This window comes from Silene latifolia, chromosome Y (genome assembly GCF_048544455.1).
Source record: "Silene latifolia isolate original U9 population chromosome Y, ASM4854445v1, whole genome shotgun sequence".
NCBI lineage: Eukaryota > Viridiplantae > Streptophyta > Magnoliopsida > Caryophyllales > Caryophyllaceae > Silene > Silene latifolia.
Genome location: NC_133538.1, coordinates 327,208,374 through 327,280,462, shown reverse-complemented (window position 1 = coordinate 327,280,462; position 72,089 = coordinate 327,208,374). Strand labels below are relative to the sequence as shown.

At 37.3% G+C, this 72,089-nt stretch overlaps 1 long non-coding RNA gene and 1 other non-coding gene across 3 annotated transcripts; one reads left to right on the top strand and one right to left on the bottom strand.

Moving 5' to 3' along the window:
* The first annotated feature begins 42,953 nt into the window (after positions 1-42,953).
* LOC141636370 (small nucleolar RNA R71) lies at positions 42,954-43,060 on the top strand. The gene has a single exon (XR_012540988.1). It is a non-coding gene; the product is annotated as a small nucleolar RNA R71 (small nucleolar RNA).
* Positions 43,061-55,336: 12,276 nt separating this feature from the next.
* LOC141633182 (uncharacterized) lies at positions 55,337-58,694 on the bottom strand. 2 transcript variants are annotated; one of them, XR_012537987.1, is made up of 4 exons: positions 58,561-58,694; positions 58,438-58,490; positions 56,059-56,814; positions 55,337-55,863 (listed from the first exon to the last, which is right to left on the bottom strand). It is a non-coding gene; the product is annotated as an uncharacterized LOC141633182 (long non-coding RNA). The 2 variants fall into 2 exon arrangements; XR_012537986.1 differs by having other exon boundaries at positions 55,337-56,814.
* Between the last annotated feature and the right edge of the window lie 13,395 nt (positions 58,695-72,089).

Here is a 72,089-nt window from a genome sequence, read left to right as displayed (position 1 = left end):
AGTGTAACAACTATAACTAAAGCAAATAAAATGAAATATAAACTAATGAAAACAAGAGCAAGTAATGTAATAAGGATGAAATCAATAAGAGAAAAAAACTAGGGTGTAACACCCCGGCCCAAACCAGGTCGGGAGCGATTACTTATGATAGCTCACCAGGCTGTGTACATGGCTCACAGATCAACACATGTCCTTTATAGCGCATTTTTGTCCTCACTCATGCACATCCCTGGAACCTTCCCAGAAGGTCACCCATCCAAAGACTACTCCCAGCCAAGCACGCTTAACTTTGGAGTTCTTTCGCATGGATGACCATTAAAAAAAGTGCACTTTAAGCACTAGTCATTTAAGCTTATCACATGACCTTTTCAATTAACGTGGGGTGTTACATAGGGTGTCATGGGTTCATAGGGGTAATCAAATAGTAAATCCAAAATGTATGATTTTGGTTTGGTCAAGGTCATTATATAGTAGAGACGGAACTTTCGGTCCTGCGACTCATAGGTCGAGTCTAGTTAGCTTTCGGCGTACACCCAGTCTTCCCACAAGCATAGTGCATGGTCTAACAATCCTTGAGTTAGCTTATATATCTTACAAGGCTTGTTGAATGGGTTGAGACTCATGCAAGGTCGTCAATTATGCATTTCATCAAACATAACATGTGCACTAAAACTAGAACTTATAACAACAATTTAATATACCAAGTTAACTCATGAAGTATGGATCTACCCTTTAATCATTCTCCCTAATCTCCTATTAACCCTAGCTAAAAGACTACTCACTCGTTATCATGATGAACATGCAATTAATGGTGTCAATCATCAAATCAATATAAGACATGATGAACAAAGTAAGTAAATAACATGGATTAACAAGAAATAAAGTAGAGATTAAGGAATTACTAGTATAACATCCGTGAAAATTCACAGGATTGTTTTTAGTTTTTATAAATAAATCTATTTATTAATTTTTGAAAATAAATATTAGAAGTGTATTTATTCTAGCTACTGATACTACGGTTAATTTCACTACTATCTATTTTTTGAACGTATTTTTAGAGTGGAAAAAATTGAAATATTTTTTGGTACATGAAAAAATTGAAATATTGGATAGTTCACATTGTTGAAGTAGTCTATAGTGTCCCGAGACAATTATCCTTTTATATGACACTATTTTAGGTGACACAATAACATACTTTGATCCCTCTACTCATTTCTTTTTATATGACACTATTTTAGGTGAGTCTATAACTTTGACTTTTACAAAAATATATTAGTCCGAAAATTATAAAAATTTCATTTTAAGATTCCTTATAAAAAAAGAGTTTTTAAATGAGTATAATTTCTCTTATGTTGTGAAGGTATTGAAGAGAGAAGAAATGTCTTTAAAAGTGAGAATGCATGACACATAAAAAACCATAGGAAATAGGGTAAATACTCATCCGTCTAAATTATTTGTTTACCTGTGATTAAAATTCGACACACAGTTTTAAGATAAACCAAGTGAATGACATGAATGATGTCTTTACCTGATATAACAATTGTAGAGGAAGAACCATGAAGATCACAATTTAAACATAAAGTTGATTACGGCTTATGTAAACTACACAAATGATGTCCTTTTATTGCTTATTATCTAAAAATATTTACCTGTATTTCAATTCATCGAAGCAGTCAATTATTAATGTCCGAATTTTGTTTAATTAATCATACCCCTGTATACTCTACAATTGGCTTAGATATTTTTTTGATCTATTTGGAAAAAAGAAAAATGAGTTGGTAAAAAAATTAAACATCCATTAAGCTTACTGTTGCATTGTTGCTTTATAGTACAAATCATATTTACATAGCACACAATTACTCTATTATTAAGGTGGTATTTTTCTCAATTAAATATTTTTAGATTAGGAGTTTGAATGTTTGACCATGAACATATAGACAACAATAAAAAATTATGAAATGATACAAACATATTGACATTAGTTATAAAAATTAGTATCAACAAATTATATTCTGACAACAAAACAAATGTAAATGCTAAAAAAACACAGCTATAATATCAGCCAGAAGGCCCAGAAGACACCAAAAAGTAAGTTGAGAAGAACATGTAATTAAGGAAGGGAAATGACATGATTTACATCATTAACTTGCAAGGTACTTCCAACAATCACAACTAATCAAAATATTTCGAAAAAAGGTTGATATATTGCTAAATAGAGTGATGATTCAAGTCTTCATACATATGAAATGGTAGTAGTATTACCTTGTACTCCCTCCATTTTCCTATTTTCATCCCATTTGCTTTTTGGAGGTCATGTTAGAATAATTAATAATATTCGTATGGCCTATGTGTTTCGGGTTTTAATATAAGTTATGTTCATATTAAATATTACGAGACTTTAATATAAAAGACGATACCGTGATGGATCGGTCTCGATTAAATGTAATTAAAGTACGAGAATTATTATTCCCTCTTACCTTACCCTAATAAGCCGTCTTTCACGAAAAGCTACGAAAGGTTTTGTTTTTGCGAAAAGGTACGTAACCCATCATATATATATGATGGGATACAGTAAGAAAACAATAACAATTATAATCATCCTAACAAAAACAAAAGGAGCATACGTACATTAAAGAAGTGAAAGGGGAAAGTCAGTTTCTTCCTCCATCAAAAAAGAACATAAAGGAAAGGGTTAAGGAGGAGAATCAATCGTCTTATACTTCTTATTGTATTGATTGCGTCTGTAAGACATGGACCAAGGTTAGTCCTTTATTTCTTCTATTGATTGTATTAGGGTTGAATTAATTCAAGTCTATATTGATTCTTGGGACTGATTTCATTTTTGAAATCGTAAAGTATATCTTACATTTGGTATCAGAGCAATTTAGGCTTGATTAATTTACTCATGAAGTTTTTTTTTCTGTTTTGAAGAATGTAAGTATACAAATATACTCCATTATAAATGTGATCGCGATCCTTCTGTGAAACAATTTTATGCATACAACCAAATCATTAGTTCTATTACATTGAGGAATTACTAGATATTGAATGACTTGTTTGTTTGCTTATGATCGTATCAATAAGTTTACATATGTAATGGTCCGATATTGATGGTGTGTTTTTATATCGGCCTATAATTTGCAATATTGGCCAAATAGCAGAAATATCCAAAATATCGTTTGATTTTCAGTTATCTTATACGGAGTTATCTTATTTTAGTTATTTCTATGCACCATCTTTAAAAGTTGTTCTCAAATGATTGTTAATACATACATAAACAGAAGCCATGTATGATATTACTTTACATTATTCACTTGGTTTCTTTTATAGACCATGATAAATGTTCACTTATTGTTGATTTGCACATACAAGTAATGAAAGAAAAACATTATAAGGCAGTACTTTAGTATGTCATAAAAATGGGTAATAAGTGTTGTGAAATATTAACACATAAAAGATTATATATAACCCATTAAGTTTAAATGTTTATTTTGTATATCACATGTTAGTCACCAAAGTGGCCTTGTTATATTACATTTAGACATTTGAAATTAAAGTTTTAATTGATCATGATTAAAAGAGATGGTTAAATGACATTATAGTTTGATTGATCAATTATTATTTTTTGTCATCTATATTTTGGGAGATCACCCAAAGGTGGGTCATTAAATATAGTTGATAATATAAAAGGATTAATTATTCATAAAGTGGGTCTAATAGTATGTATATCCAAATATAGCATTCTTATGTGATTCATGTGTGTTATAATTAATTGTTAAAGTATATATATTAATATCAATGATGGTTGCTTGTGTTTAAGTGTTGCCCAAAGGTCATTTAAATACTTGTATAAAAGTTTATATAATATTATTTGAATTTGTATGATAGTTTTCAAAGCATTAATTGGTAACATGTATAAATGTTTGCAGCATCTCCAAATATGTTTGCATCTGCTGACTCTTTTATAAAGTTCAATTGGCTTAATTATGATGAGTGGGCCTTAAAGATCCAGTATACACTGGGTATAATGGCTTTGGACATTGTCATCCTAACAGATGAGGTGCCAACAGAAATTACACCTCAAAGCTCTGAAGCCAAAAAGTGTCATTATCAGGCTTGGGAAAAATCTAATAGGTTGGGTTTACACCTCATGAGGGTGACAATGGCGAATAATATTAAGCCCTCCATGCCTAAAACAGAGAAACCAAGGGAATTCATGCTTAAAGTAAAGGAGTGTTCACAGTCGGATTTAGCTGATAAGTCAATTGTTGGTAGTTTAATGAGTGAGCTGACTACTAAAAGGTTTGACTGGTCTCAACCGATTCATGATCATATGACACACATGTCTAACCTGACAGCAAAGTTGAAGACTTTAGGGATGGATGTAAGTGATACTTTATTGGTCCAATTCATCATTAACTCTCTACCTTATGAGTTTGGCCAGTTTCAGGTGAACTATAACACCATTAAAGATAAATAGAACTATCAAGAGTTAAAAGCCATGCTTATACAGGAGGAGGGGAGATTAAAGAAGATGAAAGATCAAGCTGTTCATTTCATGAGTCATGATGGTGCCAGCAGCAGTAAGGCTAAACCGAGTAAGAAGGGTAAGAAGGGAAAGTCTTTCTTTAAAGGACCTGAAAGTGCGATCCAGAAAGAAAAGAAGTGTCACTTTTGCAAGAAACCTGGACACTTCAAGAAGGATTGTCCTAAAAGGAAGGCATGGTTCGAAAAGAAAAGTAAACATTATAGTTTTGTTTGCTTTGAATCAAATCTTATAGAAGTACCTAGTAATACTTGGTGATTAGATTCTGGTGCAACTACTCATATTTCCCACATTAAACAGGGTTATCGTATGATCCAGCCCATAAGAGAAGCTCAACAGTTTGTATCCATGGGAAACAGAATGAATGCACGCATTGAGGCCATTGGGACTTACAGATTAATCTTAGACACTGGTTGTCATATAGATCTTACAGATTGTCTCGATGTACCCGATTGTGCTAGAAATCTTGTATCATTAAGTAAATTGGATAATTTAGGTTTTAATTTTATGTTTGGACATGGTGTATTTTCTATGTACCGTAATAAATACTTTTATGGTAGTGGTACTTTGATTGATTCACGTTATAGGTTCAATCTTGATGTTAAATTTTCTGATTCCCTATTTTATGTTGAGTCTGAAGGTATTAAATGTAGTGCATCGAATGAAAAATCAGCTTACTTGTGGCATCAAAGGCTAGGTCAAATATCCAAAGAAAGGTTAACGAGGTTGGTAAAATATGAAATTCTACCTCAATTGGATTTTAGTGACTTAGATGTGTGTGTAGATTGCATTAAAGGTAAGCAGACTAAACATACAGTAAAGAAATCAGCTACAAGGAGCTCTCAGCTTTTAGAAATTATACACACCGATATTTGTGGACCTTTGGACACTCTATCTTGGAGTAGTGAAAAGTACTTTATCACTTTTATAGATGATTTTTCGCGGTATGGTTTCACTTATTTGTTGCATGAAAAGGCTCATTCTGTGGATGTCCTTGATATATTCATAAATGAGGTGGAAAGGCAGCTAGAAAAGAAAGTGAAAATTGTGAGATCGGATAAAGGTGGTGAGTTTTATGGAAGGTTTACTGAAAATGGACAATGTCCTGGTCCATTTGCAAAGTTACTTGAAAGTAGGGGTATTTGTGCACAATATACAATGGCCAGTACACCTCAGCAGAACGGTGTTGCTGAAAGGCGGAACCGTACTTTAATGGAAATGGTTAGGAGCATGTTAAGTAATTGTTCTTTACCTCTTTCATTATGGATTTATGCATTAAAGACAACAACCTATGTTTTAAACTGCGTTCCTAGTAAAGCAGTTCCTAAGACTCCTTATGAACTATGGACGGGAAGGAAACCGAGTTTAAGACATCTTCGAGTCTGAGGCTGCCCAGCTGAAGTAAGGTTGTATAACCCAAATGAAAAGAAGCTAGATCCTAGGACAGTCAGTGGTTATTTCATTGGCTATCCTAAAAAGTCAAAGGGGTATAGATTTTACTGTCCTAATCAGAGTACGAGAATATTAGAGACTGGAAATGCTAGATTCATTGAGAACGGTCAAACTAGTGAGAGAATTGAACCACGAAATGTGGACATTAAAGAAATCCAGGTTGAAGTTTCTTCTCCTGAAGTTGCACGTGAAATTGTTGTACCAATCGTGTCGTCACAGTCAAATGATATAATGGGACAACAACGAAACGAAGTGCAAGACCCACAAAATGACAATAACAATGATGATCAAGACAGAATTCAAGGGGAGAATAATATGTCACGTGAAAAGTCAAGGCAACCTGTAAGGCGAAGAAGGGTAGTTAATGTTCCAGAGGAACAATTAAGGCGATCTATAAGAGAAACAAGATCAGACATCCCAGATGACTACGAGACATATAACGTTGAATGTGACTTGAGCATTAGTGAGGATCCCGTCTCATTCCGTAAGGCCATGGAAAATGATAATTCTGAAAAGTGGTTAATTGCTAGGAAAGAGGAGATGAAATCTATGGATGACAACAAAGTATGGGACTTAGTAGTGTTACATGAGGGTTCTAAGGCTGTTGGGTCGAAATGGGTCTATAAGACCAAAAGGGACTCTAAAGGTAACATTGAAAGGTACTAGGCTCGACTTGTTGCCAAAGGTTTTACTCAGAAACACGGTATTGACTATAAAGAAACTTTCTCTCCGGTGTCAAAGAAAGATTCTTTAAGAATTGTCTTGGCTTTGGTCGCTCATTATGAACTACAACTTCACCAAATGGATGTAAAGACCGCTTTTCTAAACGATGAGCTTAAGGAAGAAGTATATATGGACCAACCCGAGGGATTTGCATCCCCGGATAATAAAGATAAGGTGTGTAGGCTGAGAAAGTTGATATATGGACTAAAACAAGCTTCCAGACAATGGTATTTAAAGTTTAATGATACCATCACGTCATATGGGTTTGTAGAGATTACCGTCGATCGGTGTATCTACATTAAGATCAGTGGGAGTATATTAGTTATTTTAGTCTTATATGTTGACGATATTTTGCTTGCTGCGAATGATCTAGGCATGTTGCATGATGTAAAGAAATATCTATCTAAGAACTTTGAAATGAAAGATATGGATGAGGCATCCTTTGTGATCGGAATTGAAATTTTTCGTGATAGATCACAAGGATTGTTAGGATTGTCTCAGAAAGCTTACATTGACAAATTTTTAGAGAGATATATAATGAATGAATGCTCCGCAAGGATAGTTCCTATACAGAAAGGGGATAAATTTAGTAAAATGCAATGTCCCCGTAATGAATTGGAACGAAAAGAAATGGAGAAAATTCCCTATGCATTTGTGGTTGGGAGTTTGAACTATGTTCAGATATGTACTCGACCAGATATCAGCTTTGCTGTTGTAATGTTGGGTCGGTAGCAAAGTAATCCCGAGATGGACAACTGGAATGCTGCAAAGAAGGTCCTTAGGTACTTGCAAGGCACTAAGGAGCTCATGCCTACTTATACAAGATCAGATCATCTTGAAGTGATTGGTTATTCAGATTCAGATTATGACGGATGTGTGGATAGTAGAAAATCAACATTTGGCTACTTGTTCCTTTTAGCAGAAGGAGCAGTATCATGGAAAAGTGGGAAGCAGTCTGTCATTGCTACTTCTACTATGGAAGCCGAATTTGTGGCATGCTTTGAGGCCACTATTCATGCATTGTGGTTGCGAAATTTTATCTCGGGAATTGGGATTGTCGATAGTATTTCCAAGCCGCTGAGAATTTATTGTGACAATTCTGCAGCCGTCTTCTTGTCTAAGAACGATAAATACTCCAAGGGTGCTAAACACATGGAATTAAAGTTCTTATCGGTCAAAGAGGAGGTACAAAAGCAAAGAGTGTCATTTGAGCATATAAGAACGGATAAAATGGTGGCAGATCCATTAACTAAGGTATTACCACCCAAGGCGTTCATTGGCCATGTAGAACGCATGGGTGTTGTATCAAAGGCCTTGTTATTATAAAATTAATATGCTTGTAATAAATATGACATCTAGAATTCACTTATATTATTGTTTCTATTATAATAGACATGTTAAATCATTATAGTATATGTATACATTACAGTTATTAGATTACATGTTACTAATTGTGAGAATTAATGTTCTTCTCAAATTAAAAGTATACCTAGATTTGGAATTGATTTGTGATACATGGAAGGAATCATGTCGATTAGTAAATGACGTGTGACCGCCATGATCCAATTAGTTCTATTTCGATTAAGGATATGAAAGTTAGTAAGTTTAACATAAAAGTGCACATTATAGTTATTAAACCATTAAGTCAACGCAAAGGCCAAGTGGGAGAATGTTAGAATAATTAATAATATTCGTATAACCAATGTGTTTCGGGTTTTAATATAAGTTAAGTTCATATTAAATATTACGAGACTTTAATATAAAAGACGATACCATGATGGATCGGTCTCGATTAAATGTAATTAAAGTACGGGAATTATTATTCCCTCTTACCTTATCCTAATAATTCGTCTTTCAGGAAAAGGTACGAACGGTTTTGTTTTTGCGAAAAGGTACGTAACCCATCATATATATATGATGAGATACAGTAAGAAAACAATAACAATTATAATCATCCTGACAAAAACAAAAGGAACATACATACATTAAAGAAGTGAAAGGGGAAAGTCAATTTCTTCCTCCATCAACAAAGAACATAAAGGAAAGGGTTAAGGAGGAGAATCAATCGTCTTATACTTCTTATTGTATTGATTGCGTCTGTAAGATATGGACCAAGGTTAGTCCTTTATTTCGTCTATTGATTGTATTAGGGTTGAATTAATTCAAGTCTATATTGATTCTTGGGACTGATTTCATTATTGAAATCGTAAAGTTAATCTTACAAGTCAAAGTTTCCGAACTTTGACCGTCAATAAGTTGGAGAATAAAAATTATTTATTTATAAAACTAAAACATTTACAATTAATATCAAGACATCTTTCACGAAAAAAAAATCAAGAAAAAAAAGCAACATATAGACATCGAAAAATACGGTCAAAGTGACGTCTTGGAGACCGCAATAAAGCAAATGGGGTGAAAATAGAAAAATGGAGGGAGTATGACAAATGGAGTATACAGTATTGTAGAAAGAATAGCAAGGTGGAAAATTGAAAAAATCAAGTATTCTGTAACAAAGATGCCCCATACTTTCAGTTCACCTATTTTGCATTTACAACAAACATATATGCTTGCTTCATCCTTCGTAAATCTGCACTTTAACAAATGTATAGTTCATATCTTTCCGGCGACCTTGCCGGCGCAGCACCTCAACTCCACCGTCGCCAGACCATCACCACAATTTTATTTTATTTTTTTAAAAAAATTGAGCCATCACTCTTGTAAGATAGTTTGTTCAATGGTAAATGAGTAGTCAGGTAGGTAATGGTAAATGGGTTGGCATTTACTTTCTTTACTGATAAATAAATTGGTAGGTAGTAGCTGCAATCTACTGCTCGTATTGTTAGTTGTATATGGGAATTTGTTACTTGTTCCATCGGAATACGTACAGACGCAGTAACTTGTGCTTCAGAGGTCGTATTAATGCTGAAAAGTGGACTATTTCACCCTTGTGTTTTCTACTGATTTGTTAGATTATATGAAAATATGGACAATTTTATCCTTTTAATAAGAGAGCTCCAAATGCATTTTTCTGAAATCTCCTTGAGCCATGTCATCTGTTTTGGGGCCTTCTTTTATATATATAATGATACCAAACTTTAAGGAGATGAACAATAATTATGAGTAAAATAGAAGAAACCCTTTTATTGATGAAGAATTGTAACCTTCTCCAATTAAAACCAAAGAATTCTTCGAGAACAAGATTAGATCTATGAATAATTGTGAAAAGATTAAGCTAATTAAAGGATTAAGATGCTAGTTAAACTAGTTGATCCTAATTATCCCTCCAAAAGTATCTCCAAACCCTAATGGAATGAGGGGTATTTAGACTAACGTAATACCTCGTAGTTTCTAAGACTTTATTCGACCGAGTGGAGCTTCACTCGATCGAGTGGACCGGGCACTCGACCGAGTGCCCTGTCGCTTTCCATTGTTTTACACGAGAAATGGTAGGTGGCCTTATCACTTTTTAACATCTTTTTTTCAGAATTCCTTGGCCCTATTTCACTCCCTACCTTATCCCTCTCTCTCTAAAAACCTCTCAAAACATTACCACCTTATCCAAAAAGATCTAGTACACATCATTGACGATTCACTTACCAAATCCTTGTTCTTGCTACTTGTTTATATTTTGGTAAGATTATATTCACTTCTTTTCCATTTGTCTTTTAATTAGTAAACCATAATTTGATTAGTATGTGCTCTTATGAAATTAGTTAGGGTTATGACTAATTAAATGGGGAAATTAGAGGCTATTTAGTATTGTTATTGTTATACTATGTTTTAGTTATAGTTAGCTATGGATTATTTAGGAGGAGACTTCATTGAGAAGCACTTCTAGCCTCTTAGCTGGAAGTTTGTTGAAGATTAGTAAGAGGTAGGGTTTTCCTACTTAGCTTTAGTGATGTGAATGTTTATTTGTTTATTGTTTGACATTAGTATCATATTTGATGCATTCTAACATGAGTAGTGGTAATTAGGGTTTGATAGTATGTTGTTTTTTGGTAATGTTCATACATGTGGGGGATTGGGGAAGTATGGCTGGTCTCACATTTTTGGATAGAATGCATTATAACATGTACATAAGGCATTTTTGCAAAAGGGTGAGTTAATGATGAATTTAGCATTATTACCGTATCATAATTTGTGTTGTTTGAAAAGTGTACTACTTATTTGTGATTGTTAATCTATGTGGTGTTTTTCGGTGGAGGACATGTTGGTGATTGGCTTTGGTTGTGATAAATGTTTGTTGAGACGACGTAAGATGGTTGGGAGACCTTCTTACGCTTGAGTCGCCTCTTGGAGCTTCCTACTCCTAGTGGGATGTGCACATTAACGGCTTGAGTTTGGAGGGACTCGTGTGGTCGAGGCACGACGTCTGGCCGGGGATCCGAGTCTCTCCCGGGCCCAATATGACGGACGTATTCCGAGTATCTATTTATGAGGTGCGTTGTCGTGGTCGTATCCTTGGCATCAGTGTGATGGATGGGAGCCATGAGGCATTGTGTATTGTTGTCATTGACATTCATTTGCATGATCATATAATCCCTTATAGTAGCATGACATGGATGAACATTTGTATTATTGAAGCTAACCAATATTTTAAAATGTCTGTGGTGAACCATATGATGATTTCCGCTCATATGGGGAGCAGTGGTTTGACAGGTTTACATATTTTCATATGCGCTTGGGAGGCTTAGGAGAGGCCTTACATCGTTTTGTCACCATTCCTAGTTGTCTAGTTTTTGACTCTTTATAAACTCCACTTTTATTTTGATTGGGTTGTATTATGGGGATTGTTATTTAAATCCCACAACTTGTGACTTAACTATTTAACTACAACTTAACTATCTTAAATTGTTGTTATAAATTACTCTTTACTCGTTTGTACGCATTACAAATTTGGGAAAATAAGACATGTGACACTCCTATGGGTTGGGATAGCCTAGAGTAAAGGCCCCGAATTATGGCGGTGTTAGAAAGTGGTATCGGAGTGACGATTTTGAAGATTCAACCAATGAATATAGGAGTATCAGTTAAAATGAACCTAGTTTGACTCGTTAGGAGTTAGTGACAAGCTTGGGAGACGTCCCAAGGTTGTACGCTTACCCTCACAACTCGAGTCGATCACAACGCGATGGGGTGTATGGAACATTCTTTTGTGTGTCATATTGTAGATACCCGTTTCTGTCACGATATTGGCATTTATAAGACTCCCGAAAAATACCCGATGAAGATAGGACGTTAATGTATGAGCGGGGTAAAATCCGGCTGACGAGATCAATGGAGTTCGATTGATGATATAGATCTAATAAAAGTGTCTTTATTTTGATTAATTTTTATAAGGTCTTTAATGTTTTATTTATTTGAAATTAATTTAAAAGTTTATTAGAAAAATAATCTTTTTAGCAAATTAATTTTAAATGAAATGCATTTTTGACCAAATGATCTTTAATCAAATAATCATATTTCCGAGTTTTTATTTTGATTATTTATCGTTCGGTTATTCGTTTTAAAATGAGTTTTCAAAGCGATTTAAAAAGACGATTTTTAATCCGATTTGAACCCGACTTCCACCTAATCCACTCACCTCACCTTTGTCCCAATTTAACATGAAAAATCAATCAAACCCACCTCAATACCAGCCATTTTCGAGCTCCAACCAGTCCACACAAAACAGCCCAACACCGTTCAAGTTCTCATCTGCAAACCTGCTCCTTTGCAGCCCAAAACTTGCATCTACCAACTACACAAACCAAGACCTGACTACCTCCTATCCATGCCCGTATTCTCGTGCCTTAACCCTCAAGAAACCCACTCTCCAAACCCTATCAAACTCACAAAACCAACTGCAACACCACCCGAGCCCAACTGCTACACCTCCTCAAAAACACTACATTTGCACCCTAATTCTCTCCTATATATACCCCATTCACTACTCCCTTAAGAGAACAGATCAACACCTCCCATTATCACCTAAAAACTTAACTTAGGACCCTAGAAAATCGGGCTAAAACAGACGCACAAAACCACGAGAAACAGCCCCTGTTTTGCGATAAACAGAGCATGCGAACCAGGCCTGTTCTCGTCCATTTTAGCACCTCTTAGGACCATATAAGACCAAAAATCTTTTCATATTCACAAACTTTGTAGTCTCACGGTTCCAAAACATCCAAGAAATTGAATTTTCGTTATCGTTTGACCCTCCAACGACCGCAGTAAAAACCATCGCAAACAAGCACCCATATTTCGAAAAACCGACTAGAAAAGTCGTACCTTCTGTCAACTTAAGAACATTTCAAGATCGATATCGACTCCGAGTCAGGCGTCCCATATCATACATGTAAGTTGAGGGTGCAATAATTCCTTTTACAAATTCCGTCTTTCTTTTATTTCGTTTGTAGCATGTTTTTTATCGTTTATTTGTCTCGTTAATTCCTCCCTTTTCCCATGTTGTATCTCATATGTAAATCACTACTATAACCTGTGTTATATTAATATCACTGTAACTTTGATTAAAGTATGTTAATGAACGCATTATAGTTTAAACTCGATTATGACAAGCACATGTTTCAGACCACAACCAGACCCTGTACAACTCCTCAAAACACCGCTTTACTTCCACTTTCGACCATGAGCGAAAAAACCACGTCCTTCTCTACACTACCCTGTACGGTTGTACAAAATTTCAGCCTTATATGACTAACCTAACCCTGAAAAAAGATCATTAGAAGATAACCTGTCCGTAACCAAACTGGCCAGAAAAGTGCAATCCAGTCCGTGAACAGCACGTGTTTAGCACCCATTTGACCACCCTTAGGATGACCATTGACCACCCCTCTGACCATATTTGATAACTTTTCACTTCCAAGATTCCATCAAGTCTAAGAATACCCATATTGGACTTCGTTTGCACCTTCAAAGCTCGACTGAAAGTTGCCATGTTGCTACTGTTTTCTCGAAAATGCTTATGTAATTTTTATCAATTTAGCACGTCATTTTTATACTAACCTTAACCATGTGTTAATCTATCTTATGCGAAGCGTAAGCCTTTTTATCCCTCTCTTTGTTTGCGTTTTTATTTTAAATTAATCTCGCATGCTAAACAGCTCGACGAATTAATTGCATTAAATTGACATAGAACTAAACTCACATGCTAGGATCAAAAAGGGTGTTTTCACTTTTATACAATGATCATAGTCTTATCCGATTAGCCATCATAGTCAATTAGTAGAGGCCGTTGTTTACAATGGGCGGGGGTGGGTGTTTTATTAACGAACTTCCCACCATGTACTTTCACATCGAACTCAAATCCCTTTTCAAAATGGTTTCCAAATTTCCTTAAAGTTGGTGGCGACTCCTTTTTTAAAGCACTCCGTGGATATACCGATTTCCCACATACACACATATGGATGTTGCATATCCTTATCTGGTGCATGAAAGATGAATCCGTGTTGGTAGACCATGATGTGATCCTAAGAGTAGTGATGATAAAATCCATGAAAACTATGTGAATAGATGTGTATCAATATGTTAGTGTGGTAGATACATCTACAACATAAGAAAAGCGTTACTCACATGCTATATACATCGTTTTACATGTGTTTCATGTTGTATCTATGTTATATTTTTGCGTGATTGCGCTTAGAAACATGTGAAATAGGGTAACATGTGTACTTATGTGAGTCAGGATGGGTGCTTGAGGGGTGTACTCTGTCAAGTGGAAAGAAAATTCGGCCGAGTTGAAGACACTCGATGGAGTACCCATACCACTCTACCGAGTGCGCAGATTTCCAGATTCTGGAAAAACACTTGATGTTGAAGCACTCGATTGAGTAGAGGACCCACTCGACCAAGTGTGAGCCACTCGACCAAGTGACATTGCCACTCGACCGAGTGGGTGACCTGGTGAATTTTGGAAACCTCCTGGAAGTTTAGGCACTCGACCAAGTAGGACGGACACTAGATCGAGTGAAGTTCACTCGACCGAGTGGAGCCCTATACTCGACCGATTCTACTTGTATGTTGGTCAATATCATTTCTCTCTTATGGTGAGACATGTATTGACGTTTGTGATGCTTATTCAAGAGATAAGATGCCGAGAGCTCATGGAAGGACTTCAACACCACCACCACCCCGTAGGTCCGAGGAGGACGTGGAACGGATTGTTACACAAAATAAGGCTCTCACTAAAGTATCTTGGGTGGGCGAACCCAATCCCTTTAGTGATTTGGTAAGAGTGATGGAGAATATGTTTGAAGTGGTGAGGTGCCCCGAGGAACTCAAGGTAGAGCAAGCCGCTTTCTACATAGAGGGTTTAGCGGGAGGATGGTGGTACAAGGAGAGGGATGCCATGATAGTGTACTATGAGGAAAAGGGCGAGGTCGCTATTTCGTAGGCGACTTTAAAGTTGATATGAGGAATGAGTTTATCCCCCAAAATGTTCGAGACTAGTACATTCGCTTCAACGAGCTTGCTACCTATGTGGAAGACCACCACCTTAGCCAACACCACTTGGCTCTCAGGTTTGAAAGAGGATTAACCATGAAAATTCTAGAGAAGCTTCCACCGGGAGTGTTGACTCGCGTGAATGAGCTGTATGCTAGAGCCGGTAACGCGGAAAGGCTCATCAACATGACCAAGGATGCTATTGAGAGGACGGGGAAAAGAGGAAATCCGAGAGTGAAGGCGGTGGACATCACCAAAAGAATTTCACCTATAATCAAACTAAGTCTTATTCGGGGGGATCACAAGTAGGCGGTTATGGGAAGCCGGGAGGCTATGGAGAAAGAGTCGCGAGTGAAGGTGGTGGCTTTCGATTTTACAAATGTGGTGGCCTTATCCACAAAAGGAATGATTGAACTAGGACACCAAAAGGGTCCAACCAAAAGTTTGGACGAGGAAGCTCTTACCACACACCTTCCCAAAGTGGAGCAAGCAACCGGAATTTAAACTCTAACTTTAATGGTGGAAATAGCTGTGGGAACTTCAATAGAGGAGCACCATATAAGGCAACAAGCTACATTGGAGGCCAAACAGCTAGGCCGACTAACTCAGCAAGCACGGTACAAGGGGAGCAAAGCTAGTGGCAACCTCTTTGCCATGGAGAAGAAAAGTGCCGAGGAGGATCCTCATGTTGTCTCCGGTACATTTCTTGTTAATTCTCATCCTTGTTTTGTTTTGTTTGACTCGAGGGCCACACATTCTTTTGTGTCTATGAGTCATGTGTCAACCCTAGGCTTGAGGGAGGGTGAGTCAGTAAACAACGACGTATCTTTACCTTCAGGAGAGTTTGTTGTGTGTTCAAAAGTGTATAAAGGGTTGTCGGTTTTGGTGCATGAAATAAACTTTCTTGTCAATCTTTTTGAATTTCCTTTGGAGGGGTTTGAACTAATTTGGGGGATGGATTGGCTAAGTGAGCACAAGGTTAATATAGATTGTCATCAAAATAAGATAGTTTTAAAAGGACCCAAGGGTGCTAGGGCGTCGTACAAAGGTTACCTGGTTAAACCCAAGGTGAAATTCATTACGGTGATGACTTTAAAGTCATGTTTGAAGAAGGGTTGCCCTATACTTTTGTGTCATGTGTGGGACACTAGCATGGAAAGGCCACAAGCTCAAGATATACCGATAGTGGGAGAATTTGAGGATGTATTTCCGGAGGAGTTACCCGGATTACCTCCACCAAGAGAAGTAGAGCTTAGTGTGGACTTGAAATCGGGAGCGAGAAAAATTTATATGGAACCGTACCGGATGGTTCCAAAGGAGTTAGGAAAATCGATGAAACAACTTTGTGAATTGGCAGAAAAAGGGTACAATAGGCCTAGTGTTTCACCATGGGGAGCACCGGTTCTATTTGTAAAGAAGAATGACAGTACTATGAAGTTGTGTATCGACAACCGAGAGTTGAATAGCGTCACAAGCAAGAACAAGTATCTTTTGCCGAGGATTGATGACCTATTCGATCAAGTTAGTGGAGACGGCGTGTTTTCCAAGATCGACTTGAGATCGAGCTACCATCAATTGAAAATCAAGAATGAACACATTCCAAAAACCGCATTTCGGTCAAGGTATGGGCATTATAAGTTCGTAGTGATACCGTTTGGGCTGACAAATGCCTCGGTCGTGTTCATAAACCTCATGAATAGGGTGTTTAGTCCAAACTTGGATAAGTTTGTTGTTTATAGATGACATCTTGGTCTACTCAAGGACCAAAGAAGAACATGAAGAGCACTTGAGGATGATGTTGCAAACTTTAAGGGACCATCAAATCTTTGCCAAGCTTAGTAAATTTGAATTTTAGTTGAAGAAGGTGGCGTTCTTAAGGCATGTGGTGTCCAAGGAGGTAGTGGCCGTGGACCCATGCAAGATTGAAGCCGTGTCAAAGTGGGAGGCATCGAAGAATGTCCCGGAGATAAGGAGTTTTCTTGGTCCAGCGGCTACTTCCGAAGATTTTTGAAAAACTTCTATAAGATTGCTAGAACATTATTTCGGTTTCAAACTCATCGTCAAAAGCTACCAACCAAAACAATATTTATAACTTCACAACCTACTCTTAGTAAAGAGGTAAGTAAAGGTTGGATCCCAAGGGATGGGTATTGATGTAGGATTCTGAATTGCAAATAGCTATGTCTTGGGGTGTCACAATTTGGGTTGAGGTGATGTGTAATCTAAACTAATCAACAAGATGAAAGTAAAGTAATGAAAGCAAAGCAAGGCAATTAAAAGGAGTTGTAAACAATTGATTAAAGGCACTAGGGTGTCATGGGTTCATAAGGGATTCATGGGAGTTTGATCATACAAACATGTTCTTAATTATATAACAAGCACTTATTGTTGTGATGGGATCGAGTTAGTGTATATCTTACAATCCCTAAGAAGGTTTGTGTCCCGGAGCCGAATCGATTAGATTGTACAACACCTACAAGTCGACTTAATCCTTCCTATTCAACTTTATGCATGGTCTAATGAGGCTCGAGTTGGTTTATAAGCTTACAAACCTCATTGAATAGATAGGGATGGATCAAAAAATGTAAGGATTCATAGGCTCACATTTCATCAAACATAACATGTGCATAAGTTGAAATCACAACAAGCAAGCAATTTAATTATGAAAACATATTAGATTAAGCATAGATCAATCCCCATGTTTGTTTCCCCTAATTCCCCATTAACCCTAGCTAAGGAAACTACTCACGCATGATCAAGTTTAGCATGCTAATAAGGTTGTCAATCATACTAACAAAGCAAAACATGATGAATAAATGAAAGTGATTAACAATAATTAAACACAATTAAGAGAGAATTATACCTATAAAGATGATTCCAAATAATAAAGCAAATAATAATTGAAGTACTTGATGATTGATGGAAGGTTGTCAATCCTCCAAATAAACCCAACTAATCTTCTAATTACCCAAAATAAAGGAAGAACAATAGAGAAATTAAGGAAAGATTAAGATGTGATTAATATTGAGAAATGTATTACAACTAAATTAAGACTAATTTGAGAGAATTACAACTTGTTTGAGAGATTGTTAAGAAGTGATTAAGAGAGATGATAAGAGTTGATTAAGGGATGATGCTAATCTAGGTAGTACAAAGGGGTATTTATACTAAAGATTAGGTACAAGGATTAGGGTTACTAAGGGCTTAAATGACTTGTGATCCGCTCGGATCCTGGGTGAGACGCTCGGGTCCTGGCACATCAAGCCACTTGTCCTAGGAACAAGTCGCCTGGATTTTGGTGTTCTGGGACGCTCGGATCATGCTCGATCCGCTCGGTTTCCTGGACAGAGTGCTTCTCTTCTTTTCCTCCTTAACAATACGCAAGGATCATGTCGGGGATTCAAGGATCCTTTCATGATTGCCCATTTCTCTTTATTATCTACCTAGGCCTTTAGGGTTGGTCTTCTCTTTGATGCTTGGTCATAAGTTGCGATCCATTTAGCTCCATTTCGCCTCATAAATACAAGGTTAGCGTAGAAACGAGGTAAATTCGGGGACTAAATGTGCTCATATATGAGTCACATCAAACATCCCCTAACCGAACCTTTGCTCGTCCCGAGTAAAGAGGTGACTAAAACTAGGACCTTTATTTAAACTAAACTACTAATATAGCCGATATGAGATAATTAGAGGGTCTCACTCCACCCCTTCAACTCACAACAAGACAACCATGAGGTAGGATGCCTTCTTGCAGGACAAGGTGGGGCTTGCCCAAATGGCGACACATCCAAGCATTAAGCACACAAAAGCAAGTAATGGATGCATCTACAAAGATGAATAGCCAATTTCCTCATCTAAGTGGCGGAAATTATCTAAAAGGGTGGCAATCTAAGGGTACACATTCCATTATAGATACGGTTTCTTCAAACTACTAAGCCTAGAAGGATACCAATAAATCATCTCTAATTTGTGTCAAGCTAGGGTACCTTTGTCCTCAATCGTTAAATGCTTTCGTCAAGAGTAGTCTCCCTATGGTGTTAGAAACACTGAAAGATCGCGGAATTCCCCTTTTTGCCTAGATAAGAAGAAGGGTTGTCCTCTCTCTACCATGCACAAAAGTGGATTTGATGGATAAAGGGATCAATGTGTTTTGAGTTTCATATGGGAGTTTGGTTTTGATGTTGTTGTTAATGCCCATTTCTTGTGGCATTTGACATTTTTGAGAACACTTTCTTTTTGCCATTTCTTTGATGTTTGGCATTTTGATACTTGATAATTTTCAACTTTTTGCATTTTTGACCATTTTCAAAGTCACCCCAATTAGTAACGAGGGTGCTTATATTTGAAGCATAGGAGTTCTTATTTTTGTACTCCTCTTTTCTTTGATGCATTTTGCAAACTTCATGTCTTTCATTTCAATGCTTGAACTCAAATTGATACTTTTTGTGCCCATTCCCTTTTTGTTGACAAAATGTGATGGATATGGAAGATGGTTGCATGGTTTAAAGGGTCACCTTGGAATAAACGGTAGCCAAGGAGTTATCACACCACAAGGTACTCTTGACTAAGCCTTAATCCATGGTCAAAGGATACTAGCATGACACATCCTAGGGTGTTTTAGAAGCATTCTAATGAGCAAAGTCTTAAGAAGAAAAAGTATCTACAAGGGCCTTATATACACTTGTCAAGATTCCCAAATAGGCATTTTCACAAAATTTTCTAACCATGCAACTACATGACATGATGCAACTAACATATATATAACTCTAATGCATATGCTTCTACCAACTAGTATGCCATATAAGCTAAATGCAACTCCTACAATCACATTAGTGTATACCGCATCAATCAAAATAAAGCCACATAATCATTAACATAGAGAGGAAAAAGGAGATTGGAAAGATCATACCATGCGGTCTTCATAATCCTCATGCCTCGGATGTGGCATAGTCGATCAATATGAAAGAAGGATAAACAAACAAACAAGTATATACAAAATATACAATCTACACTATAAAGGAATGAACATGTTTTTGGGGTTTTCAAAATTTCAAGTTTTTATGGTTTTTGTTTTTGTGAAATAAAGGAACTTATTTTTGTATTTTTCAAAAATTTTCACTTTTTATAATTTTTGATTTCAAATTTAAGTTAGAATTTCCCATCCACACACTAGTATGGACATTGTCTTCAATGGCCAATACGATAGGAAATTATGCAAACTAAATGAGAATGCATGATTTCTACACTAATATGCAAACTATATGACATATACACAAGTGATGCAATCTAAGCTACACTATATGATGCATGAATTTATTGGTTGGAAAGCTAATTTAGATTAACTCCCACTGCTTGTGTTTGAACTTCCCCAAACCAAGTAAGACACTATTTCTAGTGTAAAAATGAGGGAGTTCATGCACAAGTATGCAATACATGAAACTAATTGTCATTTTGGATTTTCAAAAGTGGGAAAAATTTAAGACACCTCAATGAGACCGAGGTGGGAGTCCTCTAAGTGTTGCTAGAACTCAAAACCAATGATCAAGATTTACAAATTGTAAACAAGAGACAAAAACAAAGCAAGAAGAGGCTTAGGAAACTCACAATGGATTATGGCATCCTCCAAAAGCTTGTCAATCCTCAATTGTCGCTCATTGCGACATCCTCAACACTATCATTGTCATCATCATCAACTTCTTCATTATCATCATCTTCATTTACCTCCATGGACCTGGAGGTTTCACCATCTTCATCATCACTTGAACTTTCCACTTCTTCCTCTTCTTCCTCATGGCCAGAGTCACTACCTCCCCCGTCATCAATAATAATCTCCTTCCCCTTAGCAAATTCACTATCCTTGTTGGCATCTCTAGAAGCATTTGGGAAGAATACCTCTCTATCTGCCCAACTAGGCAAAGGACATGTAGGATCAAGTAGTCCTTGCCTAGCTAAATGAAGGAGGGTCGGATATTGAGCTCAGTAAGCATTGGCCCGATCCTCATGAGCTTCCTTATACATATGTTGCAATAGTTGAGTCAAGTAGTCGTTGCCTACCACGACATTAGTGCCAATTGGTGTGAATTCACGGTAGGCAAATGGATATGGTGGAGTCACAATGGAGGAGGAGGAGGGCTCGGCATGCGATTCCCTATGTTGCTTCATAATCATCACGGCTTCATCGGAGACGGGTAGTAGGTAGCTTGGACTTTGGACATTGATGAGGCATATCTTGCTAGGCAAGATGAAGGACTTAGCTTCTTTAGTGAGCCACTCATACTTGTTGTCAAGATTATCATTCTTGACCCATTGGAACTTGTTGATCATAATGGCCAAATCAAGAAGGTTGCCTCCTTTACCCGGTTTATATATCTTGACTTTGTTGAAATCCGGGTTAAAGTGTTTGGCTAACCATGTTACTAAGCCTCCGTTGACAATAAAAGCCGCTCCTTCTTTACCATTATCGATTTCAAGCCACCGATCAAGTAAGAGTTGAAGTATGTTGTATTCCTTGGTGAACTTTTTATTGATATTCATGGTAGATTCAAGGTAGATAAAATCGAGCTCGGTAAAGTGATTGTTGCCTTTTCTTGCAATTAAAGTGTTGCCCACAAACTTGTGCCATACCCTTATACCCGGATGGTGGATATATAGAACATGGCACTCCCGGAAAAACTCAAATTTTCGCCCGGTGATCGCTTTCCAAAGGGGTGCCGCATCATATTGTGAAGGCTTTTTCTCATAATGATAATGTTCTTCAAGACCAAACACTTTGCCAAACTCACTCATAGACATTCGTCTATCCTTGTTCTCAAGACGGAATTTAACATTTTTCCGAGTATCTATCTTAGTCACCTTCAAGGAGCTTACAAACTCCATGGTAAGGGAAGGGTAAGTCAATTCTTGTATTTCAAAGACGGTAAGTAATTTCATGGACTCGAAAAATGTCTTAGTTCTCCCAAGCACACCCAATTTGTCTAAGGCATCTTAACATATAAACTTGGTAGCAATAATGGTCTTCTTAGTAAGGGATACAAATGCTTTCCTATGAGAATCGTTTATGAAAGTTACCTCCGGATAATCTTGCAATCGTTTCTATGACCGGAGTAGGTGTAGCTTCCACCATAGGAGTAGCAATTTCTTGAATCTCCACCCTTGGTTGATGCACTACCATAGCCTTTGAGGAAAGAAGAGCTTGTTGCCTTTTGGATAGATTTGAGGTTGTGGGTGCCTTGTTTCCACCTTTTGTTCTTGCCATGTTTTTCTCCTTGTCAAATTTGTATCAACAAACCAATATTGTGCTTGAATGCTCCTTGTTTCCTCAAGCTTCAATCAATTACCAATCGATTTTAGGATTTTCGAAATTGTGCTCAAACCCTACAAAATCGATTCAATTTGTGAGGATTTTGATGTTTGGATGGTCTTTTGTTGATAAAGGAGTAGTTTAATTTTGATTTGAGGAAATTTTGCTTTGATTTTGGTGAATATAGTTGAGTAATTTGTGTTTTGTTGATGAGGGGATTGAGGGTTTTGAGGGAGAAAGGGTGTGTGTTTGTATTTGTAAAAGATAGAAATGAATTGTGGAAGGAAGGAGGATCCCGTGTTTTTGGTTATGTAGCAGCAGGGGATGAGCGGCTTGGACTGGGGACGCTCGGATCTACAGTCAGTATGCTCTGGAATTTCAATCCCGTGCTGGGACGCGCGGATCTCTGCCAAGACGAGCGGATTCCTGCTGGGGACGCTCGGATTTATAAACAGCGTGGTATGATAACTTTGACAGTAGCTAGGACGCGCGGATTTCTCTCAAGACGAGCGGCTCATGGCCTGGGACGCTCGTCCTGTAAGTGATATGCTCAGATTTTGCAACAGACCCATTTCTTCAATTCTAGCACTCCCAAGACTCACGTCCTATAGCCAGGATGCTCGGATCATAGCCAGCTCGAGCTGACTCCCTCCTGGGACGCTCGGGTTCTCCTCTGCACCCACGAGTTTAGTTCCACCCATGGGGGTCTTCATTTCCCGTATCATTCTTTCTTCATTTCTTTGTTCAACATTGTGGGTGCACTATGAAGGCTCGGTTTACCTAGGCATTAGCTATCCCCACACTAAATCAGACACTACACATCAAAACACATTAAAATACCTCCCTCACTTTCTCTCATAATGAAAATCTTGAACAAAGTATGAAATTGCAATTCCAAAATTGACAAGAATGCAATAAATGAAATAAAATGCCAGTTAAAGGCTTAGAATATTTACAAATGGTGGTTTAGGGAGGACTCCACCAAACTCTCATTCTTGAATGAGAAGTCAAGGGGGCAAAGCCAAGGTGTTGTTGGTGTTGCTCAACACCTTGTAGAAGTAATCGAAGGCTTGTTCATTTTCATTGTAAAGATCTTGCATAGACCTTTTCACATTGTGTTCTTCATGGTGGTGATTAGTTGAGTCAAGATGATGACAAGGATCACCAAAGCCTTGGTCTAGGGTCATAGCATTGTCGATGTAGGGATTGACTAATCCTTTAAATTCGTCATCCCATAGACCACAAATTTCATCTACTTGATCCCCAATGGTATCATGAGTTGACAAGAGCAACTCCTCTTTCTTGTTGTCACGGCCAATGAGGCCTTCTTCCTTTCTTGTCATGATTGGTGGTGAGTTATTCAAGCTCTCATTGTTGTTGAAATTTCCTTGCTCTCCGGATAGAGCATCTTGAAGATTATCCACTTTCTTCTTCCATATGGGTGGTGATTCTTTACCCATAGCTTGATCTTTGCATTGAGATGCCAACTTCTTCCTATCACTTTCTCGGCTATAATGGTTGATCATGAAACATGGCTCATGCAGTCGGGGAGCTCTCATTGTTTTGTGATGGGTTAGATGTCGTCGGGTCTCCCAATCAAACACATTTATAATTCTCAACAAACAACTAGTTAACGGTAAGTCGAGGTCGATCCATGGGATGGTGGTTACTCAAATTATTCAATCTAATTATTGTTGTGCTTGGGGTTGTCACAATTATAATGGGTTGATGATTCTAATCTAATAAAAGCAATAAACAAGCAACAAAAGGAAAGATGTAAGCAAATGACTAAAAATGCTAGGATATCATGGGTTCATAAGGAAATCATGGGAGTTGATCATACAAATATGTTCTCAATTATAAGCAAGCAATTATTGTTGTAAAGGAACCGAGTTGGTTTATGTCTTACGGTTCTTAGGAAGAGTTGGGTCCCGGAGCCGAATCGATTAGATTGTACAACACCTACAAGTCGACTTACTTTCCCCCTAATCACTTCTATGCATGGTCTAACAAGACTTGAGTTGGTTTATATCTTACAAGTCAAGTTGAATAGATAAGAGATGGTTGTAAATGCAAGGATTCATAGGCTTAGCATTTCATCAAACATAACATGTGCATAGGTTGACATCACAACAAGTAAGCAAATTAATTATGTGAACATATTAGATTAAGCATGAATCATCCCCCACGTCGGTTTCCCTAATTACCCATTAATCCTAGCTAAGAGAATACTTATTCATTATCAAGTGTAGCATACTAACAAGGTTGTCAATCATATTAACAATGCAAAATATGATGAACAAGTAAGAAAGATTAACAATAATTAAAACAAGGATTAAGAGAATTATACCTATGGAGATTCCAAAATAATAATGCAAAGAATAATAGAAGTACTTGATGATTGATGGAAGGTTGTCAATCTCTAAATAAACCCAAATGATCTTCTAATTACCCAATAATAAACTTGAATTACTCAATAATAAACTTGAACAATAATTAAAGGAAAGATTAATGTGTGATTTGTGGAAAGATTAAAGAGTAATCTATTTTAATCTACTCCTAATGAAAGCTTAACCTAATCTAAAGAAGGATTGATTTAATCTAATGAAAACTTGGTGGTTTGATTATTACAAATGGGGTATATATAGTGGTGCATCATTAGGTTAAGCAAGGGTATTTTAGTAAATAGCATTGCTAAGTTTGAGTAGGGAAATGCTCCTCTCGAAAAAATATACGAGTCTCCTTTTTGCTAGTCTTTCAAGAAATATGCGCGGATCATGGTTCACGTAACAAAGAAGAACTTCCTGTCCAGGAATACGCTCGTCTCGAGCTGAAAACGAGCATCCAGAGCTTCAACCCGAGTGGGTTGAAATTGACCCGAGCCGGTTCATCAGTATCCTGCTCCAGATAGGCTTGACCCGCGCGGGTTGAGCTGCTATTCCCTTTCTTTTTGCTTTTAAGCCTAAGATGCCTCTATATACTCTTTATTTCTTCTTCCTTGGTCATCATTCTCGCCTCCTCTTCATACTTAGTCCATCAAATATCGTCAACAAGCTTCCAAATATGCATGAAAGACGGGAATTTCCGCCTTATTATCTCCTTTTGCTACAAAACATATAAAATGCACTAGGAAAGCAAAATAGAAAGCATTTGACAGGTAAAATGGTCATGAAATGTTATAAAAGTATGCAAAATAGGTTTAATTATGGGACTAAATGTGCGCAAATAATGTTCACATCAAATATCCCTAAACCGAACCTTTACTCGTCCCGAGTAAAGAGATGACAAAAACTAGACCTTTCTTTAAACTATCCTACTAATATAACCGATATGAGACAATTAGCGGGTCTCACTCCGCCCCTTCAACTCACAACAAGACAACCATGAGATAGGATGCCTTTTTGCAAGGCAAGGTGGGTCTTGCCAAAATGGCGACACATCCAAGCATTAAAGCACATGAAATCAAGTAATGGATGCATCTACAAAAGAATAGCCACTTTCCTCATCTAAGTGGCGGAAATTATCTACAAGGGAAGCAATTCAAGGGTACACACTCCTTCATAGATACAATTTCTTCAAACTACTAAGCCTAGAAGGATACCAATAAATCACCTCCAGGTTGTGTCAAGCTAGGGTACCTTTGTACTCAATCGTTAAATGCTTTTGTCAAGAGTAGACTCCCTATGGTGTTAGAAACACTGGAGGATCGCGGAATTCCCCCTCTTGCCTAGACAAGAAGAAGGGTCGTCCCCTCTCTACCATGCACAAAAATGGATACGATGGATAAAGGGATCGATAGAATTTTAGTTTTATTTGGGAGTTTGATTTTGTTGTTTGTTCCCCCCCCCCCCCCCCCCCCCCAATTTCTTGTGGCATATAACATTTGAGAACAGTTTCTTTTTGCCATTTCTTTTGATTTTTGGCATTTCAATACTTGATAACTTTTCAACCTTTGCATTTTCTTTTTAACATTTTCGATGTCACCCCAATTAGTAACGAGGGTGCCTTATTTTTGAAGCATAGGAGTTTTCATTTTGCTACTCCTCTTTTCTTTTGATGCAATTGTAAACTTTTTCTTTTCTTTTCTTTTCATTTCTTGAACTCAAATTTGAACAATTTCTTTTTGTGCTCATTCCCTTTGATGACAAAATGTGGTAGAACATGGATGATGGTTGCATGGTTTCAAGGGTCACCTTGAAATAAACGGTAGCCAAGGAGTTATCACACCACAAGGTACTCTTGACTAGGCCTTAATCCATGGGTCAAAGGATACTAGCATGACACATCCTAGGGTGTTTTACAAGTATTCTAACAAGCAAAGTTTTAAGAAGAAAAAGCATCTACTATGGCCTATATACACTTGTCAAGCTTCCCAAGTAGATGGTTTCACAAAATTTTTCTAACCATGCAAACTACATGCCATGATGCAACTAACATATACATCCTATTGCATATATTTCTACCAACTAGTATGTCCTATAAACTAAATGCAACTGTTAACAACACATAGATACACAAACCGCAACAACAAAATACACCACATCCTCCTTGACATGTAAGCCCATCCTCTTCATATGATTAATGAAAAAGAAATTGAAGGGAAATAGAGATTAGAACGATCATACCAAGCGGTCTTCATTTTCCCTTGCTAATGCCTCAAATGTAGTGTCGTATCTATGTGAGAAGAGAACAAAAGCACAGGTATATATAATTCTACACTACTAAATTAAAGAACATGTTTTTGGTTTTTGAAATTTTCAAATTTTTATGGATTTTGTTTTTATGAAATTAAAAGACATATTTTTGTGATTTTTCGAAACTTTTCAATTTTTATGCATTTTTGGAATATAAATTCCCATCCCCCACTTTATTTTGGACATTGTCCTCACTGTACATGTAGGAGTAGGAATGAAAAAGAAAAGCATGTTTTTGGATTTTGGATTTTTTTTTTGAAATGAAGTACAAATGCATGATATGATATGAATGAATGCATTCTCTAACTAAATGCAATTCTATATGACATATATAACAAATGAGTGCAATCTAAACTATACTATATGATGCATGTTTTGTAGTCTACTATGGTCACCTATGATCAAACCTCCCCAAACCGATTTAAACACTATTTCTAGTATAGAAATGAATAGGTTTGACCATTAGTGACTATGCATGAATTCTAATCTATATACAACTATTTATATGAATCATGTGAGATAAATACAATGCAAACTAATCTAATCGTGCAAACTATACATGAGAGATAGGGAAAGAAAAGGGTCTTACAATCATGATCTCAATCAAAGCCTCTATCATTAAGGCTATCATCATCATCACTTTCTTATCCTTCTTCCTCTCCTCCTCTTTGGTGATCTTCGTTCATTCCATGGTTTGGGAACACAAGGCGTGGTTTCACTCAAGAAGGGCTAGGACTATTAGGATCAATAAACCCGTGTTGTGCCATATGATAGTATTGAGGATAAAGGGCCAAATAGTTGTCTTCTTGCCCTCGGTGGATCCTAGCATCCATGTTGCTTATCATACCCATCAATATATCCATGGCCGATGGCGGGCTACTCGGGTGAGAGGGAGGAGGTGCATAGGGTCGGTAGACATGGGGGTATGGAGGTATCTCCGCATAAGAGGGCCGAACACCATGAAGGAATGGTGGAAATCCAAGGCTTGGACCTTGGGACGATGGTGGTGCATGGGAAGGAGTAGAAGGTGCCTCCTCACGTCTTCTAGGTGGTGGAACCCCAATCCTCTCAATGGGGAGGAGGTAGCTCAGCATAGGTGCAAGGTAATTTGACCTAGGTGTGGTAGGAGGAAGGTCCCAACAAGGAAGGGTGAATGTAGTGCTTCCCTTGGTGTACCAATCAATACCTCCGAAATCATTATATTTGCACCACTTGTGATGCCTAAAGATTGCCTTCTCATCAAGTAAAGTATCTCCGGGTAGAACCACATATCTCCTATCATCATTAAACCCCGGACATAGAATATCGGCCATCCTAGTCACAAGACCACCCATCACAATTCCCTTTGATTTTGTCGCACCCCTTGAAAAATTTCGAAATCGGATAAGCAATTCAAGAGCGGGATTAAAGTTGTACTTTGGCAAACCTTGGACATTCAAATACGACTCAAGAAAAGTCATGTCAAGTTGACTCACACATCCCGTGTCACTCCTACCATGAATACTCCCTGATATAAATAGATTCCACACCCTAATAACCGGATGATGAATGTAAAAGGCATGACACCTTTTAAAACCTTCTTATTCCAACCCGGTGATCGCTCTCCATAAGTGTGACTCCGTGAACCCCACGGGGTTTTCAAGGTCGGTCTCGGGAATCATAAGTCCAAAAATTTCACCAAAGGTACCCAAATGTAATTGATGGGTCTCATTACACAACCTAAATTCCAAAGACACCCCATATCTTTCTCCTTCAAATACTTTGAGACTACACAAGAATTCCAATGTGAGGCTAAGATATGTTTCCTCATGCATATTAAATAAAGTCTAAAGACCCATTCCTCTAAATAAGGACTCGGTTTGTCCTTCAATACCAAGCTTATCCAAAGTTTGACGACAAATGAAACGAGTAGGTTTGAATTCCTTACCAAGTAGTTTCAAAAATCGCCTCCTATGCTCATTTTTGATGAATACCACCTCCGGCACTAACTCCTCTTCTTGCATTTGGTACTCCGGTGGAGAATTAGAATTGCTTCCTTTTCTTCTTTTTGATCCCTTAGAAGTAGTAGCCTTACTCTTGCCCCAAAAATTCATTGTTGTAGTCTTGAAATCCACCAATTATCACTACTCAAGAATGCCACAAATCTTCACAAATAAGAGCCAAACAACCTTAAAAATGCCTTACTAGAACACTAAAAGCAATGTAGCGAAGCTAGAAGGCAAAAATCAAACCCGAAAATCAATTGTTGCTCACGGATTTTTGGAGCTCCAATTTTTGAAATGATGAAAATGGGTGATTTTGAGCAAATAGAAGGTTGGAAAGTTGGTTTTTATTGTGTATAAATGGATTAGAATGATCTTTAGAGTAACTAGATGGTGATTTGGTTGGATTTTATGGTTATTGGGTGAGTTTTGTGAGTTGAGGTTGAGCTTGAAGGTATAAGATGAAGATGGTAGGTGAGCTTTAAGTGTAGAGTGAAATTATAGCTGAAAAACAAGAGCATACTATAATACTCCGTATTTATAAGTCTTGGGGTACTCTATCGAGTAGGCCTTACTCTGTCGAGTAAGGGTAAGTTGCGTTTTAGAAAAGTTTCTGACCTGTTGGGTACTCGATCGAGTAACTAGGGTACTCGATCGAGTAAGGGTGTACTCGATCGAGTACCTTGGGTACTCGATCGAGTGTCCGTTTTACGGGGGAGTTTTCTCGGGTTTTGTTAATTATGCGATTAAGGTATATAAGCTTTGCCGTCATTATTCTAAATCACTTTTGCAAAACCTAAATTACTGTTTAAGAGAGAAAGCAAGCAAGTTCTTCATCCTAATCGCATTATTAGCAATCCCCGGAGTTTGGAAGGTCAGTTCTTAGCGTTGGTTATACCGTTGAGTTCCTTGCGTCAAGGGTAAGATATGTGTACCCTTTTTATTGTCTTTCCTTTGATTTGGTTAAACCCTAATATAGGGATTTGCGGGTTTTTGAGTAGTATGTAATTGGGTAGCATTTATGTGTTGTATGATAGGAGGTGGTTTCATAGAGGAGGTTTTTTGATACAGTAGTAGAGACCGTCTGACAGTGTGCTTTCCAGGTAGGATTTCCTACTCAGTATTAGTCCCATAATGTGATATTGGTTGATGTGTTGTGATTGGTTGTTTGATATAGTAATTGTATTGTGATTGTGGTTGTGATCGTTGTCTATGGTTCGCGAGGCGTGGCCTCGGCTGAGTGAGGTCACTTGCGGGAGTGGCTTCACGCCCTAGTTTCGCCTTCTGTGGAACCCGCCACAGAAGGGATGTGCACATTAATGGACAGGGTTATCGCTCACTATGTGGAGCGGGGATTTGGTGGGTACGGTGCGGTCCCCCATCGCGGTGGTGGTCCAGTGGACGATCGGTGATTGAGATGATTGGATTTGGCGTGATTGTGTGTGTATGATTAAGTTGTCTGTTTATCTTATTGTTAATATATATTGAGTTGTGTGATTAGTACGACCCGGTGTTGTTTTGTAAACTGCGGTGATCCATTCGGGGATGGTGAGCAGATATTGAGCGGTATGAGATGAGTCTTGGGATAATTTGGGATGGCCACGACATGATGATAGGAGTCTTCCGCTGTAGCTTATTAGTTTATTTACATTTCAGCTAGAACAGTTAGTTTGAGAACATGTATTACACATTTGGTTTGGTTTTGAGAATTGTAACTCTTCGCTAAGTATTTATATTTAAACGTTGTTTCTTCATTGTTTATTTGATTATCATTGCCTTGGGTAACCGAGATGGTAATGTCTTCATACCTGAGTGGTCCTGGTAAGGCACTTGGAGTATGGGGGTGTTACAAATGGTATCAGAGCGACGATCCTGAAACCTGTAACCAATGAACCTAATGAACATAGGGAGTCAATTAAAATGAACCCGGGGTAAAAGTTGTAGGAGCTAATGCAAAGGCTTGGGAGACGTCCTAAAGTCGCGAACTTGCCCTACAATTTTGAACCGGTCACATGGGGGGTGTATGTCAAGGTCGTATGTGTTGTTTGGTTAGCTTGTGTAAGAATGTGATGAAGTGTGTGTAATTGTTGGATGTTTGAAGTAGAAAGTTGAGAATGTGAAAGAAAGGTTAATGATATATATAGACTTGTTGTTGGAGTGATAACATGTTGGATGTTTATAAGGTGGCATTTAATAACATGATATAATGATCTCGTAGATCGTACGAAAGGATGCGTAGCATTATATGCTTATTTATGATATAATATGTGGTTTTATAAAGTTTTTAGCATGTTAGCATATGATATAGCATGCGGGTAGCGTTTCTGAGTTAGCATGACTCGATCGAGTGGGACTGACTCGATCGGGTGGGTTTTTGACAATTTTGAGTCCAGAATCGTGTCTTTGGGCACTCGATCGAGTACCTGGGGCACTCGATCGAGTAGGGGGTCACTCGATCGAGTAGCCTAGCTACTCGGTCGAGTATGTTAGAGATCAGAAGGTCTGTTTGAGGTCTGATGTTGGGGCACTCGATCGAGTATGTTGGGCACTCGATCGAGTAGCCCGTTACTCGATCGAGTATGTTTGGGAACTCGATCGAGTAGGGGTCTGGGCAACGTGTTTTCTTGTGTTGAGGTTTTGGCGCGTATGTTTATATCCACCCCTTTTTCTATGATAGTTTCAAGATGCCGCCCAAGAAGACTGCTTTGTATGCGAGAGCTGAGCTTATAAACATAGATGACATCGTTAAGATGTTGGAGCATCAGGATGCTCTCACTGAGGCTTTAAAGACTGTGGGGAAAGATAAGGATAAGGATAAGGAGAAGGAGGTTGATCATTCTAAAATCAGCCTCTATATAGCGAGGTTTAACCCGAAAGAGTATAAGGGAGTTGGGGAGCCTAACCTTCTCGATAGTTGGCTTAGAGAGATGGAGAACATACTAGATTTGGTTCTTTGTCCGATGAGATGAGTGTGGAACAGCTGCGTTCTATCCGAGGGAGGCGGTGGAAAGTGGTGGGATACAGTGAAAGTGAGTGCTAAGGAAATTTATACAAACCAAGGTTTACCTGCTATACCTTGGGAGGAGTTTCGTAGGGCCGTGGGAAAGGAGTTTATACCGGAGCATGTGAGGAGTAAGTTGAGAGAAGAGTTTGTGATTTTAAGATGACCGAGATGTCGTGGGCCGAGTACTACAGCAGTTCAATGATAAGTCTAGGTATCTTTGAGGATATGGGTTTGAGTGAGGAGAATTTGGCATTGAGGTTTGAGAGAGGGTTGACCCCTAAGATTATGGATAAGTTACCCGTGGGAGTCCTTTGCGATGTTAAGGAAGCCTATGAGAGGGTGGGAGAGCCGAGAGGTTGGTGGAGATGGCTCGGGAGAGGTCGGGTGGTGAGAAGAGGAAGTCCGAGAGCGAGGGTGGTGGCCAATCTAATCACAAGAAAGGAAACCACAATCAGTCTAAGGGGTTTTCTTCGGGTCGGGGTTGATCTTTGGGGCTTCCTTTGGGCGCGGCCGGGGAAGTGTTAGTGGTAGTTGGGGAGTGACCTGCTATAGCTGCGGTGGTGTAGGCCACAAGAGACATGAGTGCACAAGTGCACCAGGATCTTTCCGGAGACTGCGCAGAGCTACACGAGCAAATGCACGTGGGTCATGGCCAAACCGGGAAGTCGAGTTACCAGTGGAGGCAACCGCAACAGCGGTAATTCTTATCGAAACCACCAACGAATAACAACAACAATCAAGGGTCGGGTGCTAAGCCGACCACATCAGCCAAGATCTTGTCCAGGGAGGTGGACAGAAGACCGATGGAAAGTTATTCATGATGGAGAAGAAAGCGCTGAGGAAGATGCGCACGTTATCACCGGTACATTCCTTGTTAATGGTATTCCAACCTTTGTTTTGTTTGATTCGGGGGCTTCTCAGTCGTTTGTGTCTTCAAGTCATGTTAAACAGTTGGGTATGAGGGTATATGAGTCTGTTAGTGAGCAAGTGTTTATACCTTCGGGTGAGTCTGTATCATGTGGGAGATTGTTTAGAGATGTATCTATGATAGTTGGGCAAGTTGATCTACCTGTAGACTTGCTAGAGTTTCCTTTTGACGGTTTTGAGATGATAGTCGGGATGGATTGGTTAGGAAAGTATAAAGCTAAGATAGACTGTGATCAAAAGAAAGTGTCTTTAAGAGGTCCTAAGGGCATTAGTGTGTCTTATCGTAGGTTTCTAGTCAAACCCAAAGTTAAGTTGATTGCAGCTGTCACCTTGAAGTCTTATCTGAGGAAGGGATGTCCTTTGATCTTGTGCCATGTGAGAGATGACCGGATAGAGAGTCCGACAGTTGATGAGATACCAGTGGTGGGAGAGTTTGCCGATGTTTTTCTTGACGAGATTCCGGGGTTGCCGCCGGGAAGAGAGATAGATTTCACAGTAGAGTTGAAACCAGGGACGGGGCCAATTTCTAAGGCACTGTACCGCATGGGTCCTAAGGAGATGGAGGAGCTTAGAAAGTAGTTAGATGATCTGATAGAGAAGGGATACATTAGAGACCTAGTGTATCACCGTGGGGAGCACCAGTTCTTTTTATGAAGAAGAAAGATGGGAGTCTGAGGTTGTGCATAGATTACAGGGAGCTGAACCGAGTGACGGTGAAGAACAAGTATCCTTTGCCAAGGATAGATGACCTGTTTGATCAGTTGAGTGGTACATCAGTCTTTTCTAAGATTGATTTGAGGTCGGGGTACCATCAGGTGAAGATTAGAGAGGTGGACATACCAAAGACAGCTTTTACGTCGAGGTATGGCCATTATGAGTATGTGGTGATGCCGTTTGGGTTGTCTAATGCACCGGCAGTGTTTATGGATTTGATGAATAGGATCTCTAGACCGTTTTTGTATAAGTTTGTAGTGGTGTTTATCGATGATATCTTAGTCTACTCTAAGACTAAGGAGGAGCATGAGGAGCATCTGAGGATCGTGTTGCAAACTTTGAGGGAGCATGAGTTGTATGCTAAGCTGTCCAAGTGTGAGTTCTGGTTAGAGAAAGTTGCTTTTCGGGGGCATGTGATCTCTAAGGAGGGGTAGTCGTGGATCCGGCAAAGATAGAAGCAGTGACAAAGTGGTAAGCACCAAAGAATGTTGCTGAGGTTAGGAGTTTCTTTGGTTTAGCTGGATACTACAGACGGTTCGTGAAAGATTTCTCCAAGATAGCTGACCTATGACAGCGTTGATGAGGAAAGAGAACAGGTTTCGTTGGGATGAGAGTTGTGAGACGGCGTTCCAAACATTAAAGGAGCGTTTGACCACGCCTCTGTCTTAGCATTACTGAAGGGAGCGAGAACTTTGAGGTTTATACAGATGCCTCGAAGAATGGGTTAGGATGTGTGTTGATGCAGAACGGTAAAGTGATTGCCTATACTTCTAGGCAATTGAAGCCTTATGAGGAGAACTACCCTACTCATGATCTGGAGTTGGGTGCGGTGGTGTTTGCTCTCAAGATTTGGAGACATTACCTTTATGGAGCAATCTTTAAGGTATTTTCTGATCACAAGAGTCTCAAGTACATTTTCACTCAAAAGGAGTTGAACATGAGACAGAGGAGGTGGATGGAGTTGATTGGCGATTATGACATGGAAATCATCTACCATGAAGGGAAGGCCAATGTAGTTCTTTGATGCTTTGAGTAGGAAGAGTGTACATTCTCGTGTACAGCTCCATCTTTGATGATTTGAGAGATGAGGTAGCGAGGTTTGGGATACATATGATGCAGAAAGGAGACGCCATGGGTGATATGACAGTACATCTTGAGTTTTATGATGACATTCGAGGTAAACAGGTGTTGGATCCTAAGATAGTGGAGTGGAGAGCTGGAGTAGAGAAAGGGATAGTGTCCCGATTTTCTATTCATACAGATGATAGTTTGAGGTTCGATGGTAGGTGGTGTATTCCTAATGATGAGGAGTTGAAAAAGACTATCATGACAGAGGCGCATTGTACACCATACTCAGTACATCCGGGTGGTGACAAACTGTACAAGGATTTGAAGAAAACGTTTTGGTGGCCTGGGATGAAGAAAGAGACAGCTGAGTTTGTGTCCCGTTGTTTGACATGCCAGAGAGTTAAAGGGGAACAGCGATGACCACAAGGTAAGATTCAGTCTTTAGAGATACCTGAGTGGAAGTGGGAATCCATTTCCATGGATTTCATTGTGGGTTTGCCAAAGAGTCAACAAGGTAACAACATGATTTGGGTAATAGTGGATCGACTGACCAAGTCAGCTCACTTTGTTCCAATGAAAGATACATAGACTAAGGCACAATTGGCTATGGCCTATCGAAAGAACGTGCTTAAGATACATGGAGTCCCTAAGGACACAGTGTCTGACAGAGATGCGAGGTTTATATCGATGTTTTGGAAGGAGTTGCAGGAATCGTTGGGAACAACTTTAAAGATGAGTACAGCATTTCATCCTGCGACAGACGGACAGACTGAGAGAACAATCAAGACTCTTGAGGATATGTTGCGAGCTTGTGTTATGGACTTTGGTGGTAGCTGGGAACAGAGGTTGGACTTGATATAATTTTCTTATAATAACAGCTATCACACTAGTATTAGTATGGCACCGTTTGAGGCTTTGTATGGGAGGAGATTTAGGAGTCCAATTTGTTGGGACGATAGTGCTGAGGTAGTGGTTTTAGGACCAGAGATGGTGCATGAGATGGTGGAACAGATTAAGATGATCAGGGAACGGATGAGGGCAGCTCAGGATAAGCAAAAGAGTTATGCAGATCTACATCGCAGGGACATAGAATTTCAAGTGGGGGACAAAGTTCTTTTGAAAGTGTCTCCTATGCGTGGGGTTATGAGATTTGGGAAGAAAGGCAAGTTAAGTCAGTAGTTTATTGGGCCTTATGAATCTTAGAGCGAGTTGGGGAAGTTGCATATCGTCTGGCTTTACCAGCTGCATTAGAGAGAGTGCATAATGTGTTTCATGTATCGCAGCTGCGGAAGTATGTGAGTGACCCGTCACATGTGTTAGAGGCAGAGAGCTTAGAGCTAGATGAGTCCTTATCATATCTTGAGGTGCCTAAGCAGATTCTAGACCGAAAGGTTAGAAAGACTAGGAGTGGTGAGACAGTTCTGCTCAAGATCTTTTGGTCTAACCACGAGACCGAGGAAGCTACATGGGAGCCAGAGGAGGCTATGAAAGAGCGTTACCCTTTCCTTTTTGATCAGGTATATATGGTTACGGGGACGTAACCTTGTTTCTTTTAGGGGGGTAGGAGATGATCGCGAACAGTTTTTAAGAGTTTTATACCTCTTTTGTATGTTGCGTTGGTATGTTTGTCGGGATGAGCTGGGTTAGTAACATGTTTTATTTTGAATTTTGTTTTGGTTGATGAGTCGGGAATGTTATGGGAGTACCTTTGTTTAGTAGTGGTTTGAACTTCGGGGACGAAGTTCCTTTTAAGGAGGGAAGACTGTAATACTCCGTATTTATAAGTCTTGGGGTACTCTATCGAGTAGGCCTTACTCTGTCGAGTAAGGGTAAGTTGCGTTTTAGAAAAGTTTCTGACCTGTTGGGTACTCGATCGAGTAAGGGGGTACTCGATCGAGTACCTCGGTTACTCGATCGAGTGTCCGATTTTACGGGGAGTTTTCTCGGGTTTTGTTAATTATGCGATTAAGGTATATAAGCTTTGCCGTCATTATTCTAAATCACTTTTGCAAAACCTAAATTACTGTTTAAGAGAGAAAGCAAGCAAGTTCTTCATCCTAATCGCATTATTAGCAATCCCCGGAGTTTGGAAGGTCAGTTCTTAGCGTTGGTTATACCGTTGAGTTCCTTGCGTCAAGGGTAAGATCTGTGTACCCTTTTTATTGTCTTTCCTTTTATTTGGTTAAACCCTAATATAGGGATTTGCGGGTTTTTGAGTAGTATGTAATTGGGTAGCATTTATGTTTTGTATGATAGGAGGAGGTTTCATAGAGGAGGCTTTTTGGTACAGCTGTAGAGACCGTCTGACAGTGTGCTTTCCAGGTAGGATTTCCTACTCAGTATTAGGCCCATAATGGGATATTGGTTGATGTGTTGTGATTGGTTGTTTGATATAGTAATTGTATTGTGATTGTGGTTGTGATCGTTGTCTATGGTTCGCGAGGCGTGGCCTCGGCTGAGTGAGGTCACTTGCGGGAGTGGCTTCACGCCCTAGTTTCGCCTTCTGTGGAACCCGCCACAGAAGGGATGTGCACATTAATGGACAGGGTTATCGCTCACTATGTGGAGCGGGGATTTGGTGGGTACGGCTGCGGTCCCCCATTGGTGGCGTGGCTGGTCCGGTGGACGATCGGTGATTGAGATGATTGGATTTGGCGTGATTGTGTGTGTATGACAGTTAAGCTGTCTGTTTATCTTATTGTTAATATATATTGAGTTGTGTGATTAGTACTGACCCCGGTGTTGTTTTGTAAACCTGCGGTGATCCATTCGGGGATGGTGAGCAGATATTGAGCAGGTATGAGATGAGTACTGGGATATCTGGGATGGCCACGATATGATGATAGGAGTCTTCCGCTGTAGCTTATTAGTTTATTTACATTTCAGCTAGAACAGTTAGTTTGAGAACATGTATTACACATTTGGTTTGATTTTGAGAATTGTAACTCTTCGCTAAGTATTTATATTTAAACGTTGTTTCTTCATTGTTTATTTGATTATCATTGCCTCGGGTAACCGAGATGGTAATGTCTTCATACCTGAGTGGTCCTGGTAAGGCACTTGGAGTATGGGGGTGTTACACGTACACGGGTTAGGCTGAACACGGGTGGGGTAGGATTAACCTGCCCGTGATACTGAGCATATTCTGCATTCTGAGAGTGGACCCGCTCCAGACAGAAATAACCCGCTCGGGTTGACTGAGAACCCGCTCCAGATGATATTAACCCGCTCGGGTTGACAGTAAAGACGAGCGTCTTTCTTAAAATCTGCTCGGATTCCTTGTCAGGAACTTTTCTTTCTTTTCTTGTCCTTCAACCCGCTCGGATTTGTCTCGGGATGCGCATATTTTTTGAAATTTCGACCCAACACCTTTCTCATGATAACAAACTTACTCACAAGCTCAAATTCTCCATTTTCTTCATTTCTTTTCATTTTTCATCTTCTCATTTTCATTAATTTCCTTCAAAAACTCAATTAAAATATGAGATCCCTCCCTTTCATCTCTCATGCAATTAAATGAATGCAAAACTATACTAAATGCATATATACAAATTAATGGTTATTAAGGAACTACATCAAAACAAGGATTATCAATAAACAATTTCATGGAAGATTATCACTAGCACTCAAAGCACGTAGATGTCGGTCAAATTCTTGGGAGTGAGAAATAAATAGGCATGTATAACAACCCAAAATTATGTAATGAAATAATGCCCAAGTAAGAGACCGAACAAGCATGTCAAGAACATTATGACAAAAATCATAAGAGAAATGATGGATGGTAGGAACATAAAATGGGTAGTTGGTTGGCAATTCACTCAACTCATCCTCCAAATAGTCAAAATCACCACATTTAGTGCAAGTACTCTCATTATCATTTAAGGTGATTTCAAGGGTGTCTATTTGGGGTTCCCAAATGTCCTCATCATATTCCTCATCCCAACAAGGACCATTATCAAAGGGGTTGTCATAACAAGGCACACCTAGTTCAACACAATTGTCTCCCTCTAATATGTCATCCTCAAAGGGTGAGTTTTCACTCAAGTTTACATCCATATCTCTCTCACTTTCCCCTTTATCATCAAATTCCATGGAAGTTGGTTTCATTGGTACACAAGAAGAGTAAGCTGACGGCATCCAAGCATTGGTTTTACAATCAAGAATGTATTCCTCCTCATCATCACTCTCTTCATCTATCACACCATCTTCCCAAGGAGGGCCAAATTTTTGGACAAAGTGGGTTGGCTCAAGGTTATAGGAAAGTGTCTCATTTTCACAATTCTCATTTTTATAGTTTTCCTTAATGAAGTTTTGAAATGTGGCTTTTGTCGCTTCCATACCCTCCTTGACACTCTCAAATATGTCATGTATAGTTTGCTTAAGACAATGGGTGGTCATGAACTCAACAAATTCCCAAAATTCCTCACAACTCATATCACATATCCTACCACCACTCAAGTGAAATCCCAAGTTGCGGGTTTCAAGGTTCATGCCATCATAAACAACACAACATGCTTCATAATTTGAAAGAGTAAAACCATGATGCCAAGCATGAGTCATATAGTCTTCAAATCTTGCAACATATTTATCAAATGACTCATTTTCATATTGCCAAAAAGTGAATGTAGACATGATAACCATATGAAATAGAACAAGTACAAAATAAATTCCCAAGGAACCAAGATTCCTCAAGAAGAAGCACAACTAAAACTAGACAAAAGAACAATTCAAATAAACAACACCGTCCCCGAAAACGTCGCCATTTTGATGGGTTAGATGTCATCGAGTCTCCAAATCAAACACATTTATAATTCTCAACAAAGAACTAGTTAGCGGTAAGTCGAGGTCGATCCATGGGACGGTGGTTACTCAAATTATTCAATCTAATTATGGTTGTGCTTGGGGTTGTCACAATTATAATGGATTGTTGATTCTAATCTAATAAAAGCAATAAACAAGCAACAAAAGGAAAGATGTAAACAAATGACTAAAAATGCTAGGATACCATGGGTTCATAAGGAAATCATGGGAGTTGATCATACAAACATGTTCTCAATTATAAGCAAGCAATTATTGTTGTAAAGGAACCGAGTTGGTTTATGTCTTACGGTTCTTAGGAAGAGTTGGGTCCCGGAGCCGAATCGATTAGATTGTACAACACCTACAAGTTGACTTACTTTCCCCCTAATCACTTCTATGCATGGTCTAACAAGACTTGAGTTGGTTTATATCTTACAAGTCAAGTTGAATAGATAAGAGATGGTTGTAAATGCAAGGATTCATAGGCTTAGCATTTCATCAAACATAACATGTGCATAGGTTGACATCACAACAAGCAAGCAAATTAATTATGTGAACATATTAGATTAAGCATGAATCATCCCCCATGTTAGTTTCCCTAATTACCCATTAATCCTAGCTAAGAGACTACTCACTCATTATCAAGTTTAGCATGCTAACAAGGTTGTTAATCATATTAACAATGCAAAACATGATGAACAAGTAGGAAAGATTAACAATAATTAAAACAAGGATTAAGAGAATTATACGTATGGAGATTCCAAAATAATAATGCAAAGAATAATAGAAGTACTTGATGATTGATGGAAGGTTGTCAATCTCCCAATAAACCCAAATGATCTTATAATTACCCAATAATAAACTTGAATTACTCAATAATAAACTTGAACAATAATTAAAGGAAAGATTAATGTGTGATTTGTGGAAAGATTAAAGAGTAATCTATTCTAATCTACTCCTAATGAAAGCTTAACCGAATCTAAAGAAGGATTGATTTAATCTAATGAAAACTTGGTGGTTTGATTATTACAAATAGCGTATATATAGTGGTGCATCATTAGGTTAAGCAAGGGTATTTTAGTAAATAGCATTGCTAAGTTTGAGTAGGGAAATGCTCCTCTCGAAAAAATATGCGAGGGTCCTTTTTGCTAGTCTTTCAAGAAATATGCGCGGATCATGGTTCACGTAGCAAGGAAGAACTTCTTGTCCAGTAATACGCTCGTCCCGAGCTGAAAACGAGCAGCCACAGCTTCAACCCGAGCAGGTTGAAATTGACCCGAGCGGGTTCATCAGTATCCTGCTCCAGATAGGCTTGACCCGCGCGGGTTGAGCTATTATTCCCTTTCCTTTTGCTTTTAAGCCTTAGATGCCTCTATATACTCTTTATTTCTTCTTCTTTGGTGATCATTCTTGCCTCCTCTTCATACTTAGTCCATGAAATATCGTCAACAAGCTTGCAAATATGCATGAAAGACGGGAATTTCCGCCTTATTATCTCCTTTCCTACAAACATATAAAATGCACTAGGAAAGCAAAATAGAAAGCATTTGACGGGTAAAATGGTCATGAAATGTTATAAAAGTATGCAAAATAGGTTTAATTAGGGGACAAAATGTGCGCAAATAATGTTCACATCATTTTGTCAAGGTTGAAAGTGATTGTCTCATCCCCCACTTCAAGTGTAAGCTCTCCATGTTTCACATCAATTACCGCTCCCGCGGTGTGCAAGAAAGGTCTTCCTAAAATGATAGGAATGTTGGAATCCTCCTCCATGTCTACAATAACAAAGTCTACCTGAATGAAGAATTTGCCAATTCACACGGGTACATCTTCCCATACTCCTAAAGGTATCTTTGTTGATCGATATGCCATTTGAAGCGTAATTTTGGTGAACTTGAGTTCTCCCATTCCTAGCCTCTTGCACACCAAGTATGGCATGACAATTACACTTGCTCCAAGGTCATATAATGATTTGTTGATTGTAGTGTCGCTAATGGTGCATGGAAAAGAAAACCTTCCCGGATCTTTGAGTTTTGGAGGGGAACTCCCTTGTAGAATAGCACTAATCACTTTGGTTAAGGCAATAGTCACTAGCTTTCAGATGGATTTCTTCTTGGTAAGAATGTCTTTCATGTATTTTGCATAGGCCGGAACATGATTGATCAATTCCGCGAATGGGATTGAGACTTCAAAATTCTTCACAATCTCCATGAACTTTCCAAGTTGTTCATCAAACTTAGGCTTAGCTTGACGACTTGGGAATGGAAGTATAATCACAATAGGCTCTTTTTCCTTAGCCTTCTCATCACTCTTCTTCTTTGAAACTTCATTGGTGGCGGGTTCTTCTTCCTAAGAGTTCTCAACAACTCTTTGATTGTCACTAGTATTCTCAACATCTTCATCAATTGGCCTCTTTGGCCCTTCATATCTTGACCACTCCTTAAATGGATGGCATTCACTGTTTCATGTCTAGGGGGATTAACTTGAGGTAGTAATTTCTCCTTTTGTCTTTGAGAGTTAGATGATGCTAATTGAGTCATTTGAGTTTCTAGCATCTTGGAGTGGGCTAGTATGTTGTTGATGGTGATGTCTTTTGCTTGGCTATCTTTTTGCATTTGGGTGAAAAATTCTTGTTGATTCTTTTGCATTTGGAGGATCACTTTTTGAACATCAAAACTTTGGTCATTGGATTGATTGTAAGAAGGTTGATTTTGATAATCTTGGATTTGGTTGTAAAAGGGTCTTTGAGCTTGATTTCTCATTGGGGGTGGGGTGTATGTTGGTTGAGGGTTCTGAACATTTTGGCTCTTGGATGAAAGATTTGGATGAAATTTGTTATTCTCATCGTAATAGTTGGAATAAGGGCCACTTTTGTATGCTTGGAAAGCATTCACTTATTCCCCTACATTCACTTTGGTCATGTCCCAAAGTTCCACAACTCTCACATACTCCACTTGGAATTGAGGATGATGCCACCATAGAATTAACATATTGTTTGGGTGATTTGGAAGCTTCATCAAGCTTAGCCATAGCCTTCTCAAACTTCAAATTAAAGTTGTCAATATGAGCACTTAGTTGAGCACCCAATTGAGTGATGGAATCTACCTCATGCTTTCCTCCTCTAGTAGCCTTTCGAGGCCTATTATATTGGGAATTATGAACCACCATCTCTTCAATTTTGGCCCATGTTTGATTGTCATCAACTTCGGTGAACATTCCATTGGATCCCATATTGAGAATGTTGCGGGAGTCTTTATATATACCATTCCAATATTGTTGCACAAGGAACCACTCACTAAGTCCATGGTGTGGACAAGAACGATAAGTGTCCTTAAATATCTCCCATGCTTCATACAATGATTCCTCATCTATTTGCTTAAACCCGGTGATTTGGGCTCTCAACATGTTAGTCTTCTCCGGAGGATAGAATTTATTGTAAAAAGCAAATGCTAGCTTCTTCCATGAGTCAATACCAAAGGTAGCCATGTCTAGGCTCTTCAACCATTGCTTTGCGGTACCAATCAAAGAAAAAGGAAATAATACCCATCGGATTTGGTCATGAGTAACTCCGGTTTGAGAAATCGCATCACAATAGTCACAAAAAGTCTCCATATGTGAATGAGGATCTTCACTAGGCATCCCTCCAAATTTATTTCTCTCAACTAGTTGTATGAATGCGGATTTGGCAATGAAATTACCGGTTAAATGTGGTGGTGTAGGAGTACTATTTGGTAGGTTCTCCTCGGTTGGTACGGAATGTGATGAAAATTTAGGCATTGTGGGTTGATTTTGTGGTGGGTTTTGTATTGGGTTATCTTCTCCTTTTCTTGCAAAAGGGTTGGTCAACCCAATGTTATTTGGTTGAATGTCCACAATCTCTCCAATACCTACAACTCATGAAGTACCTCTAGCAACTCTTCTATTGTTGGTTAAAGTTCTTTCAATCCCGAAATCAATAGGTAATAAATTACCTTGTGATCTACTAGTCATGCGAAATATCAAACAACTTGAAAACAATTAGAACAACCTTGAGGAGATTGACTTCCTCAAGGTAAAGAAAGACACAACTAAAAACAATTAATTAAAATCAAATCAATTTAACACCGTCCCCGGCAACGGCGCCATTTTTGGCTCAGTTTCAAACTCGCCGTCAAAAGCTACCAACCAAAACAATATTTATAACTTCACAAACTACTCTTAGTAAAGAGGTAAGTAAAGGTCGGATCCCAAGGGATGGATATTGATGTAGGATTCTCAATTGCAAATAGCTATGTCTTGGGGTGTCACAATTTGGGTTGAGGTGATGTGTAATCTAAACTAATCAACAAGATGAAAGTAAAGTAATGAAAGCAAAGCAAGGCAATTAAAAGGAGTTGTAAACAATTGATCAAAGGCACTAGGGTGTCATGGGTTCATAGGGGATTCATGGGAGTTTGATCATACAACCATGTTCTCGATTATATAACAAGCACTTATTGTTGTGAAGGGATCGATTTAGTGTATATCTTACAATCCCTAAGAAGGTTTGGGTCCCGGAGCCGAATCGATTAGATTGTACAACAGCTACAAGTCGACTTAATCCTTTCTATTCAACATTAAGCATGGTCTAATGAGGTTCGAGTTGGTTTATGTCTTACAAGCCTCATTGAAAAGATAAGTGATGGGTAAAAAATGCAAGGATTAATAGGCTCGCATTTCATCAAACATAACATGTGCATAAGTTGAAATCACAACAAGCAAGCAAATAAATTATGTGAACATATTAGATTAAGCATGAATCATTCCCCATGTGGATTTCCCCTAATTACCTATTAACCCTAGCTAAGGAAACTACTCACTCATGATCAAGTTTAACATACTAACAAGGTTGTCAATCACATTAACAAGGCAAAACATGATGAATGAATGAAAATGATTAACAATAATTAAAGCAAGGATTAAGAGAATTATACTATGGAGATTCCAAAATCATAATTCAAAGAATAATAGAAGTACTTGATGATTGATGGAAGGTTGTCAATCCTCCAAATAAACCTAAATAATCTTCTAATTACCCAAAATAAATGATGAACAATAGAGAAATTAAGGAAAGATTAAGTATTGAGATTTGTATTAAGAATAGATTAAGAGTTGATTAGAAGATCAAGGAATGATTACTAATTGATTACTACTTGATTACAAGATGATGCTAATCTAGGTAGTACAATGGGGTATTTATACTAAATATTAAGTACAAAGATTAGGGTTACTAAGGGCTTAAATGACTTTTAAGTCCTTAAGAAAAGTTGAGGAAGTGCTCCTCTCGAAGAAAATGAGCATCTCCGTTTTGCTAGTCTTGCCATGATCCGAGCGACTTGAAAACAGGCACGGGCTCTCTGGGGTCTGATGTGACACCCCGCGATAAAGCGGAAAATAAAACTTATAAAATTCAAGCGGAAATTTGGAGAATTTCCTAGGGGTGAGAATCGTAGCCAGGTCAACAAAGATGTTAAAGATAGAGTTTCATAGGTTACGAGTATCAAACTTAAAGGAGGAGCATAATGAAGCGAGGAAGAGAGCTATGAACGATAACGCTTATGGTGAAAGAAGGAAGGGAATTAAACAACAAGGAAACGCCAGATAGTCAAATCTCAAATAACACAACAATCTTAAACGGTTTCTAAAGCTTCCTAATAAAATAAATCTCACAACCATATTACTTCCAAGGATTCCTCAAGATAACTTACGCCACTCTACATCTAATCTATTCCATTAAACAAGGTACTTCATTACACTTGTGATTCAACAATTCGCAATCACCAAACATTCATAAGGACTTCCACAAAACAAGATCGAAACTACTAACAAGGCTATACTCATACCCAACAACGTCAAAAGGTAACACCAATTTATGTATGGCTATCAACATTCTAAAGGTATCTCTTTCCAAAATCACATCATAAACCTTACTCCATGTTTACTCCTAAGGTAACAACGCTCAACCTACTAAGCTTTCAAATCCCAAACATAAACAACAAAGCCAAGTTCTATAACTTTAGTAACATAGGCAACTCACTCTTAACACACCGAATCCACCAATTAATTATACTCACTTTATCAAGGAACTAGGTATAGGAATTACTAAGTATGTCTCACCATACTACCTAAGTCTTTCCAACATCACAACCTCTCAAACCAGGGTTATGGGTCAACCATAAACAAACTCCACAAATCCAAATTCTTCAACCAAGGTTAACATCCCACAAAATAAAGAGAACTATAAACAAGGCGTCAAGGGTGGAGAAGCAAGGGATAAAGGGCAAGTTGGGAGAGTACAAGAGTAACTTCCAAGGGAAAAGAAAAGAGAGTTTAGAAGAAGAATTACGCATCAAGAAGTAAAGAATAAGGCAAGGTACACAAAGAAGGAGGAATATCTTCGAGGAAGAAGAAGCATTCTTCAAAGGTTGAACAAATCTTCAATTCTCGGCAATAAGGACAAAGTCTTGATCTTTACGTAGTTAAGCTCACGGTTATTGATCCAAGGGTCCAAAAATTATTAAATGACAATCAACAAACATGTTAGAACCTAACAAAGAGCAAACACACTACAGGCTACCACCTTAGGTCCTTAAGTCTACCCATCTCTCATTCATTATTCAAGGTCAAGTTAAATTTAAATTTGGGGTACACATGTGTGCGTTGGGAGCAACATAGGCTCTGATACCAACTGTTACACCCTGCGATAAAGCGGAAAATATAACTTATAAAATTCAAGCGGAAATTTGGATAATTTTTGAAACTTTTAAACTTTAAAGCACGGGTTCATTAAAATATAAAGAACAAATAAAGAATGCGGAAATAAAGATTAAATTATACAAACGTGATAGTCAAAGGTGAGGAAATATATATCCCTCGAATGACAATACAATAAAAAGTGAGTTTAAACAATCCTAATAAAACCAACGACTAGGCCAAAGTGCTCACTAGCTCACACATGTCTTCACCCCATAAATACACCAGCTAATACCTGTCATTCATGTAAACATGAACGCCACAGTCAGTGGGGAGTAACTCAAGGTTCTCCCAGCCACAAAATGTCGAAACGAACATAACAAAGAACTAAAACAGGTAAGTCATGTAAGATACTTACAAAAGATATGAATATAAAGTTTATATTTAAACATGGAAACTAAATGAGATGGAATAGGATAGATCAACATTAGCACAATAAAGAATCAACTATTCGTGTGAGACAATCAAATAAAGGATCAATCAATGCAAAATTACAAGAATAGAAATTGTAGCCATTACTTGGAAAACCACTTAGCAAACATTGCACGGGGCGTGGCTACAAATGTCACATTCATACTTATGGCTTGCATCTCACCATAAGAACGGATGGGAACATCAATCCCGACGATCATATCGCAACTAGAGGGCTTATAGCTCACCCCTAGTATCCGATAGGACCAAGACAAACAACACAAGGCATAACTCTTGCCTTGAAAGACAAATACCAATATCTATAACCAAAGAAGACCTTTACTACTCATATATCAAAATATAATTCCCCTGTTAGGACGACAATGGTACTCCAAAGACTCAGTCCTAGTCTAAATCTGGCCAGACTCTCGGGATAGTACAGTTCCCGGCATGACATGCCGCAGAACAGTCCGCATCCAAGACCCAAACCCTAAATCGGAAATCGAGAACCTACAATCGGCAGGACAGTTCGAAAGAGGCGGAAGATATGAGCTAAACCCACAATCGGCATGACAGACCGAAAGAGGCGTAAAGATAAGTCAAGCAATACGGTATAGCATAAAGGCATTATCATAAGAATACGACTCAACCAAGCGATACGAATCAACTTGGAAAGAAACTAATAATGTAATGACCCGATGATAATCCAAGTCAGACTTTCATGCCAAAATTATATTCATGAATATGAATAAGTAACCCATTTCTTTAATATTTGTCACTTGAATAAAAATGTAAGGGAAAGGAAACAAACCATTTATAAAGGACAAAAGAAGAATGGAATTATAAATGACACCAATGTAAGATAGACCATTTAATACTTATAACACATAAATAATTGAATTGGACTCATCTTAAAATGAAAACATGTCATTTCCTATTTAAATGAAATAATCAAATAATGAATTCCACAATTATAATTCATGTGAGAAAAATATGTAAATGGACAATATTTAACGAATTACGTTATATAAAGCATGAGACGGAAATTCAATAACTTACACACAATTATGTTTCTCAACAGATAATATCGGGTCTAACTCAATGATGCTATAGAAATCAGATAGAAAGTAGACTATCTTTATTCCTATTTTCTTTTAAGCTGATCCTTCTTAACGTTCATTCTATAACTGATTTTTCATTTCACTTGTTCCCAGCATATATCACTGTAGCTACTAACTGGCTGTTAATTCCAACTTCCCACACAAATATATTACCTTGTAAGGTCTGAGCTTTCTCACTAGACAAGAGGGCTAACCAAACCAAAGCATGACAACATCCTAATATTCATAAAAACAATAACCAAAGCAAAACACGACAAAATTATTAACTTAGAAGGTCTTAGCGTTCTGGTGTTGGTAATCTCTGGATAGTAATGTATCAAGACATATGTTTCTCTTCGTGAAAGGGAACAAAAGAATGAGCATCTTACTTTGAAACCACACAACACCCGACCTAATCCAAAATGACATCCAAACACCGTCCAAAAACAGTCCATATAATCCCTCATCCCGACTACCCAAAACAACCCTATAGGGCTACTTAAAACTATGTCAAAAATAGCCATTACTACACCAAAAACAGTCTCGAAAGACACCATTATCACGCTCAAAACTGTCTCGAAATACCTGCAAAAACTGTCTCAAAAACTGTCCCGAAAACTGAATAATACCGTTCCAAGACAGAATATAATGCAATAGCAGTCTTGAGAGCGTAGTAGCCAGCAGAGACAAATCATTTCATTTTAAAGTATAAAAAGAGTCCATCTTTAGGATGGGATTTCACCCGATTAGTAACCCACCAAAACCAGACCACAAAGCAGGCCAAAGCAAGGTGCAAACGACCACCCAAAACAGGCCGTAACCACCATCAAAATAGGTTGCTAAAGCAGCCGAGTACAGAAACTATAAACGCTACATTGTCCGTCTAAAAATAGTCCCAAAACAGCATAATTTCGTGCTCATAAACGGTACCAAAACATGCCCTACTTTCGTCCCAAAATGGTCACCATTACGACCCAACACAACCCAGATTTTGGTTCACTTAAACCCGACTCAAGCACTCATTTTAGAACCAAAATTAAGACGGAAATAACCATACGAATAAGAAAAATATAAAGGACCAAACTTTATCAAATAAGCACATATAAAACAACACATAAAACGGAATTTCGACATTTTTGTCGAGTCAGCTATCACCGTTACCTCAAATGCTCTTTATACTTTGAATAAACAGTCCCCAAAGCTTGAGTCTTCCACCTGGTCTTCGAAACCTTTATCAAGGAGCAAGGAAAAGAAAGGATTGGGGCAAAAATTGAAATTTTTATAAGACGGCGAAAAACGAGACCACTACAAAAATGATACTTTCTTACCTTGGAAGGAGAAGGAAGGAAAGGGGAAGAGAATGGTACAAAAATTATGGAATTTGGTTGAGAAATGAGACAGAAATCGGGGTTTGAATGGTCGAAAAATGGTGTTTGCAGCTCCTGTGTTTGTATGTTGTTGTTCACTGAGTTTGGTAATTGGAAAAGAAGAAGGAAATGAAGGGTTGGGGTTGGCGAGGGAATAAAATAATAATAATAATAATAATAATAATAATAATAATAATAATAATAATAATAATAATAATAATAATAATAATAATAATAATAATAATAATAATAATAATAATAATAATAATAATAATAATAATAATAATAATAATAATAATAATAATAATAATAATAATAATAATAATAATAATAATAATAATAATAATAATAATAATAATAATAATAATAATAATAATAGAAGGATTTTATAAATGTAGAGTGTAAGAGAGGTAGGTGAGTGTGTTGTCGATACGGGATAGGTCGAGAATAAATTAGCCTCACATGTGAAAATGTGACGGTCTTATGCTAAACGGGAAAAAGTCTCAAATCTATATCAACTTAAGACGGAAAACTATTATCACGATTGTCACTATTATTGTCCGACCAAAAATATATATACATATATCCTTATATAAATTACGCCTTAAGATACGTATTTTTATATAAAAGAGCTTTTATATATTACTTTTATAAAAATTGTGTTTGAAATAAAATGAATTAAGTTGAATAATTCAAAAATATAAAATAAAGTAATCAAACTGTTTAATTAATTATAATTGTCAAAATGGGAAATTTGCTGGCGTTACATACGATTCGAGCGGATTGTGAAGGGAGACGCTCGGATCTTCTTGCTTCAGAATGAGCGTCTTGGCATGGGACGCTCGGATGGTGGTGGAGGGAGACGCTCGGATCCTCTGTGATCCGCTCGGATCCAATGGCAGAATCGATTAGATTGTACAACACCTACAAGTCGACTTAGTGTATATCTTACAATCCCTAAGAAGGTTTGGGTCCCGGAGCCGAATCGATTAGATTGTACAACACCTACAAGTCGACTTAATCCTTCCTATTCAACTTTATGCATGGTCTAATGAGGCTCGAGTTGGTTTATAATCTTACAAACCTCATTGAATAGATAAGTGATGGATCAAAAAATGTAAGGATTCATAGGCTCCCATTTCATCAAACATATCATGTGCATAAGTTAAAATCACAACAAGCAAGAAATTTAATTATGAAAACATATTAGATTAAGCATAGATCAATCCCTATGTTTGTTTCCCCTAATTCCCCATTAACCCTAACTAAGGAAACTACTCACTAATGATCAAGTTTAGCATGCTAATAAGATTGTCAATCATACTAACAAAGCAAAACATGATGAATAAATGAAAGTGATTAACAATAATTAAACAAGATTAAGAGAGAATTATACCTATGAAGATGATTCCAAATAATAAAGTAAAGAATAATAGAAGTACTTGATGATTGATGGAAGGTTGTAAATCCTCCAAATAAACCCAAATAATCTTCTAATTACCCAAAATAAAGGAAGAACAATAGAGAAATTAAGGATAGATTAAGATGTGATTAATATTGAGAAATATATTACAACTAAATTAAGACTAATTTGAGAGAATTACAACTTGATTAAGAGATGGTTAAGAAGTGATTAAGAGAGATGATAAGAGTTGATTAAGGGATGATGCTAATATAGGTAGTACAAACGGGTATTTATACTAAAGATTAGGTACAAGGATTAGGGTTACTAAGGGCTGAAATGACTATTGAGACCCTAAGAAAAGTTGAGGAAATGCTACTCCCGACGGAAATGAGCGGATCCTCCTTGCTAGTCCTGCCTCGGTCCGCTCGTCCCGTGTTATGGCACGGACTCTTTTGACTTGTGATCCGCTCGGATCCTGGGTGAGACGCTCGGGTCCTGGCACTTTAAGCCGCTCGTCCTGGGAACAAGACGCCCGGATCCTGCTGTTCTGGGATGCACGGATCGTGCTCGATCCGCTTGGTTTCCTGGACAGAGTGTACGTACTTCTCTTCTTTTCCTCCTTAACAATCCGCAAGGATCATATCGGGGATGCAGTGATCCTATCATCATTGCCCATTTTACTTTATCATCTACCTAGGCCTCTAGTGTTGGTCTTCTCTTTGATGCTTGGTCATTAGCGGCGATCCATTTAGCTCCATTTTCCCACATAAATTCAAGGTTAGCAATCCTTTCCTACCAAGGAGACAAAACCTCAAAGAATATGCAAAATGGGAAATTAAAGATAGTAAATGACCCAAACATGTGCTATAAAGCATATGAAGGAGGTAAATTCGGGGATTAAATGTGCTCAAATATGAGTCACATCAAACATTTACATCATTGATGAGAAAGGAAAACCGTTTCAAATGGGGCAGGAGTTGTGAGATGCTCTTCTTGACCTTAAAGAAGCGTCTAACCACGGCTCCGGTGTTAGCCTTGCTGGAGGGAAGTGAGAATTTTGAAGTTTATAACAATACTTTAAAGAATGGTTTGGGATGTGTGCTCATGCAAAATGGTAAAGTTATTGCTTATGCATCGCGACAATTGAAGCCATATGAGGAGAATTATCCAACACATGACCTAGAGTTGAGAGCGGTTATTTTTGCTTTGAAGATAAGGAGGAACTACCTATGTGGAGCAACCTTTAAAGTGTTTTCCGATCATAAAATTTTGAAGTATATTTACACCCAAAAGGAGTTGAATATGAGGAAAAGAAGATGGATTGAACTCATTGGGGAATATGACATGGAAATTGTATACCATGAAGGGAAAGCTAATGTAGTAGCCGATGCTTTGAGTGGGAAGTCGGTTCACCCTTTGTGTGCCGCTTTATCCATGTTAAGGCTAATGGAAGTAGTGAAGAAGATGGGTATTCATATGATATAAAAAGAAGAGGCAATTGGTGACCTAACACTAGAGCCCGAGTTATATGAAGAGATCCGGGAGAGGCAAGCAAGTGATCCTAAGATCCAAGAGTGGAACAGAGCTTTGGAGAGGAACGAAGCATCGAGGTTTGAGTTACATAGATATGGAAGCCTTAGGTTCAAAGGAAGATGGTGTGTTCCTAATGATGATAAGCTTAAGAAGAAGATTATGGATGAAGCCCATGATACTCCATATTCCGTACACCCGGGTGGAGATAAACTATACAAGGACCTCAAGAAAACATTTTGGTGACTCGGTATGAAGAGGGAGGTGGGGGAATTTGTGGCAAGATGTTTGACTTGCCAAAAAGTGAAAGGAGAGCACAAGAGACCACAAGGTAAAGTACAACCCTTGGATGTGCGGAATGGAAGTGGAATTCCATATCTATTGACTTCATAGTATAACTACCTAGGACTCAAAAGAGTAATAACATGATTTGGATAATTGTGGATAGGCTTACCAAATCGGCTCATTTCATTGCCATGAAAGACACTTGGAGCAAGGTGGAATTAGCAAGCGGCTATTACAAGTATGCGGTCAAGCTTCATGGATTTTCGAAGGATATTGCGTCGGACCGCGATTCAAGGTTTATTTCGAGGTTTTGGCAAGAACTACAAAGTCCTTTGGATACTCAATTGAAAATGACTACGGATTTTCACCCTCTAACAGATGGACAAACCATGAGAAAAAATTCAAACCTTGGAAGACATGTTGAGAGCTTGCGTTTTTGAATTTGGGGGATCTTGGGAAGATAGATTCCATTTGATCAAGTTCTCTTACAACAATAGCTACCATGTTATCATGGCATGTCACCATTTGAAGCCTTGTATGGGAGGAAGTGTCGAGGCCCAATATGTTAGGATGATAGCACCGAGGCCATCTTGTTGGGACCTTAAATGATCCAAGACATGATAGACCAAGTGCATGTAATCCAAAAAAAGAAGAGAGCGGCACAAGATAGGCAAAAACGTTATGCCAATTTTAGAAGAAGTGACATTGACTTTGCGGTGGGAGATAAGGTTTTGCTTAAAGATTCTCCCATGAGAGGAGTAATGAGGTTCGGAAAGAGAGGCAAGTTGAGCCAAAAATTCATTGGGCCTTATGAGATATTAGATAGAGTCGGGGAAGTGGCCTAAGGTTTAGCACTTCCCCCGGCATTGCAGCGAGTTCAAAATGTCTTTCACGTGTCTCAATTATGGAAGTACATAAGTGAACCTTCACATGTGCTTTAGGCGGCAACGATCGAGTTAGATGATGCCTTAACTTATGTGGATATGCCCAAAGAGATCTTGGACTGAAAAATTAGGAAAACAAGGCACGGTGAGACAGTGTAAGTGAAAGTATTGTGGTCTAACCATCTAGTAGAGGAAGCCACAAGGAAGGCCGAGGAGACCATGAAAGGGCGGTGTCCTCACCTTTTCGAGCAGGTATGAGTTTGGTTACGAGGTCGTAACCTTGTGTCTAGAGGGGTGGGGTGTATTAAGCAAGTACTAGTTTTATTTATTTCTTTTACTTAAAGTCGTCATCACCTCACCTTATGGTCTTTCTTTTACTAGTCTCGTGCTTTTATGACTTACCACCATGCACCTTTGGGGTGTTATGGGCTATAGAGTATGGTAGAGTATAGTGTCGGGTGTGAACTTCGGGGAAGAAGTTCTTTTTAAGGTGGGGAAGATTGTAATACCTCGGAGTTTTTAAGGCTTTACTCGACCAAGTAGTTAGTTTACTAAACTGAGTGTAGTTCAATCGACCTAGTGAGGGAACGAGTAACATCTGGGAATTTCTAAATGTTTCTGATAAAAGGCCACTCGAACGAGTGGAGCTTCACTCGATTGAGTGGAACGGACACTCGACCGAGTGTCCTATCGCTTTCTATTGTTTTACACGAGAAATGGTAGGTGGCCTTATCACCTTTGAACATCTTTTTTCAGATTTTCTTGGCCCTACTTCACTCCCTACCTTATCCCTTACTCTCTAAAAACATCTCAAAACATTACTACCATATCCACAAACATCTAGTACACATCTTTGAAGATTCACTTCCCAAATCCTTGTTCTTGCCACTTGTTTATATTTTGGTAAGATTATATTCACTCCTTTTTCTTTTGTCTTTTAATTAGTAAACCCTAATTGTATTAGTATGTGGTCTCAAGAAATTAATTAGGGTTATGACTAATTAAATAGGATAATTAGAGGTTAATTATTATTGTTATTATTGCAGTATGTCGTAGTAATAGTTAGCTATGGATTATGTAGAAGGAAACTTCATTAAGGAGCACTTCTAACCTCTTAGTTTGAAGTCTGTTGAAGATTAGCAACAGGTAGGGTTTCCCTACTTAGCTTTGGTGATATGAATTTTTATTTGTGCATTGTTCGACATTAGTAACATAATAGATGCATTATAACATGAGTAGTGGTAACTAGGGTTTGATTATATGTTGTTGTTTGGTAATGTTCATACATGTGACGGATTGGATAAGTATGGTTGCTCTCACATGGTTGGATAGAATGCATTATAACATGTACATAAGGCATTTGTGTAAAAGGGTGAGTTAATGATGAATTCGGCATTATTACCCTATCATAATTTGTGTTGTTTGAAAAGTGTACTATCTGTTTGTGATTGTCAATCTATTTGGTGTTGTTTGGTGGAGGACATGTTGGTGATTAGCTTTGTTTTTGATAAATGGTTGTTGAGTAGACGTAAGACCCGGTTTGAAAACCGTCTTACGTTTGAGTCGCCTCTTGGAGCTTCCCACTCAAAGAGGGCTGCACACATCACTACAACATTGTATATCTATAGCGGCGTTTAATTTCACGACTGGCGGCATATGTAAATGCCGCGACAAATTATAGCAACATTTGATTAAATGTTGCGAGATCTAGTGTCGCTAAAAGTCCTAATGGCATTTCCTGTTTATGCTGGTAAATGGCTGTATAAATGTCGTCTAAGCCCCTTTTATAAATTTTGAAATCCACCATATTTCTTTTTCCATTTAATAATATTAATAATTCATTAATAAACGTGACATTGTTTTTTTATAGCTTTTTGCTTATTTGTGTTTGCATACAATAAAAGTAACTGTTTAAAAAGGACATAACATATAAAATAGTAGCATATATAATATTGAAAATAAAATTTGTCATTACAAAAGACTTATATGAGTATCAACTCAATTCATTAACACTTAATTAAAAGATAACCTAAGTCTAACTTGATATCATCCAAAAATCAAAATACCATTTTAGACTAGGCTATCCTATTAACACCTATCATTAAATGAAGCGCCAATACCCTTGTTCATGAGCAAGAAGATGATGTTGGTATTCATGAGCTTCAGTAATGAGTTTTTCTACATTGTCCATGGAAAGATGCTTGACAAATTGTAACCTTTTTAAAGCAGCTGATTATCAAACACTCCATAAGTTTTGTCATCACCTGGCCGGCTGTAGAAGCAGAACTATTGTCATAAAGATTAGAAGCAATTTATAAAAGCTCTCTCCACCAAAGGAAACGGTAGTTAACAATGTTACAGCTATACATTAAACATCAAAATACACTCCATCGAGATTCTCTTTAAAGATTTGGTTGAACCCACGGAAAATTTCCATGATCATGTACAACTTTCCCTGCATTAATAAAGAATAGTATAAGAGAAACCAGAATCATTAATCAACTGTCGCATGTACAGGAGCAGTTATGTTGACTCGTAATATTCTTGGTGCGCAACCATCAATAACTTAACCGGACAAACACATTGGTTGAGTTTCACCAAGTCCTATAATAAACAACAAAACCATGTACATATGTTATTAGAAACCTACTGAGATCAACTTCCCAAAGCATCTGTGACGTCCATATAGGGCTAGCTATTACTCTCAAGACCCTACATAAAATCAAGAAAAGATAAGAGAAACCACAAATATACTTACTCCAAAATTTGTAGCTACAAGCCTTCCATGGCGGCTCAACTCTGTTTATATATTAATAATGGTTTTGTTGATGAGAGATTGAAGGTCAGGAATCCGACATTTGATGACGCTTTATAGATGCTGAAATATTAAAGATTCATAAAAAAGTGGCTTATCCAATGTAATAGGTGGTTTTCCATAAAACCTAGGCAACGTTTAGGATTATGCTTGTTATATTGAACTCAACAGGAAAAAGACTTTTAACATCGCCCTGGCTAAGAATTCTTAACCCATTCTATTAGCCATATGCTTGTACTCTGGGCTAGAACTCCAAAACTCTCGTTTTTTCCGTCGAGCAGCCATCATATAAACACTTTTATTAATACCTGCTTGAGAGAGATTCACAACACCAACTCAAGGAAACTCCACCTTGTATGATTGACTTTCCAAAATCTAGTGAAGGGCGAAAAAAATCAGGTGACGCCTTAAACAAGTATCAAACAGAGTACCTCAAGGTTTCTAATTATATTTATCAATTTTGTGAATGGACACATAATACGGCTACAAACACTCTTAATATAAAAAAAAATGAGAAAACATATGCATACTCCTCTTACACGTAGCACTCTTAAAGTGATGATGACATCTCCCCATTAACAATTCATTCTCCTACCAAAAACATAAACAAACATATGAGTATCAATTTTTTTTAAAAGTGAAACAAATTTAAACAGATTTACACCATAATTTGTGGTACGACATAGTTTCGTAATAAATAAGTAGTAAGTCTCTCTTAAGACGCATATATCCGTCTTAAGATTAAAATGAGTCAAATATACACCTACTTACATACGTAGGACAAACATTTTGTTATCCCCTATGCATTATTCTTTTGTCTCATCTATATTGCATGACTCGTCTTAAGCTTAAAACAGATAGTGTCATCTTAAATACGATTTTGTGCAAACAGAGTCATCTCATTGTTAATTGAGTTAGTGCAGACAAGTATCGGTGCTCGTGCTTCTACTCTACTGTGCCCTTCCTTTACCTCTTTTTTTTCGCCGTTGAAAGGTAACTAGTATAAAGTGTATGGGTAAAATACATGGGTCGTTTTATCACCATTGAAAGCTATGAAACACATAAAATTAGATACAATAGAAGTATATGCAACGCCATCAACTTAAAATTTAGTGTAACAAAGACAAATCAAATATAATATGATGCAAACATCGTAAAAAAGAATCAGAACTATTTTTTTTTTAACTAAGGTGATTTTCGTCCTCGGCATTTACATCTCCCATTTGGTTACTCTTTACATATAACCCTTCAAAGTTAGATGTCGAACACTGATCTATTTCATCATCTGACCTTCAAGCAAGTAAGCAATTTAATCAATACATGAAAAGACGTATTAGACCAACCAAATCTACACTTAATGTTATACTATTTGTAATAAAAAATGATAATTAGTTAAACTTCTTACACCGAAGATAAAGCTCCCTATTAACATCATTAATAAACGTATTGAATATTTCAATTTCGGCCTTAACAACAACATTAGGCATCTCTAACACCTCCCGATTATCATCTAGTGTACTTTTACTTTCTTGAACCATACCACCTTCTTCCAGAATACTTTGGGTCAATTTGAAAGCTCTTATAATGTCTGATAGTAATCTCATGGTATCCTCATCACACTCATTATTGACATTGTCATGACCATAGATAGACTAATCAATAGTATTTGTGTCTATTTCAAAAACATTAGTGGACAGTGATTCACCGTGACAGTACCAAACCTCATAATCGACCATCATTCTGTTGATCACAAGGTGGTCATACATATCTACCCTATCTAAAGTAAAGCGATTCAAATATTTAGTGCATTGATAAGGGACCTTGCGGTATTTATCTTTGCTAAATGCGAACGACGAAAATTCAGAAACCCCAGCGTAGTATTCATATCGATTATCACTAGCAATCCATTTGTGAGTTCTACCATCGGTAATTCTGGTAGCATAACAAAACTTATGATATCATAATTTTTTTCCTAAAACTAGCAGTTAAATAGTTAGATTAAAATTATTATAATCCCTTAACAAATTCACATAAAACCAGACATCTTTGAAGGAAGCACCAAACCAAAGTTCCAAACTTCCGTCAAATAGACCCAAATTTCCTAAATCCAAAGCAAAGTTCCTAATTTTCAAAGCAAGGTTCTTATTCAAATAGTGTAAAGTAAAGTAATCATCAATGGTGAGTGAATTTAGAGAAGCAAAGTAAAGTGCTTACCCCAAATTGGCGAGACTTCAATTTTGAGCAACAAAAGCAAATTCCCTAATTCACTAAGAGAAACATTGGAACTTAATTAAACTAGATAATTGATAAAGTAGGCTAAAACATTAAAAATCATACCTGTAATTGAGAAGGTAGGCTAACTGACGCCATTAATTTAGGTTTTAGGTTTTAGGTTTATGAAGCTTAGAAGGAGAAATGAAACAATTTACAGTGTATTTTTTTTTTTTTTTTTAAGAGTGGCTTAAACATAAAGTGTGAATGTTGAAATTGAAATGAAAATAAATTAGAAGAAATGAGCGCCATTGGAAATAGTGCGCGGGGAAGTGAAAAAAATAGCTAAGGTGGCATTAAGAGCAATTGCATGATTAAATGCAACGAGAAGTACAACTAAGGTGGCAATTACTACTTGTGCTTCTAGATAAATGTCGTCTAATATTGAATTTGTTGTAGCGAATTAAGGACTTGAGTTTGGAGGGACTCGTGTGGTCGAGGCACGACGTCTGGCAGGGGATTTGAGTCACTCTCGGGCCCGGAACCACTGACCCGTTCCGAGTACCTATTTGTGAGGTGTGGTGTCGTGGGAGTGTCTGTGGCATCGGTGTGATGGATGTGGAGCCATGAGGTATTGTGTATTGTTGTCATTGACATTCATTTGCATGATCATATAATCCCTCATAGTAGCCTAACATAGATGAACATTTGCATTATTGAAAATAACCAACGTTTTAAAATGTATGTGGTGAACCATATGATGATTTCCGCTCATATGGGCAGCAGTGGTTTGACAAGTTAACATATTTGCATATGCGCTTGGGAGGCTTAAGAGCAGCCTTACATAGTTTTGTCCATTCAACAAATAACTCACAAGAACTAGCAATTCGGCCCCTTCAATCAAAATACATTAATCACCGATACTCATAAACAACCCAACTCCATGATCTCAGTTCCACTCTCATAATCACGATTGCAATTTATAAATCAACCACATACATACATACATACATACATACATACATATATATATATATATATATATATATATATATATACATACATACATATATATATATATATATATATATATATATATATATATATATATATATATATATATATATATATATATTATATATATATATATGTATGTATATATACAAACAATTAACAATCACATAAATGAAAATTATGAAGGATAATCCCTACTTTTCACAATCTTCACTTATTCACGCCTAGCGGGTGCTCCTCAATAAATTTGACGCCTAAGTTAATCACACAACAACATTCAATTACTAAGTACTTCATACAACAACGTACATAACCTAATTCCCTAATTATAAGGTTAGGGTTTAGTCTTATTCACCCTATAAGCCAACAACTACAGCGATTTAAATGTAAACTAATTATTAAGGAGATAGATCTAACAACTTACGATGATAAAGGCTCGATCTTGCTAGCTAGAATGAAAATCCCCAGTTCAATTTCACTATATCTCCCTCCTTCTCGCCTCTTATTATACTTTATGAGATTTTGTGTAAAAGTTATAAAATAAGCTAAAAGGGTTTTAAGATCTAATGTTTATAAGTATTTATAGAGTCAAGGATAGGTTAGAGTAGATTTAGGAAAAGAATAGAATAATATTAAGAATAATAATTATTATTATTATTATCATAGTAATAATTATAATAATAATAATAATAATAAAAATTATAGTAATAAAAATTATAGTAATAATTATAATAATAGTAGTACTAGTAATAGTAATAATAATAATAATAATAATAATAATAATAATAATAATAATAATAACAGTAATAGTAACAGTAATAGTAACAGTAATAATAATAATAATAATAACATTAACAATAACAATAATAATAACCACGAAACAACGCAGAGAATGACCAGCCAATTCAGCGACACGGGCGAGTCGCGTCTAGGACACGCGAGTCGCGCCTAATCCTGCCAGCCTAACTTCGAACGGTCACCATTTCTTCGTTACATATCGGAATGAAGCTTGTGATCATGCATTTGAAATCTAAGAGAATACGATTTCACCTCTAATAAGAATGACCCTCATCGGAGCTCTAAAACTCTAGATATGACCGTTTCAAAATACCCCTAAAACTAGTGATCACATTTCCAACTATGATACATTTGTGCAAGCTTTCTATTAACCTTTTATAGTCTACCTTGTACTTTAGACACACAAAGGGTCCTAAAACCATGAAATTTGAGGGGCATTACAGAATGACAAGTCTCGAATTATTCACAAGTGTAAAGGTCATGGATTGTCCCAAGCTGGACAAGGTGGCATAACAAAAAGATTTTTGGGAATGAAATGTTCAAGTCAATATACAAAAGTGGATTAGACTAGCATTCTAAATTTGACTTCATTGAACTTTCACAACTTTCGCATTTCACAATTCAAAACATTGAGACGGGGTTTGTCCCTTGCTTGCTAGTGTCCTTTGCTTTCGCCAATCGTTTTTTGGGCAACCAGTTAACCTCTAGACAACGATTTTGGAACCACTAAACCGTTGTCAATAGTAAACTACGACAACGGATTTGAAACCGTTATTTAGATTTAATAACGGTTTCTTAAAAGTATACCCGTTGCCATAAACATATTTAAAAACAGTTTTATAACAGTTCTTGAGTTGTGATAACAGTATTATAGATCCGTTATTTATGTTATATAACGGTCGCGTGTTTTTACAACCGTGGTATATATTTAACAACCGTCGTTGCAATAACGGTTCCGTGCTTCTATTAAAAAACGGTAATTGCATTATATGACCGTTATTGAAGGACATATTTGGCGTAGTGTACTAAAAGTAAACAACATGTTTTTGGATTTTTATTTTTTCAAAGTTTTTGGGATTTTTTATTTTTTTTGAAACTAAAAGCATATTTTTGAGATTTTTCGAAAATTTTCAAATTTTATCATTTTTGAAATATATTTTCCCTTCGCCACAATAACATGGACATTGTCCTCAATGGACAGAGCGATAGGAAAATAGATACAAGTGCAATGCATGAATCTATTCTAAGTGCAAATGCATGAACTAATGCATGAACGAATACTAAATGCAATGCTATTTATATATATTACAAGTGATGCAATCTATACTATACTAAGTGATGCATGCTTTCAATTGTTCGGAGAGCTAATTTGAATTAACTCGGGTTGCTTGTGGCTAAACTTCCCTAAACCAATTAAGGCTATGGAAGGAAGTTTGGCCACAAGGCCATGCATGCTATGCAATTGTCATTTTGGATTTTTCTTGAGGAAACAAACATTTGTCTCACCTTGATGTTCCTACAGTGGAAAAGGATCCTTTGATGGTGTTAGGACAACAATCATGCAAAAATCCAAAACAACACTAGAAATGCAATATGAAGTACAAGTTATATTAAACATGAGAAAAAAGGGTATAAAAGGAACATACAAGTACCATCGCAAGGATGCTAAGAGAGTCTTCATCCACCAAGTATTTGTTATCCTTTACCCTCAATTGCCTTCATCGTTCATTCCATCATCATCAGAGTCCTCTTCTTCATTATCACCACCTGAGGTTGCCATATCATCATTGATCTCATAATCATCATCACTCACATTGATAGCTTCATCATTCCCCTCATCACTCCCTCCATCACTTTTTGATATTCCTGAAAAAATCTTCTTTTTGAAATAAGTAATAGTATGGATTTGCCAGTAGGTTTTATACAAAAATAATTTTAACGGAAAAGACCCCTTTTGATCCCAGGTATGGGGACTGATCCGTCACTCCGGTCTAAACCAAAGATTACGGATTCGGGGGTAAAGGTACGGTCAAGGAATGTGTTAGGAACCCGGACCGCCCATCAAACTGACGGCCTCTACTATTTATTTTTAATATTATATATATATATGACGAAAATAAGACAGAGAAAAGAATGGTAGAAACAAAATTTATACAACTATTTATAAGGACAAGTTAAATAGGTTAGTTTATATACAATTATACAGATAATACGATAAGTAAATGAAATAATAAATAAAAGATGAATAAAAATAGTAAAGAAAACGTATTTGATATTGGTACCCTCAGGCTTATCTGGATGTTGACTATTAACGAATTTCGACTTTATCGTAAATAAAAGGCTCTTATGCACTTGTATTAAAATTGGGACAATTTAATGTATGTGGTTTGATTTGAAACTGCGGTAGTTTATTTAAGACGGGTGATCTGTATTGACATTCTTCTTTTGGTCTTTTGTGAATGTAAATATTCGTCTTCGTGTGTTCCCCTCGATTGTGATAATGGAATTGAGTATTTATAATGATCTTGGGCTACAGTCTATTGAATCTCGAAGTGGTAGAAGATAGAGTTTTAGATGGCCTGGCTATTCGTACATACTTCAAATTTGTTAAAAATATATTCTTGTACGTTTATGCGTTACGAGGAATTAGCAAACTACTTTTAATCCAACTCTTACATTCAAATCCATACCTTTTTTCCAACTAATAACAATTGTTAAGCTCTGACCTTTATCAATCCAAATTGTTAAAGGATGTTTATTTCCTTATCACTTGCAAATGTCTACGAAGCTGAAACGACCAACAATCTCCCATTAGATATGCGTTTTCTACTCGTACTTCCTAGTGAACTATGATAAGGTGGGTTGCTTTAGTATACTTTGCCCAATTAATAAAAATGTATAACTAATTGTATGACTTGAATATGAAATGGGATTTCAAGGATGGAACAAAGGTGTAGAAATGGTTTTATGTCATTAACTAACAAAGTTGGATAAGTGGAAAAAAAAGAGCTAATGAGTGGTCTTATGCCATTTTGAATGATTTATCAGAAAATAAGCGTAAAGAGCTGTTATTTACGATATTGTCAATTTCCATTTAGTCGTTTAGTTTGAGCCTCATCATTGGGTACCCTTAAGGTTATTAGACAACTTTAAGGTGTCTAGAGAAGCCCCCACTTTGACCGAGTCTGAGTAAGACGAAGATCAAAGTAGTCCGGTCGGGATAGATAAAGGTTAAGAAACGTACTTGGGCCTCTTATATTACCTGTCTGAAGTAGTTAGAAACTAGGACTGGAACAGCAAAACTTTGTTATACTAATCTGGAATGGAGCTGGTTGGAATCTGGATACTGGCTGAATTAGCGAAACTTTGTTTCACTGGTGCAGAATGAAGCTGGTAAAACTTTGTTTTACCAATATTGGAACTGGAATGGCAAAACTTTGTTTCGCCAGTCTGGAATCTCGTAAAGCGAAACTTTATTTTGTTGGTCTGGAATCTGGAATAGCCACTAGTTGTTTAGCTGGTCTGGAATCCGGTATAGCCAAACTTTGTTCAGCTGTTCTGGAATCTGATTAAGCAAAACTTTGTTTCACTTAATTAAGAGTGAACCTGCAAAATCTGACTTCACAAGCTCGGATGCGTATTTGGGCCCGCCGACCATTGCTTTGCGGTACTAATCAAAGAAAAAGTAAATAACACCCATCGGATTTTGTCTTGAGTAACTCCGATTTGAGAAATCGCATCACAATAGTCACAAAAAGTCTCCATATGTGAATGAGGATCTTCACTAGGCATCCCTCCAAATTGACTTCTCTCAACTAGTTGTATGAATTTGGATTTGGCAATGAAATTACCGGTTAAACGTGTTGGAGTAGGAGTACCATTTGGTAGGTTCTCCTTGGTTAGTACGGAATTTGATGAAAATTTAGGCATTGTGGGTTGATTTTGTGGTGGATTTTGTATTGGGTTATCCCCTCCTTCTATTGCAAAAGGGTTGGTGAACTCAATGTTATTTGGTTGTGTAACACCCGCGAATTTCCCATTTTGACATTTAAAATTTATTAAACCGTTTGATTATTTTATTTTATATTTTTGAATTATTTAATTTAATTAATTTTATTTCAAACCCGATTTTTATAAAAATAATATATAAAAGCTCGTTTATATAAAAATACGTATTATTAAATTATATCTTTGAGCCATAATTTATATAAGAATATATGTATACATATTTTTGGTCGGACAATAATAATAGTGACAGTAATAATATTAGTTTCCGTCTTATGTTAATATAGACTCGAGACATTATTCCGTCTAGCTATAGACCGTCACATTTTCATTTGTGAGACTAATGTTTTCTCGACCTATCCCATACCGACAACAGACCACTTACCTTTTTCACCTAACTAGTCTAATAATTATCCACTCATACACTCACCCTACACACTACATTTATATATTATTATTATTATTATTATTATTATTATTATTATTATTATATATATATATATATATATATATATTATATGTACTATTATTATTACCATATTATTGTTGTTGTTGAACCACTCGTCCCCACACCCCCTCCTGCATACTCTTTCTTCTTCTTCCTGAAAACAGCGAAAAAGCAGCAGCAACAACAACACACACAAACAGAGCCGTACTCCATTTTTATTCGAGATTCAAACCCAGATTTCCCATCCAATTCTCAACCAAAGTCCATGATTTTTGTACCATTAGCTCCCCTTCCTCATTCTCCTTCTTTGTATGTAAGAAAGATGACATCTTGCCCTCTTTTTCTGTTCGGTTGTTCCTTCATAGCTCGATAATCCTTGCCAAATTCGTGTATGGTGATGCTTAGGAGCAAGCTTGGACGGTCTGGAGTAGCTTTGAGTCAAAATCGAGTTCGTTGAAAGAGTTAAAGGTAACGGTGATAGGTTACTCGACAAATGTCGAATCTCTGTCTTGTTGTATCGTTTTATATGCTCTTTTTCTGATAAAGTTTGGTTCTTTACTTGTCTCATTCGTATGGTAAATTTTCGTCTGATATTAGTGTCTGAAATGGTTTGTTTTGGGACGGTCTTGTCCTCTGTTTTGGACAGTCGAAATAAGGGTTGTGTGGACTGTTTTTACATGGTAATTTCGAGTAGTGTTGCGTGTAAATCGATTGTTGTTATTCATGAAATAATTGTGTTAATTTCCGTCTCAAATTGTTGTTAGTGAGGGCTGTTTTGGGGTGTATAACTTGGGTTTTGTTTGATCAAAATTTTTGGTGACCTTGCTCATGAATAGTCGTTCTAGTTTCATCTGTTCATGTCTTAAATGGCTCGCTTTTAAAGCTGTTGGGGCTGTTGATTTCAGCTTAAAACTGTGACAAGGGGAGGGAGTCCGTGAGCCCTGTTTCATGACGGGTGTGTGGGTGACTATTTGCAGGTGATTTTTGGCTGAGTTGGGTCGTAATGGTGGCATGTTTCGGGTCCGTTTTGGGTCTGATTTGGGACGGGATATAGAGTAGTAAAGTTTGAATAGTTAGTATGGGAAATGAGCATGTGAATGCGTGTGTGTATGTACCCGTCTTAAGTTTGTCTCGTTTGATTGTTGTTACACGATTTTGTTGATGGCTATTTGTATAGGTTTTGGTGGTTGATTGTGGGTTGAATGGTGGTTCTTTTGGGGCTGACCGAGGTGGCTGGTCGTGAGTGGCAGCAGGGTCACGGACTGGCCGTGCTAGGGTGGTCACGGGTTGAGTAGTGAGTAGCCATCTTGTTTCCCCTTCTTTCACCACTTAGTGATTTATATAGTTTTTGTAATTGGGCTTGTCATGCTCAATCTTTTGGACTTGTCATGTTTCCTCAATGGGGCTTGTTAGGTTTTATTAGTTGGGTTTAAAATGCTTATTTGATTGGGTTGTTTACATTATATGTTTTTGGGCCACACTTGTTATGGGTGTTTTGGTGCCAATTTCGAGTCATTTAAAATGTTTAAATGTCGTCTCGTGTTTTATATAACTTAATTCGTTAAATATCATTCATTCATTTATTTTTCTCACATTAATCATAAATGTGGAATTAATTATTTATTCAAGTCAAAATTTGAGAAAATGCCTCATTTACCTATAATATGAATTTTTAATCCGTTCATTCCCTTTATTTATCGTATCTCAAATATGAGTGAATTATTCTACTTGTTTAATTAAATTGAGTCATTTATAATTTAATGCTTGTTTTGCTTATTATAAATGGTTCATTTCAGTTTATTTATATTTTTATTCAAGTGACAAATATTGAAGAAATAGGTTACTTATTCATGTTCATGAATATAATTTGGCATGAAATGTCTCACTTGGATTATCATCGGTTCATTACATGTAGTAGTCTCTTTCCAAGTTGATTCGTATCGCTTGGTTGAGTAGTATTCTTATGATAATGCCTTTATGCTATACCTCTTTGCTTGACTTGTCTTTACGCCTCTTTCGGACTGTCCTGCCGATTGTGGGTTTAGCTCATATCTTCCGCCTCTTTCGGACTGTCCTACCGATTCTGGGTTCTTGATTTCCGATCTGTCTTCGAGTCTTGGATGCGGACTGTTCTGCCGCATGTCGAATCGGGAACTGTACTGTCCCGAGAGTCTGGCCAGATTTAGGCTAGGATTGAGTCTTGGGAGTACCATTGTCGTCCTACCAGGGGAATCATATTTTGTTATATGAGTAGTAAAGGTCTTGCTTGGTTATAGATATTGGTATTTGTCTTTCAAGGCAAGAGTTATGCCTTGTGTTGTTTGTCTTGGTCCTATCAGATACTAGGGGTGAGCTATAAGCCCTCTAGTTGCGATATGATCATCAGGATTGATGTTACCATCCGTTCTGATGGTCAGATGCAAGCCATAAGTATGAATGTGACATTAGTGGCCACGTCCCGTGAATTGTTTGCTAAGTGGTTTTCCAAGTAATGGCTACAGTTTTTATTTTTGTAATTTGCATTGATTGATCCTTACTTAACTGCTTCACATGATGCAGATTCTAGTCTCATATCTATGTTGTAATTCCTTGAAATGTGTGTTTTTGCATAAATGATCGTATCCTTGTCTTTCATAGTTTTTAATTGTCTCACATTAATAGTTGAATCTTTATTAACTGCCATGTTTACATATAAACTTGATATTCTTATCTTTTGTAAGTATCTGATATGACTTACTTGTTTTAGTTCTTTGTTATGTTCGTTTCGACATTTTGTGGCTGGGAGAACCTTGAGTTACTCCCCACTGACTGTGGCATTCATGTTTACATGAATGACAATTATTAATTAGTGCATCAATGGGGTGAAGTCATGTGTGAGCTAGCGAGAACTTTGGCCTAGTAGTTGGTTTATTAGTATTGTTTAGACTCACCTTTAATTGTATTGTCATTCGAGGGATATATTTTCCCTCACCTTGACTATCACGTTTGTATATAATCTTTATTTCCGCAATCTTTATTTGTGTTTTGGATTTTAATGAACCCGCGCTTTAAATTTTAAAAGTTTTAAAAATTTCTTAATTTTCGCTTGAATTTATAAGTTATATTTTCGGCTTTATTGCGGGGTGTCACAGTTGGTATCAGAGCCTATGTTGCTCCCGACGCACACACGTGTATCCCAAATTTAAATTTGAACTTGACCTTGAATAATGAATGAGAGATTGGTAGAATTAAGGACCTAAGGTGGTAGTCTGTAGTGTGTTTGCTCTTTGTTAGGTTCTAACATGTTTGTTACTTGTCAAGCATTGGTTCTTGCACTTTTGGATCGATAAACCATGAGCTTCCCCGTGTTGCGATCAAGACTTGGTGCCTAGTGTCGAAAACTGGAGATGTGTTCAACTTTTGAAGGATGATTCTACTTCCTCAAAGATATTTCTCGTTCTTGTGTACCTTGCCTTGTTCTTTTACTTCTTAATATTTATTTATTCTTCTAAACTCTCTTTTCTTTTTCCTTAGGAGTTACTCTTGTACCCTCCCAACTTGTCCTTTGTTCCTTGCTTATCCTCCCTTAACGCCCTTTTCATAGTTCTCTTTCTTTTGTGGGATGTTAAACTTGGTTGGGAAATTTGACTTTGTTGGAGTTTGTTTGTGTTTGACCCTTAACCCTGGTTTTGAGAGGTTGTGATGTTAGAAAGACATCGGTTGTATGATGAGACATACTTAGTGATTCTTATACCCAGTTCCGTGATAAAGTGAGTATAATTGATCGGTAGATTATGTGTGTTAAGTGTGAACTGCCTATGATACTAAGGTTATGGAACCTGGCCTTGTTGTTTATATTTGGGAGTTTGAGTTGAGCTTGAGGTTAGCATAGTCGGTATACTTTTGTGGGTGTTGTGATGATTACATAATAACCATGTTAGGCGAGAATTGTTGCTACTTTTGGAGTCTTATTTGGGTATTCACTTTGCGGTAATGAGGATTAGTAGCCAGAATTCTTAGGATGTAATTATAAGTTAGGATCGATAGATGTTGAGCTGAGATGAGCTAGATGTTTTGGGTGGTTATCTCGTAACTTGGAGAATGACACCAGCTATGCTTTAGGTTTCAAGAGTATAACAAGATCTCCTTGGGATGATAAAATGCGCAAAAAAACTTTTGAATTTTGATGTTTGATTAAGGGTTGTACCATTTTGAGAAACTCATAGTTGACACTAGTTGGGTATGAGAATAGCCTTGTTAGAAGCTTTGACCTTGATCTCGTGGAGGTTGTTTGTAGATGTTTGAGGATTTGGAGTGGTGAAATCACACTTATAGGGACGTAGCTTCTTTCATGGAATAGCTTAGGATGAAGTAACGTAAGTGTTTTGAGGAAATACTTAGGAGTGATGTGGTTATGAGTTTTGTTGTTAGGAAGTTTTCAGAACCTTTTAGGATGATGTTGTTATTTTAGATTTGAGTACCTGACGTTTCCTTGTTGTCTAATTTCCCTTCTTCTTTGACCATAAGCGTTACCGCTCATTCCTCTCTTCCTCACTTCGTCGTACTCCACATTTAAGTTTGATGCTAGTGACTTATAAAAACTCTATCTCTTACATCCTTGTTGATTTGACTTCAATTCTTATCCATGGGAAGTTCATCATATAGTTCTTTTGATTAGTTAAGTTTGAACTCTCTTAGCGTACTTTGCATTTATGATATCTAAGTTCTTTTCTTTTCGTACAATTTCTAAACGTTTCAAGCCATCATTTTTGGTTCATTGTTAAAAAAATTTATATTATTATTTTTTTTAACAAAACTTTACCTATTTTAAAAGGTTCGAAAATGAAAATTTGATTTAGTTCCCTACTTGTTCTTTGAATATAAACTTATTTATCTTGATTTTAGTTGCAAAACCCGAGATTTTTTTAAATTTTATCCAATTTCTGTTAACTTTGATCTATTTATGATTTCTTTTTCAAAGTTTAATATTATGTTTTCAAGAATTTGACTCCCTTTTGAGTTTAAAACAGAAAACCTTTATTTATATTTTGGCTTTTGCAAAAGAAAATTTTTGTGGATTATCTTTTCTTTTGATTTTAACGTTGATCGGATTTTAGAACTCTGTATTAGAAACGTTTAATAACTTGTTCTACACTTGTCGGCGAATGATTTTTGTTTGAAATTTGTCTTTGACTTGGAAAGTTAGCGTTCTTGTGTGCATGACAAGAGCAATTTCGTTCCATGAATGAGAATTACACTTTTGAAAACTCTCCGTTAATGTTTTTGAAAGTGTTTTGATTTTGATTTATACAAATGATTTGCCTTTCGACCTGGTTCTGTCGGAAAATTTTAATTGAAACTGTTCAAAGAACTTTCATTCTTACAAGTAAGTAACCTTTTAATGTTTTGGTTACCGATTTTAAAAGTACAGATTTATTTTTATAACCTTTTTCTTCTACCTTCAAGTTTCGAGGACGAAACTTTTTAAAAGGTGGGGTGATTGTAACACCCGCGAATTTCCCATTTTGACATTTAAAATTTATTAAACCGTTTGATTATTTTATTTTATATTTTCGAATTATTCTATTTAATTAATTTTATTTCAAACCCGATTTTTATAAAAATAATAAATAAAAGCTCGTTTATACTCCCTCCTATTCACTATATTCTTCCCCTTTCCTTTTTGCACAAGAAATAAGAAAGTTAATTTGGACCACACAAAATACACTACCTCACATGCAATTGAATTTGGACCACACAAATCAACCCAAAAAAGGAAATAGGGAAGAAAACCCGAATAATCCGAAAAGAGAAATAGGGAAGAATTTAGTGAATAGGAGGGAGTATAAAAATACGTATTATTAAATTATATCTTTGAGCCATAATTTATATAAGAATATATGTATACATATTTTTGGTCCGACAATAATAATAGTGACAGTAACAATATTAGTTTCCGTCTTAAGTTAATATAGACTCGAGACATTATTCCGTCTAGCTATAGACCGTCATATTTCCAATTGTGAGACTAATCTTTTTTCGACCTATCCCATACCGACAACACACCACTTACCTTTTTCACCTAACTAGTCTAATAATTATCCACTCATACACTCACCCCACACACTACATTTATATATTATTATTATTATTATTATTATTATTATTATTATATATTATATGTACTATTATTATTACCATATTATTGTTGTTGTTGAACCACTCGTCCCCACACCCCCTCCTGCATACTCTTTCTTCTTCTTCTTCTTCCTGAAAACAGCGAAAATGCAGCACCAGCAACAACACGCACAAACAGAGCCGAACTCCATTTTTATGCGAAATTCAAACCCAGATTTCCCTCCAATTCTCAACCAAAGTCCATGGTTTTTGTACCATTAGCTCCCCCTCCTCATTCTCCTTCTTTGTATGTAAGAAAGACGACATCTTGCTCTATTTTTCTAGTTCGGTTGTTCCTTCATAGCTTGATAATCCTTGCCAAATTCGTGTATGGTGATGCTTAGAAGCAAGCTTGGATGGTCTGAGTAGCTTTGAGTCAAAATCGAGTTCGTTGAAAGAGTTAAAGGTAACGGTGATAGGTTACTCGACAAATGTCGAATCTCCGTCTTGTTGTATCGTTTTATATGCTCTTTTTCTGATAAAGTTTGGTTCTTTACTTGTCTCATTCGTATGGTAAATTTTCGTCTGATATTAGTGTCTGAAATGGTCTGTTTTGGGACGGTCTTGTCCTCTGTTTTGGGCAGTCGAAATAAGGGTTGTGTGGACTATTTTTACATGGTAATTTCGAGTAGTGTTGCGTGTAAATCGATTATTGTTATTCATGAAATAATTGTGTTAATTTCCGTCTCAAATTATTGTTAGTGAGGGCTGTTTTGGGGTGGATAACTTGGGTTTTGTTTGATTGAAATTTTTGGTGACCTTGCTCATGAATGGTCGTTCTAGTTTCATATGTTCATGTCTTAAATGGCTCGCTTTTGAAGCTGTTGAGGCTGTTGATTTCAGCTTGAAACCGTGACAAGGGGAGGGAGTCCGTGAGCCCTGTTTCATGACGGGTGTGTGGGTGACTATTTGCAGGTGATTTTTGGCTGAGTTGGGTCGTAATGGTGGCCTGTTTCGGGTCCGTTTTGGGTCTGATTTGGGACGGGATATAGAGTAGTAAAGGTTGAATAGTTAGTATGGGAAATGAGCATGTGAATGCGTGTGTGTATGTACCTGTCTTAAGTTTGTCTCGTTTGATTGTTGTTACACGATTTTTTTGATGGCTATTTGTATAGGTTTTGGTGGTTGGTTGTGGGTTGAATGGTGGTTGTTTTGGGGCTGACCGAGGTGGCTGGCCGTGAGTGACAGCAGGGTCACGGCCTGGCCGTGCTAGGGTGGTCCCGGGTTGAGTAGT